At 41.5% G+C, this 72089-nt stretch overlaps 1 protein-coding gene and 1 long non-coding RNA gene across 4 annotated transcripts; one reads left to right on the top strand and one right to left on the bottom strand.

Annotated features, from left to right (window-relative positions):
* The first annotated feature begins 19231 nt into the window (after nucleotides 1-19231).
* On the top strand, nucleotides 19232-32244 carry LOC115653705. The gene is made up of 3 exons (XR_004000985.1): nucleotides 19232-19325; nucleotides 24518-24522; nucleotides 32232-32244. It is a non-coding gene; the product is annotated as an uncharacterized LOC115653705 (long non-coding RNA).
* On the bottom strand, nucleotides 28685-71598 carry TRIM36 (tripartite motif containing 36). 3 transcript variants are annotated; one of them, XM_030567268.1, is made up of 10 exons: nucleotides 70926-71598; nucleotides 53773-54010; nucleotides 43292-43617; nucleotides 40158-40304; nucleotides 38491-38586; nucleotides 36833-37086; nucleotides 35208-35332; nucleotides 33111-33404; nucleotides 32459-32756; nucleotides 28685-30234 (listed from the first exon to the last, which is right to left on the bottom strand). In XM_030567268.1, the coding sequence occupies exons 1-10, from the start codon at nucleotides 70986-70988 to the stop codon at nucleotides 29880-29882; spliced, it is 2196 nt and encodes a 731-aa protein (XP_030423128.1). In that variant the 5' UTR covers nucleotides 70989-71598; the 3' UTR covers nucleotides 28685-29879. The 3 variants fall into 3 exon arrangements, with proteins under 3 accessions (XP_030423128.1, XP_030423129.1, XP_030423130.1); XM_030567269.1 differs by lacking the exon at nucleotides 70926-71598 and adding an exon at nucleotides 55432-55515; XM_030567270.1 differs by lacking the exon at nucleotides 70926-71598 and adding an exon at nucleotides 55376-55511.
* Between the last annotated feature and the right edge of the window lie 491 nt (nucleotides 71599-72089).

The following is a 72089-nucleotide window of genomic DNA, read 5'->3' as shown; positions in this document are numbered from 1 at the left end:
AGAATTTCCAACAGAAAGAAAGACCTGATAGCCTGCCGTTCTGCCATTAAACATTGTTCCTGCAAGAAGCACAGGGAACCCTGGAACTTTTTCCATCCAAAATGTAAACTATGGAGCTGTTAAAATAGGTTGGGGTGGGATGGTAGTGGAGGGGGAAAAAAATCTGAAAGACTAATCCAACTGCCCCCCACAGCACAGAAGGGCAATAGTTGTAGAAAGTTGTTCTTGAATTAAGGGAGTTCAAGGACTGTGCGGTGTTGCTCCCACATTTAGTTTCAGACAATGAAACACAATTTCAGGACCATTTGAAGCTTGAGGGAATAAATTTACTGCTTTTGCACTTGCACCCATTTGGTGTTTTATTATGTATAACTTTACCCATAAGCTAAATATATAGTAGCCACTTGTAGGGCAAAACATGGATATATTCACCAGCACCAGTAAAAGTGTCCATCTGGCATACGATAGGAAATAAAAAATAAAACTTTTACAATTCAAATGAAAAAGGGAGTTTAGTTGGCAGACTCACTAGTTTGAATTTCAGACACAGCTTTGTAGCTACCAAGTTTGGTGAGGAAAAAAACCACATAAACCTCCCCCCCCCAACTTGGTTTTTATGCATCATCCATATACTGGCCAATTCAGTCCCCCTCATGGGGCACTGGCTAAGCACTTAGAGGTAACTGTGCCACCTATATCACTTTCTAAAGCCTCTGAGCTTTCATTGAAAGTTTCGCTTCCAAATATTGGGAATCTGCTGTTTTGTTAAGCTAGGGTACTTGATCAAAGAGGTGTGGCTGCAGCCACAGAGTTATTTAGCAAGAGAATTTCTCTTCTGAAGCTGCCATGTGTATTTTTCTTGTAGGTGTCATTCTCTTGAAATTCCTCTAGATTCTTGACCAGCCCAGATTGTTCTACTAACACAGTGTCCATTATCATGAAATGGAAATGCTAGAAAAGCAAGCTTGGCACTTTAATCTCTAAACCTTTCCAAGACAATATAGCCTTTGCTAAACAAGGTAGATTAAAGTGCCCTCTTGTGTTTTTCTCTGACTAAAGGTGGGAGAGAAAGAAAACTTTTTGCACATCAACTATTAGTACTCAAAATGAAGAGCACTAATTGCACAAAGATCCTGTTGGACAATGCTTTGAAGACCCACATTTTCATGGTAATATCACTGTCATAAACAGATAGTTAAGGGTTAATGCCTCTTTTACCTGTAAAGGGTTAAGAAGCTCAGTAAACCTGGCTGCCACCTGACCAGAGGACCAATAAGGGGACAAAATACTTTCAAATCTTGGTGGAGGGAAGTCTTTGCTTTTGCTCTTTGTGTTGTTGTTGTTTGCTCTTGGGACTAAGAGGGACCAGACTGTCAATCCAGGCTCTCCAAATCTTTCTGAATCAGTCTCTCATGTTTCAAACTTGTAAGTAATTCGCCAGGCAAGGCATGTTAGTCTTATGTTTGTTTTCTCAACTTGTAAATGTTTCTTTTTTCTGGAAGGATTTTACCTCTATTTGCTGTAACTTTGAACCTAAGGCTGGGGGTGGGGGCCTCTAGTCTATAGGAATCTGATTACCCTGTAAAGCATTTTCCATCCTGATTTTACAGAGATAATTTTTACCTTTTCTTTCTTTAATTAAAAGTTTTCTTTTTAAGAACATGATTGATTTTTCCTTGTTTTAAGATCCAAGGGGATTGGATCTGGACTCACCAGGGATTGGTGGGGGGAAAGGAGGGGGAATAGCTAATTTCTCCTTGTTTTAAGATCCAAGGGGTTTGGATCTGTGTTCGCCAGGGAATTGGTGAAGTCCCTCAAGGCAACCCAGGGGGAAACAGAGAGTGCCCCAGACACTGAAATTCTGGGTGGTGGCAGAGTTACCAGATCTAAGCTAGTAATTAAGCTTAGAAGTGTCCATGCAGGTCCCCCACATCTGTACCCTAAAGTTCAGAGTGGGGAAAGAAACCTTGACAATCACACTATACTGAAGAACTACATTTCTAAATACATGTTAACTAATTCTCAGTGATATCTCCAACAACACTGCATCTCCCCAGCACATTTACAGTTGGCTTTTCAGTGTGAACAAAGAAAATCCCACCAAAGCAAAAATATATGAAACTTTACAAAATAATCATCAAAAGTCAACATTTCTCAGGACTCCAATTTTAACAGTGTGGGCATTTCCTCATTAGAAAAATGGCAGGGGTGGGTGGAAATTATCAGAGTGAAGAGGTTTACAGACGCTTTGAAAAAAGAAAAGAAAAAGAAAATCTGCAGTGATTATTACATATGGAGCTCAAGCCTGAGCCAGCAAACCTTGGGCATAAATCTTAGTCCTATGGATATCAATGGCACTACTCATGTTAGTAAGGATTACTCATCTGAACAGGGATTGAGGGATTCAACCCCCTATAACCGTGTTTTTATTCTTGAGAAAAGGCAGTTTATTTTCAGAATGTTTTGGCAAGTCATATTTTAGTGCAAATATAAATGAAAAAAACATATAGTTAGTTTACAAGAGAGAAAAAAGTTTAAACACTGATATTTTACTTTCCAAAAATGAGACAATTTGCATTAAACAAACATTGAAACGTTCATGTATATTTCACTGAGTGCAGTGGAGGTACTTTCTCTGCATGCTCAGAAAGCAAAGGATCAGCAGCTGTAGACAAATCTCCATGCACCAGGTAAAGCAGACTGAAACAGAGGAGACACTCCCACAGCCCCAGCCAAGAAGGAGTGGGGAAATATACGGGAACACTTCTTAACTATGCCAGGAAAAGATATTCTGCACTCAGTATATCATCCCCAGAGGGGGGAAGGTGCATTCAGTTAAATTTATTTTACTGTCCCCACATTTTCTGCAGATTTTTGTACTAACCACACAGAACTGAACTGTATAAATTGTTGGGTGGAGAGGGGAGGAAAGCTGGAGGTTTGGGTACCTGATTAGAGAGAAATTTTGGCTTTTGGCACCTGGAGAGAAATAGGAGGCAGTTTGGCATCATGGAATTATTGGTAATTCATCATCTGGCTGTTCCTACAAAAGCCATCTGGAGAGTTAAACATTCATCTTCCGCATTTCAGACTCATTGAGATGAATGAGGTATTTCACCCCCCACAGATGTTGTACCAGGCTGTCTGGAAACTAGGAAGAGAACATTGAATTGGTTTATTCTCGCAATTCATGCTTGCCAAGATTTTCTTCATCACCATCAAGGCTAGCAACATACTTTCCTTAAAACAAAAGCTGAAGTTGCAGGCTCCAGTTCTGTGGTCAGGGGTGGATTCTGTTGATGTGGACTCCCAGAATCTGAGGCTCTGATTATAAATAAGAACACAGACGCTTTCACATCTGAAATTAAGTTATTGACACCCAATTCTGCAAATACTTAGTCATAGGAGTAGGCCCACAGATTTCAAGAGGACCATTCAAGTAAGTTAGGATAATGTTTGCAGACTCTGTCCTCCCACACACCCTTTTTTTGTTTTCGATTTCCAATGTGATACGGCTGTTAAAAAAGCAAATGCGATTTTGGGATGCAACAGGCGGGGTGTTTCCTGCAAGGATAAGGAGGTGTTAGTACCGTTATACAACGCGTTGGTGAGACCCCATCTGGAATACTGTGTGCAGTTCTGGTGTCCCATGTTCAAGAAGGATGAATTCAAACTGGAACAGGTTCAGAGACGGGCTACAAGGATGATCCGAGGAATGGAAAAACTGCCTTATGAAAGGAGACTCAAAGAGCTTGGCTTGTTTAGCCTGGCCAAAAGAAGGCTGCGGGGGGATATGCTTGCTCTATATAAATATATCAGGGGGGTTAACGTTAGGGAGGGAGAGGAATTATTTAAGTTTAGTACTAATGTAGGCACGAGGACGAATGGGTATAAACTGGATATTAGGAAGTTTAGACTTGAAATTAGACGAAGGTTTCTAACCATTAGGGGAGTGAAGTTCTGGAACAGCCTTCCGAGGGAAGTAGTGGGGGCAAAAGACTTTCCTGGCTTTAAGACAAAGCTTGATAAGTATATGGAGGGGATGTTATGATAGGATTGTTAATTTGGGCAATTGATCTTGGATTACCACCAGATAGGTCTGCTCAATGATCTGCAGGGAGATGCTGGATGGCATGGGAACTGAGTTACTGCAGAGAATTCCTTCTTGGGTGCTGGCTGGTGACTCTTGCCCACATGCTCAGGGTTTAGCTGATCGCCATATTTGGGGTCGGGAAGGAATTTTCCTCCAGGGCGGATTGGCAGGGGCCCAGGAGGTTTTTCGCCTTCCCCTGCAGCGTGGGGCACGGGTCTCTTGCTGGTGGTTTCTCTGCAGCTTGAGGTCTTCAAACCAATTTTGAAGATTTCAATAACTCGATCCTGGGATAGGGGTTGTTATAAAATTGGATGGGTGGGGTTCTATGGCCTGCCTTGTGCAGGAGGTCAGACTAGATGATCAGATTGGTCCCTTCTGACCTATGAGTCTATGAGTCTATGAGTTACAGTATCAAACATCAAATGTGGCTCAGGCAACCTGAAATAGGTTCCCACTTTCTAGTGCCTGATCCTGAGGTGCTGAGTACTTACATGTTCACTGACTCGGGAGGCATTCAGCATCTTCCCATACGAGACTATCAAATCTGGGATATTTCACTACTGGGGATCCTATTCTGCAAAGTGCTGAGTGACCTCAACTCCTACAGACTGTGATGGGAGGTGCAGTTGTTTAGCAGATAATGAGACCAGGCCCTAAATGATCCTTATCAGCCTGACTGATCTTTCTGGTTTCTTTTTCTTTTCTGTTTAGGGTGAGCAGCCTTTTCTACCATGACCCCTCAGGAAGATTTGAAATCTCAGTGGCCTTTTGCCAAGGCCATTGGTGTGGATCCAAAGCTTTCATGAGTATGTTATTCATGACTTTCAGTGAAGAGTATGTTTTGGCTAATCAAGTTAGTTGTCAATTGTACTGAAATGTGTTCCACACCAGTGCTGAAGCTTTAATTCATCCGGTAAGATGCACAACAAACAACCTTGAAGCTGTGTAACAGATACCTTATTTCTCACAGCCATTTGTGAGGAGTCTCATATATGTGCTATCCTAATTTGTCCTACAGAAATGACCTCTCAAGGGAGACATTCTTTCAGGAGAAAAAGAAATGACTATTATGCATGGATTTTTACTGCTCTGTTGAGACTTCACTTGTTAAGGTAACTTGATCCTGAAACCTTTGCTCACACAAGTAGCTCTTATTCACACAAATCATCCTATTCACTTCCATGGCAATGACGACTACTTGCATAAGCAAGGGTTGCAGAATTAGTCCCTATACAACTTCCTACTTTTTAATTCAGTAAGATGAGGTTTATAAGCCAAATTCTGTAAAATTAATGTGTGTTCTACAGGTAGGGCCCTACCAAATTCATGGCTGTGAAAAACATCATGGATAGTGAAATCTGATCTTTTGTTTACTTTTACCCTATACTATATAGATTTCAGTGCTTCTCGAACTGGGGGTCTTGACCAAAAATGGGCTCTGGGAGGGAGAGGGGGTAGCAAGGTTACTATGGGGAGGTGAGGTGTCACGGTATTGCCACTCTTACTTCTGCACTGCCTTCAGAGCTGGGTGGCCAGAGAGCAGTGGTTGCTGGCCAGGCACCCAACTTTGAAGGCAGTGCCCCGCCAGTAGTAGCAGCATAGAAGTAAGGGTGGCAATACCATCACCCTCCTACAATCACCTGGCAACCCCCTCCCCTAACCGCTTTTGAGGCAGGACCCCTACAGTTTTAAATCTGAAATTCAGATTTAAGTATCCAAAATAATGAAATATAGTCTTTTAAAAATACTATGACCAGGAAATTGACCAAAACGGACCAGGAATTTGATAGGGCCCTATCTATAGGCACCCAATACTCATTATTTGCCTAATTCCTGGATTCTCAGCAGCCTTTTGACAGAAGCCATGAATGGGTATTTCAAGGAGGAGGACTACATTACAATCTACGTGAGCATGTATGTATCTCTTGGGTGACCTGCACCCAAATCCCTACACAGATTATTCATAGTAGTAGCATGAATAATCTTCAGACTGCTTCTGAAATGGATGTGTGTATCCATTTGGGGGTCATTAATAGGTTGATCCGGAATTAAGCGCTGTTGTCCCAATTAACAGAGGACAGCTATTACCTTTTATTTCTATTATTTTTCCATTCATGATTATTGTTGGGTTGTTGAGGCCTCCTTTAAAAATGATGTAAATTGTTCAGTTGCTCAAGAATTTCAGGGGCATGTTAGAATCAATATTCTAAGAGGATCTGGATGGAATCCTAAAAGTATGACAATCAACCCCTTTAGATATTTAGCTAAAGCTCATTTATTTACCCCAAACTTCAAAATAAATGTTTTGTTTCTATTTGCTGCCCCTTTACTCTCTAAGCCTACTAAATGCAATAGGATTTTTTCCTGTGGACATCAACGGACTTTGGATCAGAACCTAGACTGAGATGCCAGAAAGGTTTATATCTCTTGATGTAGGTCAGTGGCCATAGCAGATACTCTTACTAGTTTTTTTGTTTTTTGGGAGGTGGGGGGAGGGGCAATACACCATTGTACCAAAAATTGAGTTGTATAAGAGTTGCCAACCACAACAAAGGGGAAAACGTGTGTGTGTGTGAAGAAGGAAGATATGTGAGAATTCATTACCAGTGACTTTCGTAGGTTTGGGAGTGAATGAAATTAGTGATGGATGTTGATGGTACTGTCATAAACAGATAGTTAAGGGTTAATGTCTCTTTTACCTGTAAAGGGTTAAGAAGCTCAGTAAACCTGGCTGACACCTGACCAGAGGACCAATGGGGGTACAAGATACTTTCAAATCTTGGTGGAGGGAAGTCTTTTGTTTGTGCTCTTTGTTTTGGGGGGTTGTTCGCTCTTGGGACTAAGAGAGACTAGACGTCAATCCAGGCTCTCCAAATCTTTCTGAATCAGTCTCTCATGTTTCAAACTTGTAAGTAACAGCCAGGCAAGGCTTGTTAGTCTTATTTTTGTTTTCTCAACTTGTAAAAGTTCCTTTTTGCTGAGAGGATTTTACCTCTGTTTGCTGTAACTTTGAACCTAAGGCTAGAGGGGGTTCCTCTGGGCTATATGAATCTGATTACCCTGTAAACTATTTTCCATTCTGATTTTACAGAGATGATTTTTACCTTTCTTTCTTTAATTGAAAGCTTTCTTTTTAAGAACCTGATTGATTTTTCCTTGTTTTAAGATCCAAGGGGATTGGATCTGGACTCACCAGGAATTGGTGGGGGAAAGGAGGGGGGGATGGTTAAATTCTCCTTGTGTTAAGATCCAAGGGGTTGGATCGGTGTTCACCAGGAACTTGGTGAAAAAGCCTCTCAAGGCTGCCCAAGGAGGGGAAGGTTTATGGGGGACAGGAAGTGTTCCAGACACTGAAATTTCTGGATGGTGGCAGTGTTACCAGATCTAAGCTAGTAATTAAGCTTAGAAGTGTCCATGCAGGTCCCCACATCTGTACCCTAAAGTTCAGAGTGGGGGAGGAACCTTGACAGGTACTATACCTTTATTAATCTAATTGGTGAAGTGACTGAGTAAAAGTTACAGCTGTTCACGCATATTATGCTAGAGTATTAGGTACAGTTTGAGTTATGTAATTGTCCTGATGAAGATGAATATATTCCAAAGGCAGCATTCTAGCATCTGAACCAGACTGTATGTTGCAAAAATAAGTCTCTAGGGAAAAAATAAATTAGATAGTTCTAAAATATAAAATTACTTTTGTCTTCTTTGTGGTAATTTAGATTAAGCAGCTTTTTGATGCTGTAATTATGCAGAGAATTAAAATTGGAAATAAGGAGATGTGTGTGCATGTGTATATGTATTTTACACACACATACACAAGTACCTAAACTTGCCTGGCTACTTGGAATTATAGGGGAGTAGAAATACAATTTATCAAATGGATTTGACTACCTTGTATTTTATTGTTGCAGGATTAGATTACAGACAGTAAGAAAATTAGGGCATTTTCAGGTAAACAAATGCATTTTATAGATATCCTACAGCAGCAGTTCCCAACCAGGGGTACGTCTATACCTGAGGGTATGCAGAGGTCTTCCAGGGGGTCATCAATTAATCTAGATCAGCTGATCTCAACCTGGGAGTGACAACACCCCTGCCCCCTCCCAGGGCTTAAATTTTCATGTAGTACACCTCTACCCTGATATAACATTGTCCTCAGGAACCAAAAACAAAAATAAAAAATAAAAATCTTACTGTGTTATAAGTGAAACTGTGTTATATCAAACTTGCTTTGATCCACTGGAGTGCGCAGCCCTGCCTCCCCAGAGCGCTGCTTTACCACATTATAGCCAAATTCGTGTTATATCAGGTCGCATTATATCAAGGTAGAGGTGTATTTCCCAGAGTTCCGCTATACTTCCCCCATTCAGGGCTCAAGGCTTCAGCCCCACAGGTTTGAAATAGTCAGTGGAACTCTGCTCTTGACAGTGCTGGCTGAATTTAAGCCCTGGTCACGGGACAGGTTTAGTGGAGATGGAGTGCAGGGCTGGCATTATGGTGTAGCAAGCAGGGCAGTTGCCTCGGGCTCTGTGCCACAGGGAGCCCTGTGAAGCTAAAATTACATGCTTCAGTCCCAGGACGTGGGGCTTGGCCTTGAGACTCCTGAAAGGGGTACAGTAGTCTGGAAAGGTTGAGAATCACTGCTTTACCTGTTAGAGATTTTAGTTAGATGTCTCTTGGGAATAAGTTCTACAGTGGACATAAAAACAGTGTAATTATTATAGGTCCATTCGGTAGTGCATCTCTATTCAGCAAAGCTTTCAAGCGCATGTTAAGGGCTCATCTACACTTAAAATGCTGCAGTGGTACAGCCGGAGTGCATCAGTGAAGACATTACCTACACTGAGGGGAGGACTTCTCCCGTCAGCATAGGTAATCCACCTCAGAGGCAATAGCTAGGTTGACCAGGAAATTCTCTGGTCAGCCTAGTACAGTCTACACCAGGGTGAGGTCAGTTTAACTGTGTTGTTCAGGAAAGTGAATTTTTCACATTCCTGTGGGACGTAGTTATATCAACCGAATTTCCTAGTTTAGGCCAGACTTAGGTCTGTTCCCATTGATTCACTACCATAGTGAAGTTTCACTCTGCAATAACGGGATACCATTGCACTAATCCCACTGGAATGCAGTAATTATCACCTACTAGATACATGCTATATGCTGTACTTCCAAAGGGATTATCAAATCTCCCTGATCCTCTGAGCTGGTTGATTTTTTTATTTTTTGTTTAAATTAAATATGTGCACCTCTCCTCAACTATATCAAACACTGCTTTGGTACAGCTAAGAATATGACCCCATCTGCTCATTGTTTTCATTTAATACATAAGGAATAGAGGGCTTTAATCAAGAACAAGCTTATATTTACCATAAATCAAAGAGAGAGAATAATCATATACAATATTAAAGTGTATATGATTATTCTATTGGCCGAGGCAACTCAGAAACTTATCAAAGAGCACAGGAAAAAGCTGTCGAGACATTTATTTCTTTGGGGTAAATAAAAGATGCAGAAAATCATGACTTTCATTAACATTAACTTTGAAAAGATTCAAGCTGTATTCAGAATTGAAGGTAAAGGCTAAAGTATTGTACACAATAAATGGAAAATATGTATTCAATCCAGTAAAGGCAGAGAGGATTAACATACCGATGTGTAACAAACAAGATACAAGTTCAAGGGAAAAGCCCATCACGTGCAGCACTTTACAGACGAAATAGACAATCCAAGACGTGGCTAGGAAAAGGCCTTGCAGGTTTATAGTCTAAAACAAGCTACATTATTCTTACCCTTTTGTGTTCAGATTTGAACATTATATTACAGTGACACAGACAAAAAATCAATCTAGCCAACCATGTTATAAACATAAGTCAGTGATTCTCAAACATTTGTACTGCTCAGCCCTTTCACATAGAAAGCCTGAGTGCGAACCCCACCTTATAAATTAAAGACACATTTTAATATATTTTTTAACACTATTATAAATGCTGGCAGGAAAGCAAGGTTTGGGGTGGTGATGACAGCTCACAACCTCCTGAGGGGTCCCGACCCACTGTTTGAGAACCCCTGACGTAAGTGGAAAGTTTGCTGCAGTGAGATAAAGGCCAAGAATGAGGTTTTATTTCCCCCCCCAGCCCCCATAAGCTCTGCTCCTGGCCAGAATCCAGAGTTAGGCAGTAGCAAGAACCATCCAGGGAGCCTGGGCTGCTGTGGGTAGCCCAGAACCCTCCACCTGCCCGGGGTGGCACACTCCAGGGGGTGGAGACATGTGACCGGGGCTTCTTTTGGGCACCCCAGCCCCCCAACCAGGTCAGGTGGAGGATTCAGTGCTCCGCACAGTGATCTGGGTTCCCTGCGCAGCTCTTACCACTACCCAGCTCTCGCTTCTGGCCTGGCCAGGAGGAAAGAGGAGGAGCAGGGGGGCAGGGCCACAGATGGGACAGGCTCCTACATGTGTCATGTTTTTGCATTTTGAAAAGGTCATCACCCTAACCAGCAGGTAGTCTGGCTCTAAGCACTATCTGACAGGTGACCCCCCCCCCCCTTTACTCCCCATGGTTAGAGCTGGGGCCCAGCTTAGTGGATAGAGCCCAGAACAGGACATGGGAGTCAAGTAGGAAGTGAGCAAATCATTATATAATCAGAAGAGAAATAGTTTAAGAAAGATTTGTTTTCCTGGCTTTCCATTCCCTATAAAACAGCACTAGGATACTGCAGTGATGGGCACTTTATAGATACTGGAGACACAGAGTAATCCATTGATCTTTAGCAAAAATTCAAGTAGGCTTTTGACAGATGGATGTCTGTTCTGATAGCCACATTTAGTAGATTTTAAATACTTGGAATTAGCCATGCTTCTTCTGCACCTGCTTGGAATAAGCAGCTTAAGAGACCAAGGATGTCAGACATTTAGATGGGCTGGCATTTAAGTTTTGTTGATCAGGAGGTAAAATACGAATAGCCCTACAAATGATAAGTTTCCTTCAAAAATGCCAGCTTAGCTTTACAATGTCTTTTACTCAGTGAGCCACCCGAGTGCCCCACAGGCTTCCATGTTTTCCTCAGTGTTCCTTTAGAAGAGAAGTTTTACTTTCCTTAAGTAGCAAAGTTATTGTTGAGGTATAGGACAGATTTTCTTCGTTTATCTAAGGACTACTCTCTTAAGGGAGAGTGTCTTTGTGGGCAGTTATTCAGTATGGATTTTGCCACTTTACACAGATGATATATAAAGATAATCCTTTATACAAGAACAATTTGGCCTCATTTCTATTGTGCAGGATATACGTCACTTGTTATTTGTTACTGTCTGATAAGGAAATCCTCATTTCTGAGTCTTTAGAAAATAAAATGGAAATTCCCAGATATACTTGCCCAGTGACTGGACACTTTGGGCCCAACTGCTAGACTCACATGACCATCTTCCACATTTGGGTTCTCCAGTGGGCACTTAAGATTCCCAAGGAACTGTTTTAGGTGGCTAAGGGACAGGTTGAGCAGCCAAGTGAAAGTTATGTAGGATGCACCATATCACCTCTAGCATGAGAAAATGTAGCATTGTTTTCCTCTGCTCCTTTAGCATTATACTTATTTAATGTCCAGTGTTGGTATCTATTGCTTTTACAAACTGTGACTGTTTATGCTTGTGACTATTGGAACAAACTGTATGTGTTTGGGAACATGTTTACTCTTAGGCTTTGGTTTCACCTGCTAGATCTGCTGCTTACATACCATATAGTTCCACCTAGGGAAGTGCACTGTTGTAGGGACCAAAGAGGCTAGCAGATGTTGCGAGCACTGTTCATCCCCACAACAGCGTGCTATGCTACAAGTGAGCTTTTTGGTACCAGTTCAGCCTTGTTGGCATTAAATGAAAAAGCACTGTAAAAACATTGTTTGGAACATCTTGTTCTGACAGCATATGTAAAGCACCTTGCATCCATACTCCACAACTGTTGCAGGCACTACACAAGCATTGGTACAGATCCACCAGCTGGATCACGCCATAAGAATTTTTCCAGCATGATGAGGAAAATGCCAAGCGGACCCACTAACTATCCCACAATGCAGTGCCCCATTTTGGAAGTTACCCCATAGTCCCCACATAGTATCCCTTTTAGGGCCTGGCACATGTTTTAGGAATGCGTTGGAACACCACCATTATGTGACATGCTCGGTGTGGATGCAGTTCTATCGAAAGATTTCTTGCCACTGCCAGCAAGCAACTTGCACTCATCACTGATGATGGGGCAAATATATTTTCAAGCACTCTCTCTATTGTATATATGCCACATGTTCTCTTTCTAGGAAGTCTGTAAAATGATAGTATTAAGGGTTAATTCAACTAGTCACAAGCTTTTACTTCCAAAAACATGGAAGTCTTACAAATCTGACTGTGTGTTCTGTCATACATTGCTGCAGCGGCACTGGACTGCTGCAAAGACAGCCGTTGTAACATGTAGTTTCATGCAGTCAATATCCCTGTAACAGTTTTTTCACTGAATGTACATTAGACTGTAGGGAAATCTCCCATTCCACTACTACCAGAGCAGCAATAGCCTAGATAAGATGCTGGGGGGTTTACCTCGGTTGCATATCTAGTCACAAGGAGTTTGGATGACATGCTGCCTGTTATAAAATTTTAAAAAAAAAAATTAAATATCACCATGAACAGCAGCCTCCTGAGCTTTGCCTAGTGTATTGCTACCAGCACTGCTGCTGGAGCTGCATTGGTGGTAACATAGCAATGCGAGCTTACCCTCCAACCCTCCCTCCAAAATAGTAGAAGAGTCCCTAGAATGCACCACTGGACAAACACTCCCTTGGCTGGGTCATTCCATTAGCCACCAGTTGATGACACAAGTGACTTTATCAGACATCTAACACAACGTACCAGAAGGGTTTCAGACAGTTAATTACTTGTTTTTATTTATTCTGATCTCAGGAAATCCCAATTGAAACAAACTTTCCAGAGCACACTCCAGTATGCTTGTCCATTGCACTGCCCCAGCTCTCTTTACATTTGGGCTATTATCTGTGCGAGTACCAAATGTGGCAAACAAAGGGCCTCGTTTTCTCTGGTTGGGCTGCCTTACTAAGATGCTTCCATAACCATTTTAACCATAACAAAACACGGCAACTGTTTTGATAGCTGTATCAGCGAGTCCTGTGTCTTACCTTTTTAAAGAAGTAATAGCTCAACACAAAGCCAACATGACATACTTGGAGAGATCCCCACACTGTGGTGTGAGCTGGGCTTCTTACTGGGTATGGTCACTGGACCCAAGCTGTGGAAGAAGTTTAAAAAAAAAATCTGTGTATTTGTCTTTAGCAAGTAGGTATCTAATCACTCATTTGCCAGGTAGCTAGGGAAATGCAAGGATTCTAAGGGTTAAATCGTCTAAATCACAGAGTACTTATACTTCCCCCCAAAAATGCACACAATCCATCACTCTACCCTTCTGTGATGGTGGGGTGTTCTCTGTAGACAAAGAACCTTAATAGGAGCTATTTACTATTTCTAGCAAGGACTAAGTTCCCAGCTACCCTCTGGAGGTTGCTTGTCTGGGTTTTACATTTTATTTTTGTTGTCTTGGAGGGTTTAGTCATGTTTCTTTCTCACTTATGGAAACCTGCACTGCACCACACCACATGCTGAAAGAAAGGTGAGGACGTGGATGTGCGCTTCGCTGCTTATTGTCCAGTCCATGATTGCCATCTACTGGTAGCATCAAGGAAGAGCGAAAGGGAAAAATTCACAGAAGAATCCTACCGGGGGCAGGTGCTAGGACAAAGCAAATTGTTTTGAGGGAACTTTTTTTAAGCAGCGCGTGCACGCGCACACACCCACACACACTATCAGAGACCAAATTCAAAGGAGAAGAAGGGAAATAACTAGCGGGTGGCCTGTAACTAACTGACTAAACCTTTTAAATGGGACAAATTCAGTGAAGAGAATATGAAGTTCAACATTCCTGCCAATAGACTTGCAAATTTGTTGACACACAGAAGAGAGGAAGGGAATTGTGTCAGTTTTCTTATAACTTGTACAGATGATGGTGGTTCTTGGCAACTACCTGGGCACATAGCATATATTCCAAAGGAAGATATTTAGAAGCAGAATGTACCATAACAACATAAGAATGGCCATACTGGGTCAGACCAAAGGTCCATCTAGCCCAGTATCCTGTCTTCCAACAGTGGCCAATGCCAGGTGCCCCAGAGGAAATGAATAGAACAGGAAATCATCAAGTGATCCATCCCCTTCGACAGCGTGTGACTCCAGAACTGTAAATAGCTTCCAATGTGGCATTATCTAGCACTCAAACCAACAGCAAGGGGAGGAAGAAACAGAAGGACTGATTCTCATTCTGGAATGCACAGATATATCCCCTAAAAAGAAGAAAATTACCCAAAAGTCATGGCTGGAACAGACCAAGAATTCAAGGGGAGCTAGTGAGAAAGCCAATTAATATGTTGCCTACCTCACTCACCCTCCCCTCCCCCAGATCATTCACACTGGAGGAGCAACTTAAAAAAAAAACAAAAAAAAACACGCTCTAGATAACGGGTTTATACATCGAGTATTTAAAAACAACATCACAAAAACCACCACACTAGATTGGATGGATGCCACATAATTCTACATCCCATAACTCTTGCAACCATACAATTTATTGACCAGAAAAATTGCACGGATAGCATCCAAGTGCACTTTGCATGGCTTAGACTATAAGCAAAAACACATTTCCAATTTTCAGAGGGCTAAACTGAAACCATGCAAGAAACGTGAAGGTTCAATGGACAGAGCCACATCCAGACTGGGAACACCACCACCACCACCCTCATTGCAATCCTGGCAGGAAGATGCACAAACAGAGGACTATGAAAGATAGACAACTTCAAAGGGAACCTTAATAATTGAAAAATATTTCCTACTTTGCTGTGCTGGGAGGGGTGAGGGCTCCAGCTGGGCTCTGGGGTGGGGCCAGGGATGAAGGGTTTCAGGTGCAGGAGGGGACTGGGGCAGGGTGTTGGGGTGGGTGCAGGTTCTGGGAGGGAGTTTGGGAGCAGAAGGGGACACTAGACTGAGGCAGGGTTGCAGGAGAGGGTTTGAATTGCAGAGTTGCAATGGCGCTTACCAGCTCCTGGGAAGTGGCTGCCAGGTCCCTGCAGCCCTTGGATGCATGGGTGGCCAGGGAGGCTCTGCACACTGCCCTTGTGTCTGCATGTGCTGCTCCCATTCATTGCAATTCCAGGCCAATGGGAGCTGCGGAGTTGACCCTTGGGGACCTGGCGGCCACTTCCTGGGAGCTGCACAGAGCTAGGGCAGGCAGGGAGCTTGCCTTATCCCTGGGCCCCTGCCGTGCTGTCAAATGGACTTTGAATAGCCCGGTTGGTAGTGCTAACTGGAGCCATCATGATCCCTTTTCAACTGGGCATTCTGTTTTAATACTGGACGCCTGGCAACCCTCACCATGTTCCCATTATTTCACTTGGGGTCACTGGAAACTGTGGGTGCTTGGCACTCCTGTAAGACATACCACATGTCTCAAGTGGGCACCCCCAAACTCAAGATGGGGATAGGGCCTTTTATTTACCTGATGAGGCCAAAGGGTTTGGGGACTTGACAGATGACATCTGTCATGAGTCTGAAGTGGAAAACAGTTCTTTTGGTCCCTCCGTTTTAAAGAGTGCAGATATTTGTTGCCTTTAGCCTTCAAAATACATTACATTTTCCTTTCTCTCTGGCCGTTCTAAAAAGTCTTCCTTTACAGTAGATATCATCTTGCCTAGAAGTTATCAATTATGTTGTTCCAAAGTGTTTCCTCTACATCTACATACATAATATACATCTGCAACCGGAAGTGAGTGCCTTAGAAAGGTATTTAATGATTCATTATATTGATTATAGCTGCATATTTTAAATTTGTGTCCTACTTGGGCCTCCATTTTTCTTGTCCCATCTCTCCTAACTGTGGTTATCTGAGATCATGTCATACTGCAAAGGAACATAAGAATTTTTATTTTGTTATATGGTTTTGTATGACCAATCATCTCACCAGATTTGCTTATGAGCATGCTGGTCTATAACCAGTATTCAGCTTTACAAATGGAGAAAAAAATAAAACTTTACAAAGTTACCATTTTTTATTAACATAAAGACACTACGCTGTACAGCAGTCCACAGGCAGTGCTTGATTTTACACCAGAGGCACTGGCTACAGGTTCAGAGTAAGAAGCAAATCTAACTTCAACCTCTGACCATGGAGACTTCTTAGGCAATGGAATGGGCATGGTTCTGCTGCACTAGGGAAAGGGCTCTGTATGATGGGGCAGCTGCACCCCAGTGCATGCCCCTGTATAACAGAGTTCATGTGGCACATGAACTATCTTTGCAGCAGTCCCTAAGACCAGGACACAGACAGGCCATGGGAGGGTCATGGGGAATCTGCATTTAGGATGATCCTTTTTCATTCCCTCAACCTTCCTGATGGACTGTTCCCATCTCCAGCCCCAGCTGTCTGCCCACTCTGCATACAACTACTTGGCCCAGGAGCTGGGCTGTGGTGTGTAGCCTATATTATTCTCACACTCTTAGCTGCTGTCTGCTGGCAAACATTGGGGCTCTCTTTGTCCTAGGAAGAGCTGCTACAAGTTATTTGTTGGTGATTTTTCAAATCAGCAAATGCAGTGAAAATTAATTTAAAGCAGCTATTTCCAGCTTTACAGCATTTTACTAGGAGATTAAGTTATCTGTATTGAAAGAATAACTTCACAGAATGAGTGGCTGGGTACTTCTGAGTCATTCATGCAAAAAAAAAGTATCTGCTTTTATTACTAATCATTTTTCCAATAATCTCATGAGCTATGTTTTGAGGCTCTAACTAAACCTCACCTAGATCTGTTAATAATAGGACTTCTGGATTTCCAGCAGTAATGTTTAATGACTGCAGCCTAGTGAAACTAAGTAGAAAATGTATTGATATTAACAGAATTGAAAAAGCCGGAGAGTTTCTTCTCACCACCCCAGTTACAGGCCACTGCTGGTCAGTTTTCATGTTTGAACTGCTATGTAGACAGTAGGCCATCAGCTAAATGTTAAAGACATTTCTTTCAAACTAAAGATTACCTTACCCAAGAGGGACCAAAAAAAAAAAAAAAAAGTCTCTTGTGGAAATCATCAGCAATTTCACATAATTCCCTGCAGGCCATAGTTTGCCCACTTCTGAGCTAGAATATGGTGTGCTGTGTACTTTCAAATGAGATCGGTGATCTGAAATACCATTTAGATAAAAAACATACTCTCTTTCTCCCTGCTTTTAAAGGATAGTATTGTCTTTAGCACCAAATGTGCAACATTTAGGGTGTGTTTCTTATTTTTTGTGCATTAAAGGGTAGCAATCACAGTATTTCTAATGTCTCCAGGTTCTGAACATAGAATATTTATCTGAATTATCTGGTTTTAATGATATAGTGGGGGTATATGAGACTTTAGTTAGTTACAAATCTCCACAGAAGCATTTATACCTTTAATGGTGTTCGTTTAACCCTACAGTGATGTTTTAATAAGGTGTTAAAGCAATACTGTCTTCTGCATCAGTGGAAGCAGCCTGTTAGGACCAATTGTGTAACACACACACAACAATTTTGTGGAAAGCAAAAGGTTGTTAATGTTTATTGCATCATGCGTTAAGGAGAACCAACTTGCAGCAGATTAGTGCCCATGTAAAATAGAGCTTTCTGCCTTTCTATTCAGCAAGTAATGTGGTGGCTGTCAGGCTTTGAAGTTGTAGCACTGTGTCTCCTTTGCATCCTGGCTGGGAGAGAAAACCCAAACTTCCAAACAAATATTGCCCATATGTCTGCAGACATTTATGCCTCCTAAAATAATAACAGCAATGGGGCATGGTGATTGTGGTACAGCAAACAATTTACAATGGTATAAATAAAGCCAGGACAAAAAAAGGCAAGTTTTTCTTTTACAAAGCCAGTGACATTTATTCAAATGTTTCCTGTGAAAATTTCCCATCATTTCTTCCCTCCTCCCTGTAGTTCATCCCTTCAGTGACTTTAGGCCATAGTCCATTGATGTCAATAAGGCTGAGCCTATTGACTTCATTGAACCTTGGAACAGGCCTGGTGGATATGTTCACATAATTATAACCAAGTTGGGGGCCCTGGTTACAACATGGTTGTCCTCTAACGCACTTACAAACACAATGAAAAGCTGAAGTGCAGATGAAACCTAATCATACTCTATCATTGGGTTAAAAACACGGCATGACCTTGACTCCATGATAGAACATGGTTATGGCCCTATCGTCACTAAAAATGATACATTTGTTGTAACGGAACCAGGGGACAACCTTTAGTAACTAGTCTCTTAATTCATGCTAGTTGCAGTATAGATGGGACCTTAGTGTTCATTTTGTAGTCAGTTGAGGAATTTTGACAGTCTTTTGAAAAAAAGAAAAAAATGTTTTTGAAGATACAAAATTTCTATTTCCTTGTTATGAAAAAGGCACCAGGGGAAAAAAAAGTGGGTTTACACCATTTTGGTAAAAATCAACCAAAATTGTGAAATTTGCTAGTCTTGCTGTATGCCAGAGGTGGGCAAACTATGGCCCACAGGCCACATCCAGCCATCAGGACCCTCCTGCCTGGCCCCTGAGCTCCTGGCCTGGGAGGCTAGCCCCCAGCTCCTCCTCCGCTGTTGCCCCTCGCCTGCAGCCTCAGCTTGCCCGCCACCGGCACAATGCTCTGGGCAGCAGGGCTGTGAGCTCCTGGGGCAGCGAGCTCCTGGGGCAGCGCAGCTGCAGAGCCGGGGCCTGACCTGGTGCTATGAGCTGCGCGGTGGCATGGCTGGCTTCAGCTGGGCAGCACGACTCCCTGTCCTGGTGCTCTGGGCAGCGTGTCTGTAGCACCACCAGCCACTGGTGCTCCAGGCAGCGCAGAAAGGGGGCAGGGAGGGTTGAATAGAGTTCAGGGGAGTTTGGGGTGGTGATCAGGGGGTGGGGACGTGGATAGGGGTCAGGGCAGTCAGAGGGCAGAGAAGAGTGGGGGTGAATGGGGCAGAAGTCCCCAGGGGGCAGTCAGGAAGTGGGGGGTTGGATGAGGTGGCGGGGGGCAGTCAGGGGCAGGGTGTTCTGGGGACGGTTAGGGAGAAGGGGTGGTTGGATGGGGAAGGGGTTGGGGAGGAAGTCAGTAATGAGAGGAGGGCTTAGATGGGATGGTGAGGATTCCAGGGGCTGTCCAGGGACAGGGAATGAGGGGGGGAGTTGGATGGGGCAGGAGTCCTGGGGAGCTGTCAGGAGGTGAGAAGCAGGAGGGGTCAGATGGGAGCGGGTCCAGGCCTCTCCTGGCTGTTTGGGGAGGCACAGTCAGTACAGAACCAGTTTCTCCTCTCTTGGTTTTCACACCTCAGCTGCTAGAACAGGGCCTCATCCTCCCTGATTGAACTGACCTCGTTATCTCTAGCTTGCTTGCTAGCATATATATACCTGCCCCTGGAAATTTCCGCCACATGCATCTGAAGAAGTGGGTATTCACCCACGAAAGCTCATGCTCCAAAACGTCTGTTAGTCTATAAGGTGCCACAGGATTCTTTGCTGTTTTTACGTCCATATGTTTCTCTCTTTTCTATGCACATTCTGAATAGCTTCAAAGAGCTGTTACACAGTTTACAATTTGTCCATTTTGCATGAGGGCAAATCCTGTTCCCCACACATCATGGAGGGAGAAGGACCTGAACCTAGCAGAACAGGTGAAGGAAGATGAGGAAGCCTACAGAGAGAATCCACAAACACTGCTGACATAAGTTGGTCTACCCAGGCTGGGAGGCTTGCTCCTCGCTGCAGTGTAAATATTCCATAAAGGGCCAGCCCACCCTATGCCACCTGTTTACATTCCTGTAGCTATGCTATTCCTGTACAATGCTAGAGAAAGACTCAGCTTTAAAAAAATATTGGCTACGATAACCTTGTGTTAAAATATTCTTGCACATGTTTACACCCAAAGTTTCCATGATTTATGACATCACATTTTTACTACAACATTGTCCAATGAAGATTAGGGCCCCACTGTGTTAGGTACTGTGCTTACATATAATGGAGTAAATCCAATTCCCACTGACTTTAATGAAGTTGGATCAAGCCTAATAAGAGACAGCACCTGCTTGACAGAGTTTACAGTCTCACAACTTGATCCTACATTCACTGAGGTTGGTGCCAAAGCACCCACCGAGTTCAATGTCACAGGCTCAGGTCTTTAGGCCTTGATCCTGCAAATACTTAGGTTTCAATTGTATAAACTTGTGTAAAAACATACAGAAGTCCCATAGTCTTCAATACTTTTCATACTTACAGTTCTTTGTCATCCCCAATTTTCAGCTTTCCACTCTGAGCTGCACCCAGCTACTTTCTTTAAATCCTTTAATGGTCTCCTGCCCTCTGACCTGCTGACTAGAAGGGAATCAAGGCAGCTGAGTCTGTTCTCAGCCAGTTTCCTGCTTAGTCCATGCTCCCAGCACTTTCCCCCACTACAGAGCAGAGAACAGCTAGGCCTGGCAAGGAGGGAGCTTTACCTGGAAGACTAGCTTTCCTTTCCCTCAGCCAAGCAGCTCCTAGGAATGTGACAAGTGGGCGAAATGCTGGGTCAGCAGCACTTAGTGTGTCCTTTTCAAAAAAGGAAGAGCATGGAAGGGATGAAAGCAGTGAAAAGCATCATGGGAAGAGGGAGACACCTCAGGTGAGGAGAGGAGGGAGCAGGACTGGAGAAACTAGCATCCCCTAGGCAAATCTTGCATTTCACCAGCATGTACTGCCCCCTCTATCAGGCACAGCAAAGCTCAACATGGTGTGTTGCTAGTCCAGTCCCAGCTATGTGCATCTTTCCCACAACATTTATGGCAACAGAATGGGATATTCTGGGGAAGCGTAACTACTTTAAAAGCTTTCTTTTTCTTCCAGACACTTAATTAGCCCAAGAGACTGAGGGCTTGTCTACATCAGAAAGTTGCAGCGCTGGTGAGGGAGTTACAGCGCTGCAACTTTGAAGGTGTACACATCTGCAGGGCATCACCAGCGCTGCAACTCCCTGTTTGCAGCGCTGGCCGTACTCCCGTTTTGTCTCGGGTGTAGAGGATCCAGCGCTGGTGATCCAGCGCTGGTAATCCAATGTAAACACTTACCAGCGCTTTTCTTGACCTCCGTGGAAGGAGGAAGCCTCTGGTAATCAAGCTGATCTCCTTTCCCGGTTTGCTCTCTCGTTCCCGGAACCCCGAGCAAGCAGGTAAGGAGAACCGCTTGCTCGGCGGTTCGGGGAACGAGAGAGCAAACCGGGAAAGGAGACCAGCTTTGCCGCGGTTTGCTCTCGCGTTCCCGGAGCCACCCTGCAAACCGCAGGGAAGGAGACCTGCTTGCTCGGGGTTCCGGGAACGAGAGAGCAAACCAGGAAAGGAGACCAGCTTTGCCGCGGTTTGCTCTCTCGTTCCCGGAGCCACCCTGCAAACCGCAGGGAAGGAGAACCGCTTGCTCGGCGGTTCAGGGAACGAGAGAGCAAACCGGGAAAGGAGACCAGCTTCGCCGCGGTTTGCTCTCCCGTTCCCCGAGCAAGCAGGTCTCCTTCCCTGCGGTTTGCAGGGGGTTCGGGAACACGAGAGGAAACCGCGGCGAAGCGGGTCTCCTTTCCCGGTTTGCTCTCTCGTTCCCGGAACCCCGAGCAAGCAGGTCTCCTTCCCTGCGGTTTGCTGGGTGGCTCCGGGAACGCGAGAGCAAACCGGGAAAGGAGACCAGCTTCGCCGCGGTTTGCTCTCCCGTTCCCCGAGCAAGCAGGTCTCCTTCCCTGCGGTTTGCAGGGGGGTTCGGGGAACGCGAGAGCAAACCGCGGCGAAGCGGGTCTCCTTTCCCGGTTTGCTCTCTCGTTCCCCGAACCCCGAGCAAGCTGGTCTCCTTCCCTGCGGTTTGCAGGGGGGTTCGGGGAACGCGAGAGCAAACCGCGGCGAAGCTGGTCTCCTTTCCCGGTTTGCTCTCCCGTTCCCCGAACCCCCCTTGAAGCCGCCCAACAGCGCTGCAGTGTGGCCACATCTAACACCACTTGCAGCGCTGGTTGCTGTAAGTGTGGCCACTCTATAGCGCTGGCCCTATACAGCTGTACTAATACAGCTGTAACTACCAGCGCTGCAAAATTTTAGATGTAGACATGGCCTGAATGTCTAAATAGTTCATTGACACAGAGCTTTGCTTTCTGCTGGCTGTACACATGCCAGCAAGCAAATTTCCCAAGTGTGTGAAAGAAAAACAGAATCTTGTTAGCTACAAACAATATGAATGATTATAATGAATTTTTTAAAAACTATTTGTTACTTTTTAGAGAAAATTGTCCCTTCTGAGGACTCTTTCCATACTCAGGCAAAAATGCTAAAAAAAATAAATCAGTCATCACAGTTGGAGATCCACAGGATTCAAACACATTGTGAACTACTGAAATTAATAAGTTTATTTAGAGAGAGATAAGGTTTCTGGAAGAGATAACAGGTTTCCATTGATATATTTGTTATATGTCTTCAAAATGTCATGACATTAATAATCTAGGCCTGATGTAATAAATTATCATTTTACTCTGAAATGAAACTAAAAGGGCATCCATAGTGGTTTCATGGATTTTCTCTTAATGTTTTTCCCCCACCCCTGCCCCTAAGATAGCCAATAGCAAATGTGTGTCTTCTAAACCCCACTCCTTCACAGAGTTTGGCACCTACCTCCAGTGATGCAAATAAGCCGGTACGGTCAGGTACGTTGTACCATGAAGACATTTATTGCTGGTACGCTGTACTGGAAAGACACATTTGATATCCACCGAATATTGCAGGACTCTCCAGAGAACCGCAGTGGCAAAAGGAGCAGAATGAGAGACCGCCAGCCACCCCCTGCCAGCAGTGTCTCAGGCTCCACCAAAGCCACGGGACCAGCAGACCCTCCGCAGGCACACCTGCGGGAGGTCGACCGAAGCCCTGCCTGCCACTCTCTCGGCAACCAGCAGAGCACCCCCTGCAGCATGCCGCCCCAAGCATGCACTTGGCGTGCTGGGGCCTGGAGCCACCCCTGTATGTGCCCCTTTAGCTGGTGCCCCCCTTTAAGTCCCTCCCATGAGTCACCATACCAGTAAGAGTTAAAATCTACTTGCACCACTGCCTACCTCCAGGCTGCAGTGAGGTGCCTGTCTCTGCTAGCAATAAGCGCAAACCCTCACCTCAATGAAAGACATTTGGCATCCAAGCTGTTTCTTGTGAGAATGGCTTAGTGTTAATGCTTAACTCCACCCAAAAAAAGAAAAGGCCAGGGTGAAGGCCATGTCGATTCTGAGGTGGTTGGACTCTCCTGGGTTTTTCAACAGGATTGTTGAAATATAGAATGGGCAAACTTCTGAAATAAAAAAAAGTTATGAGATGGAAGACTGTTTCCCCACCCCCGTGTGTGTGTTCTGGCTAGAGCGCTGCTGGGCTTTGGTGGTCACTGTGTGTGTATATGCACACATGTTCTGGCTGGAGCACAGATGAACTGAGGATGGGGTAAAACGGCAGGGGTGACTCACATAGAAGGGGTAAAGAAGGCTTAGGTGGTCAGAGAAGGAGCTTTAGCTGGGCAACAGGTAGCTTCAGTTCCACATCACCCTTGGTTCAAGGTTTCAGGATGCCAGTTCCCTCTGGACCAGAGCCCTGGCCTCTCTGGAATCTTCCCCACAGCATGATACCTAGACTCACTCCTCTTTCCTCTTGGTTAAAGGATTCCACACCCTTCCTTCCTGGGGCTGTGCTGCGATTCAGACAGGCTTCCCCAGCCCTCCCACCTCTGCTCTGGTTCTAGTTCCCATCCCAGAGATCCTCTGTCCTGACTGTATGCTCCCCTATAATTCTCCTCTCTGGGCAGTCACCTAACAGCTGGGTTTTATGGTTTAAAGGCAGTAGCTACCTGATTAAACAGTTCCCCAAGCTAGGCCTTAGCCTTGCCGTCCCTTAAAATGGGACAATAACCCTGTTAGGAGTTTGCCACTACCAACAAGCTCAGGTACCACATCCTGGTCTGTGTAATTTCTTGGGTTAACCAACAAAAGAAACAGAGGAAAGTGGAAAGCAAATCCTCAACTGGGGCTTATAATTGAGAAGCTGAAGTATTGCCTTGTTCTAAATCAGGGGTCGGCAACCTTTCAGAAGTTATGTGCCACATCTTTATTTATTCACTCTGATTTAAGGTTTCACGTGCCAGTAATACATTTTAATGTTTTTAGAAGGTCTCTTTCTATAAGTCTATAATATATAACTAAACTATTGTTGTATGTAAAATAAATAAGGTTTTAAAAATGTTTAAGAAGCTTCATTTAAAATTAAATTAAAATGCAGAGCCCCCCGGACTGGTGGCCAGGACACAGGCAGTGTGCGTGCCACTGAAAATCAGCTTGTGTGGTGCCTTTGGCACACGTACCATAAGTTGCCTCCCCTGTTCTAAGTGGAATGTAAAATGATGTAACGGTGTTCAATGGAAGATTGAACTAAACCAAATGTGGATTGGCCTTTGTATATATGCCTTATGCAGACATCTCCCATTAACACTGAATAGTGTGCATATGAAGAGGGATTATACTATGGAAAAGGATATATTGCAAGTAACTTGATTCCTCATGCCACTAAAGAGCATCTACAAGGGCAGCTGATTCAGTAATATGCAAAGTCCTAAATAAGGATGTTATTCCTTTGCCACTGGTTTTCAAAGCACATAATGTATTAGTACTAATGGAGGGCTCTTGGAACAAGTGCCAGCATGAATTAACTGACTCAGGCATATGCTCTACTTTATCAGCCCAGCAATTTCATAGTGAGAAAGAGGCTAAAGAGGTATCTGACACAAATATTTATATATAGGATGGAACAGCAGTGGCACATCACACTCCATAATTCACTGCTTAGTTTGGTTACTTGGATAAATCTATCTAGACATAGTAAGAGCTCTTGCTTATTTCTTGAGCTGGTCTTGCACATGTGGTTCTTATCTTCATGTATTGAAAAACTGCATTTAGAAAGCACTTATGACTCCTATTTATTTTTTCTAATAGCAATCTCTTTCACTTCATCACTTTTTTGTAGAGTAAAGGGACTAGGATTTAGTTTTGCTCTCTTACAGCCTTTTAAAATGACATTACTACAGATTACACTCAAAGATATATCCCCATTCTCTCTCACTGAGGTGTGAGGGAGAAAGATCTGTTTTTGTATTGACAACTTTGAGAGCGCCTCATTGCTCATTGGGCTACTGCTATCTTCTTAAATCAAGTGATGCAATCAAACAGGGACCAAGTAGTTTCGTATCTAGTGCAGAGGCAGGGACAAAAGCACTGTTTTCAAACTGGAGTAGGAAGAGATATTGCATGGTCATGAGGTTATTAGGTGGGGGTTCACAAGCTATCAGCCTTCACCCCAAACCCTGCTTTACTACCAGCATTTATAATAGTGTTAAATATATAAAAAAGTGGTTTTAATTTATAATAGGGGGGTTCATACTCAAAGGTTTGCTATGTGAAAGGGATCACTAGTACAAAAGTTTGAGACTCACTGCATTAGGGCTTGTCTACACTGGGATTGTTAAAGCACTGGCGCGGCAGAGCTTTAATGTGGCTTGTGTAGTGGCATAGCACTGGGAGAGAGCTCTCCCAGCGCTCTTAAACAAAAAACAAAAAACCCACCCCCCCGAGGGGCACGGCTCCCAGCACTGGTACACTGTCCATACTGTCATGTTACAGCACTGAAACTTGCAGTGCTCAAGGGGGTCTTTTTCTAAACTTCTGAGCATGTAAGTTGCAGTACTATAAAGTGCCAGTGTAGACAAGCCCTTAGAATCCTTGAGACAGAAATGTGAGAATCCATCTAGCAGAGTAGAGGGAGGGAGGGAGGGAGGGAGGGAGAAAGGGGTTAAGAATTCTATAAGGACAGTCTGTCAAACGAGATAGGCCAATGAAAACAAACAAATCCCTTCATCTTCAGTTGGACTTGCCTAGTGCAATATTTATGACTGGTAATAAAGACACAAAAAAAGCCTTATTGCAGTGCCAAAGAGCGAGAAATATTCCTCAGGCCATACCAAAGCCACTTTTCTCAATTTGTACTGAAGTCTCACATTGAGTTTTCTCATACAGATATACATTTAGAGTAGTGTTTTCCTAAATCTTAAAAGTTAGACTTAATTATAAACAAGACTGTGATAGAAATTAAAAATCCAGCTCCAGTCAGAGACCATGAAGTCTTTAACTATGCCCCTTAAATTATGTGCTTCCAGGAAGTACCAGCAAACTGTACCTCAAGTGACATTCATTGTAGTCCCACAGTTGCTCTCCCCTCACCCCCAACATTTATTTTAAAACAACATTTCTCATATTATAAATGGTACATCACTCAAGGTACTTGACACAAAAAGCTACAATTTGTTAGTGCAGTCACTATACAAACAAGAGCAGCATTTTTGCCTTCACACAGAAGAGTGTTTTGAGCTTGTGTTGGCTAAATTTGCCCCCTTACCTCTTTGCAAGTAAATGATCCCGGATACCTTTTCACAGATGAAAGGTTGGTAAGACGGACTGTTCTTTAGTCTCTGTAGACAGCAATTCTAATGGCCAAGCAACCCACAGAAAAGTCAGCACTGCATATGAACCCAACTCCTTGGGTGGAACATGAACTAAGCCCTTCTGCCTCAGATGTGAGAATCCAGCTGAGCCATAGACATTTATTTGTTCTCAGTTCACTGATTTGTTATATAGTAAACGTAACCACAGCTCTCAGTATGCAAAAAAACACCCACAAGTGACAGATGCAGAAAACCCACTGCCACAAAACAGGAGAAACTTGGGAGTTGTGAAAGCAACAAATTCCATGTTTAAGAAGTTTCATAGAACTTCATTTTCAAGGTGCAGCATAGGTGAGGTCAATCATTATCAGAAACCGTTACATCACAGCAGTTCCAGATAAACTGGCATTAAGTCTAAAATAGATTAATCCACTCTGAGAACTACAGAGAAGAATGCCATAAGCATTCATTTCACTTTGTGTGTGTGTAGTGCTGACAGACCCCCGTTGTCAGCAGGCAGAATTGAATCAGGGACTTCTGGAGCTTAGTGCATGAGCCTCTACTGCATGAGCTAACAACCAACTCCCTGCTAACTAAGGCCTTGGCTGCACTGGCGCTTTTCAGCGCTGCCACTTTCTCGCTCAGGGGTGTGAAAAAACACCCTCCTGAGCGCAGCAAGTTACCGCGCTGTAAAGCGCCAGTGTAAACAGTGCCCTAGCGCTGGGAGAGCGGCTCCCAGTGCTGTAAGCTAATCCCCCCGGGGGGGTGGAGTGCCTGCAGCACTGGGGGAGCTCTCTCCCAGCGCTGGCGCCACGATCACTCACATGTCAAAGCGCTGCCGTGGGAGCGCTCCCACGGCAGCACTGTACAGCTGCAAGCGTAGCCATACCCTAAGGCTGTAGAGCAGACTCACTCTCTCTTTAAGCAGTCTCTGTGCCACTAGCTGGGACAGAACACCATACCCAGGAGGTGTGTGGGTTACATATGCACAGATATTTTGAAGTGTGATAACTGAACAGACTTTTCTTACACAAAGAACATGAATTTTTCCCCATCCAAAAACCAACATTCAGCAACTGGGAGAAATTACCACATCTTAACAGCAAAATGCTTAAGAACTAGGATGCAATAATGTGAATGACCCAACTACATTACTTTTCAGTTTTTATTTTAAAAAAGCAAAACCAAAGTGAAGTTACATTTACACTTAAGAACAAGAAGGTCTTGTTCAAAAATATTCTGGTTAGAGCTTTAGATGTTTAAGAAAAGTGTTTTCCATGATTTACCCCTATACTGTATAGAGCTTTGCAGATCACAGTAGACAGGAACACTTTTGTTTGTTGAACAGCTATACTGCACAATGATCCACACATACCACACAATTCTTAGCTTTGTCTACATTGTAAAGTGCTATTTTGTAGCAAGAAATTAGTTCAAAAAATATTTGGATAGGCAAGTGTCACTGAACTGCGTTTTTAGACGACACTTTTTTCAATTATTGTGAAAAATGGAGAACTGTTCACCTCTGTACAATCAAGGTAGTATGTTTTCTGTTTAATACACTGAAGGAGCAAGCACCATATATTACTGTATTAATGTGTCCAAAGTATTCAAGTAATTCCCAGAGCAAATCAATTTTTAATTCAAATAATGAGATGCGTATAATAGCAATGACAGAAGCTGGATCATAGTTCAGTTGACAGACTACTTTAAAAGACCAACATGCCTATTTATTAATCACTGTCTAATAAATAAGTTCTTGCATAGGTGGCAAATCTAAAATAAAACAGTAATTTTACCTTGCATTCATTTAGGTTTATGATCCAATATGATTAATACCCTCAACCTTGGATTAAAAAAAAAAATACTGTGATTTTCAGGTTCCATTTAAGTATTTACTTAAATATTATATATTTAATAAATGCATGAAGTACAATACAATTTACATCTGTCAAGACAGACAACCACAACCAAACAAGAACAGTGAGTTATTAAATATGTTATATTTCAGGAATATTTTCAATTGTAGAGATGCATGTTTCTTATAAGCTACAGTAACAGTGCAGATACTTAAACCATTTTCGCACATACATAAACACCACAACATTAGAAAATTTTAATACAACAAGGAAATGTTTGCGCTAAACAGACACATTAAGGCAAAGAATGTCTCAAATGTAATCAGTGCATTTTTCTAACACATTCTTACAAAAACAATCCTTTATTGAAGACGTTAACTTACAAAACATATATTAACAGAAAGACCTGAATTTTTTTTATTAAAAAGTTGTTTATGTGTTTTATCATTTGTGTCAGTTCTTTATTTGTTTTTGCCCAGCAAAAGACCAGGAACCATTATTATACATGCAGATAATGGAGTTTCATAGACATTGAAGGCCAATGTTTCAAGACAAATTGCACTTTTTTAAATATACTTTATACAGTCCATACTAAAAACCTGGGATAGTAAAGATATTTAAGAACCTCATTATTAACCACTTGTACAGTAATTCACCAGTTTCTGGAAGTCATAATTTTAGTTTATAGTCAATCTAAATGTATATCAGATACAATAATTCCCCTCCACACATCAAATATAAACCTATTTAGTGCAGTTTTGATTTCCTACTGCTTTGCATTTTCCATTAGTGCAAACATAATTTAGCCTAGAAAAATCTATCTCACTGGTGCTCATGAGTCAGTTACAAAAATGCCTGATCACTCACTCAAATGCATTCAGACAAACTTCTTTTAAAATAAAAGGACACACAAAAGATAATCACAATAAATGCACTATTATGTGGGCCCTGACTCCATTTAAAAAAAAAATGAAACCAGCAGAGCCAGCTAAGTAAGGATATAAATTATATAACAAACAGGTTTCCAGCTCAAGACAGACAATTAGGTTGCTAATCAAACTCTGAAGAGCAAGTTTCACCACACAAAGAAAGAAAGGCAGGAGAGCGACTGGAAGAATGTCCTCATGGGCACTATAAGCCGATAAAAAGATGGAAGAGGTTGGACAACAATTTTTGTTTCTGTGATTAAAAAATGACCCAAAAGCATGAGTGCAGCAAAAGCACTTAGGAGATATGATGTAATTGATCAAGACTTAATGCTAAGGCAGATCCTTCTGCTCACATTTTTCATCTCAAAAACAGTACCAGTAGATATTTGCACTACATATCATCTCGATATTCCAAATACTTTGCTGTGATGGCTTCCTCAAGATGAATTCCTGCACTCCCCATTAATGCAAATGCTGGATACATTGTACCAGAGCAGTCTACCTGGCGCTCATAGAGGCATTTCATGTGGTCTGCATCATAGAATCCAACTTTGCCTCTGTCACAGTCAAGGCAGATTCCTATACAAGATGGCATTGGAAGAATTCTATTTGCAGAATCTTTGGGAGCAGTAGGTGCCTTGGGAATAAAGAATTTATTCATGCCTAAAGTAATCAATGTGAACGGCTGTGATGAGTCAAAGCAGGTATCTTCACTCCCACTGTCATGACCGCTGTCTTGTTCATATCTAGAATCAAAGAGCATAATTTTCTCAACGAAAAAATCATAGTCAGAATGCTTTCGCTTATTTTAAACTGAAGTATTTTATGAACAGATAGCACTGCATTTTATGAACAGATAGCACTATATTAAACTTCTGGCTCTGCAACAGATGCTCATAAAATGGATGTCCAATTTCAACCTGTTTTATAGGCATTGGAAGAGAAAAGGTTTGAATTTGGACTTCTTCAAATGGTGTACACTGCTCAGCATTCAAACCAAACAATTCTGCTAGTCCTTCACTGACTCAAAGATTGGTTAGGGGTTTTCTGATTTATTTAAAAAAAAAAAAAAAAAAAATTGATGCAGCTAGTCCCATCAGGCTGAAGGGTTCTTGCCAGAGTTGACAACTCAGAACTGGCGCATCTTATCGACATTAAGAATTCTATTTTAAAGAGTTCCACATAAAGCTCATCAGTATAGTATCTGACCTCACCTGAATGTTTGTGAATTTAGTTTCACAAGAACTTTGTGAGGTAAAGTAGAACTATCCTTATGTCACAGAGAAAGAAACTGGCACCAGCATCATCAATTGACCAAGGTTGCACACAATCTGTTGCAGAGCTGGAAGTTAAATCCAGAGCTCCTGATTCCCAATCCTCTCCTTGTCCACCAGACCATTTGGAAATCTGTCCAGGTGGCATGGTTCCAAGATTTATTGCACAAACCTCTTGCAGTGCTCTGGTTCATACCATATTACCTGTGAAGTTTTGGTACCTCCAGGAATCAAAATGCCCTGAATGTATAACCTCTCCACATGGATTCTCTATCTCACAGTAGATGCATCCATGATTATTTCAGTTGTGACTGAATATATTTGGAAGTCCTTCATTTGTCCTTTGCCCCTTGACTGCTACCAAGTCAGAAAATTTTACTCCAGTGCAGTGCTATGTCTGCAAACAGTGAGACTCTGAGGTCCACCAAAGTGGACTATTACAAAAACATGTCTCAGGTATTATTACAGTGTCTATTCCAAGATTTAACGGGCACACTGAACTCTGGGAAAGCCTTCTTACCACAGCCTACAATATCCTGGACAGCTGCAATGGCTGAAAAGTCATGGAAAGCTATGTAAAGACAGACACCAATATACTTCAATTGTCTCCAGGGAACAAACTAGGGTTTTGGATAATACAGACATCAATATTAATTCCTAGCTTCTCAGGAAGTCAATCAACTGCTGAAAATGTACAGTAATTTCTCTTTAAATCAATCAGAGGTTCCCTGGATTGCTTTCCATCTCTTATTTCACTACGCCACACATGATTGCTGAAGCTAACCTAATTGGAACGAATTAGAAGTACACCTCTACCCCGATATAAGGCGACCCAATGTAAGGTGGGTTTGCATACAATGCAGTAAAGATCTGACACGCTGCTCTGAGCAGTGTGTTAAGGGTGCTGGGCCAGGCTGGAGCCCAGGGGTTCGATAAGGGGCAGAGGGTCTCGGCTGCAGTTAAGGGCTCCCCCCACCAGGGTCTGGGGGATAGGAGCTGTGGGAGGGCACTTTTGGGGACCCCACAGTCCCAGAGTGGCCCGGGCGATTAGCGAGGGGCCGGAAGCAGCCTGCTCTGGTTCCCTCGCCCTGGCCCCAGCCGTGTCGCTCAGGGGAGGGGTTTGGGGGGAAGGAATCCCCACCGCACTCAGCAGCAGTGGTGGAAGCAGAGTAGCCCAGCCCCAGCCCGCTCTACTCTGCCAGCTCCCAGCTGCAGTGCTCCGCTTCCCACCACAGGTGAGTATGCAGGGTGTCCTTTCCCCAACCTCCCTGCACTCACTGGCAGCGGGAAGCAGAGCACTGTGGCTGGGAGGTGGCGGAGTGGAGTGGGCTGGGGTCAGGCTGCTCCTCTTCCCGCTGCTGGTGAGTGCCTGTCAGGTGGCTGGGATGGGGGGGGGATAGGGGTTGGAGCAGTCAGGTTGGGTAGGGGGTGGAGTCCTGGGGGTGATTAGGGACGGGGGTCTCTGGAAGGGGCAGTCAGGGAACAACGAACGGGGAGGAAAAGCAAGTTTGACATAACACAGTCTTACCTATAACGCGGTGAGATTTTTTCGTCTCCTGAGAACCACGTTATATCAGGGTAGAGATGTAATTACAGTCAACTCTTAATTCCACCAAAAGGAAAGCTGTCCCTTTAAAATTTATTTTAAAAGATTCACTCATTACAAAAGGTTATACAAAAGATCTCCCACATTTACCTTGGGCTGGTTACATCACGGGGATTATGGAGCCATTCTTTTAGTTTAGTGTTAGATGCAACTCCCACTTTCACCAAGTATGAATAAGATTCCACATGAAAGGCCCAGAAGTGCTTCCCTTTTGTGATTCCAGTGTCTCCGATGATGTAGTCCAGAGTTGTATAACACCCTACTTGGATACGTTCAGCCCCTAGCAGCAAAGGAAATCCAGCCCTACTTTCCACAGAGGTTCTCCTTGGATTCAGCATGAGACGTTCACTGTTGTAGCCACATTTATCATCAAAAAGAAAACTGAAGACTTAAACAAAAACAAAAATTCACACTAGGTCAATATTTTACCACGGAGTTTTTTGTACTTAGCACATCTTAGAAAAATATAAGGTAACATAAGAGATAAAGTACTGGTAGTGCAATACAAGACAGTGTAAAACTCTTATAGCTGATTGCCAATTAGTCTCAACCTTAATTCATGAATAAATGCAATGCTTATTTATTCATTCACACACACACACACACACACACACACACACCCCAAAGGATGACAGCAGGTCGCAAATTTAAAATTTACTTGAAAACAGGCATAGGTTAGAGAGAAAATGTACGCATTCTATATTGATTCTGTTGTCTATGGAGTAACTTATACTTGGTATACCTGGAGCTGCAGGTGTATGTAAAATAACTTCCCTGCTCCAGGGGCTACAGATAGATCCTTTATATCCTCTGACTCTAAAGGCATAGCTGCTGTTATTTTCAAGGTCAGAGATTACTTTACTCTTGCTGCAGGCTTCAATCTCTTGCCATGTTGCATTCTCCTCTTCTCTATTAAGTTTACGGTATTCAAGGATATAGGTATCAGCTGAATCTTCCTTCACTAGATGTTCCCAACAGATCAAAGCATTATTATACATTCTGCTCTTCTCCTCATTGATCTCTGGTACATCTAGACCTGGAATAGCCATAAAACACAAGAAAAACATATTATTGTATGTAATCAGCTATTAGTAGTAGTTTTAGAACTACATACCATTGGTGTGCAAATGGCTTATGAAGTAATGGAAAGTTCTTCCTCCCATGGTGAAAGCTGTTCTTTGTACTCATATTGAAAGTTTCCAGTATTCCTTATCTATATATTTAAAATGTCAAGCAACTACAGAAAGTTTTTTTTTAAATCTATGTTTTTTATGCGAGGCACAAAAACTTCTAGTTAAACCAAGTATTATTGCCAATCTAAAAGATACTTCTAACCATCAAAGAACAATCCTGATATAAGAGTATTTGCAAATAGCTACTGAAATCGGTTTTGGTACCAATAACTCCAAACACAAATGTCAATTATTGTGGTTACTTGTAAAGTTGTTCTATGTGCCAGGTTACATTAGGTTTCTATTGTATCTCATTTTTACCCATGCACACACTCTAATAGTATTTTTCCATTTTCAGTGTTACGATGATACTGCGTGTTAAGATGGAGAGAGTTCCATTCATGCTCTCAGGCCTAGTCTATGCTTAAAAATTAGACCCAAGCTACATCAGTCAAGACTGAAAAATTTTACATCCAGGGCATCATAGTCAAGGCTAAGATTTTGTCACAGTTATTTTTAGTAAAAGTCACCAACAGGTCATGGACAATTAAAAAAGAAAAAAAAATTCATGGAGCCCATGATCTTGTCCCTGACCTTACTAAAAATAAAATAACTGGGGTTAGGGCTAAGGAATGGAATCTAAGTGAGGGTGGACCAACAGGTGGGCACTGCCCCAGCTCCAGTGGCCGCAGCGGGTGACACAGCCCCCTGCTCCAAATTTGGCCGCAGCCTTGGGACAGAAGCGCGTGGCCCCAGCTCCAGCCCCCGCCAAGCTCTGGAGACAGCCCTGGGGAGACATGAGGAGGATACACAGCCCCCCTGGCAGCCGCCAGACAGAGACGCGGGGCTGGGGTGCAGCGTGGGGGGAGCACAGTCCCCACTCTGGAGCTGGCCACAGCTGTGAGACGGGGTGCACAGTCGCACCTGCAGCCCCTGCCAAGCCCTGGGAGTGAGGGGGCACATGACCCTGGGACACCATGAGATGGGTGCATGGCCCACAGTGAAGTCCCCACCACGGGGCCGGGCACGTGGCCCTGACTGTAGCATGGCCTAAACAGGGGCTCAGAGCCTGGCTGCAGCTCCCTAAGCCCCAGAGCAGGGGCTGCAGGATATTGTTTCCAGCCATCCAGCCCCATTTGCAGAGTGGAGGCGCACAGTCCTGTCTCCAGTTCTGGCTTTAGCTGCTGACAGCTGAAGTGGAAGAAATCACGGAATCTGTGACTTCCGTGACTAAATCATAACCTTAATCACAGTTAGGAGGGCCTGAATTCCTGGTGTACACCCAGCTAGGTCAATAGGAGGATTCTTCCATGGTGTAGGAACTACACTGATGCAAAAATAAATAAATAAATAAATAAATAAATAACCCCTTCCGTTGATCATCTACACTATAGCGGCACAGCTGCAGCACCACAGGTGTGCTGCTATTGCACAGTCATACCATTAGTAAACATGGAGCTACGAGACTGAGAAGCTTGATGTTTCAGAACATGTTGTTGGAAGTGTAGAAATCTGTCTCCATACAAAGCTTTTTCTTGATAGAAAGCAGCTTTTGGGAGGCGCATCAAGGATCTGAACAGCTTGGGAATCCTACGTAAACCAAGCCTCTCGTCAGGGCCACAACTCAGGAACGAGGTAATAGAAACAACTCCCTTTATTGAACTTACCACTGGAGTAAAAGGACAAATCTCCAAGAACCTCTTCTTGCTTTGTTATATCAATCACATAATCTTCAAAAGAAGTTTGAGCTGCTGGCCTGAAACTCTTCAGAGATTCAGTAGCTTTTTGAATTCTGAAAAGGGGGGGGGGAGGGAGGAGAGAGAGATACATAGAGATATAGCTTAGCAAAGTAGGGCTACATTCATTCACAAGGGGAGTGGGATCAGACTTGGTTATGTCTTACACAGCCAAAAAGGTCCTGTGGCAAGGAGTCTGAGAACTCAGGTCAACAGGTTCATGCTACGGGCAAAAAAAACTAGCAGCGTAGACTTTCTTGCTGAGGCTGGAGTTGGGCTCTGAGACCTTTCCCCCTCACTGGGTTTCAGAGCCTGGATCCCTGCACGAGTAGGAATGCCTACACTGCTATTTTTAGCCCTGTGGGCAGGAGTCTGAGCCTGCAGACCCAAGCTCTGGGACTCACTACTATGAGTCTTTGGTTTTGCAGTGTAGATGTACCCTTAGGCTCTGAGTACTGCAACACCTAACTTTTAAGCTTCCTAAAAAGGCACCTAGAGGAATTCACTACCCCAGACACCCTATACAATGCATGGGGACAGTTAGGTGTCTAAGAAGGGATTCAGAGAAGCCAGCATGCTGAGCAGGCAGCCACCTAAGCAAGCTGACAGCAAATGCTAAGAAGAGAGGTCTAAGCCCTGCCCCTCAAAAGAAAGTTAGATACCTAACTCCAGGCCAGAAGAAGCATCCTTGCCAGACCGGGCCTTGCAAGAAGGAACAGGCAGAGAACACTGGGACTCAGGTGTAAGCTACATGCCGAATTTTTCAGTACTGTCAAGACTTAGATGGCTTTGCATATACCCACCAGCAGAAACGTAGACACCTAGGGAACTCGGGCACCTACAGAAGAGGGGTTTTGTGAATGTTAGTAGTGCCTAGATGTTGGTCTTTAGGTACCTAACTATCCTTTAAAGCACCTTCGTCTCCCCTGTGAATCTGACCTGTAATGTATCGAAAACAGCATTAAAATACAAAGCATGAAATCCTGCTGTCCTGGGCAAAACATCAGTGGAGTCAGGATTTCACCCAAAAACTTGAAACACTGTACATTGTGACAGAGAAATCTAAAAAGGTGGCAGATTAAAACTGATATTTCTGTTTACATATTTCAGTTTGTGCAAACATGCCTCCACAAAAGCAGCATAAAGAACAACATGAATATTCATTACTACTAATGGAGATCAGCTTTTAGGATCAAAGAGGTTAGAGGCAGAAGATACCTATTAGATCATCAAGTCTATCCCTTTGCAAATTCATAACACAGTCTCCCTGCCAACAGCGGGATGTGTATTCATCCAATAGTGTTCCACTTTGTTGTTGCTTTGCAAGGGATGAATTTTTGACTTTTCATCTCTATAAAGTGTTTCCTATATTACAATGCAACTTAAGAATTGCCACCTCAAAAAGACTGAACTCATTAAATTAACTGCTACACAATGAGGATCAGCTACATCCAAAATTTTATTTAACAAACAGAAATATCTTAATACACAAGAAAAATATGATAGAAAAGACAAAACTTTTCAAACACTCTTTATAACATAAGATAATTAAATACCTAACATGGAGCTGTTTTGCTGTTTGAACAAAGCAAGATTGGTCTGTTTCTTTAAGCACTTCTTGAGCATATCCCACAAGGCCACTGTTTTCCAGAAGTCCTTGATATTCCTCTATTTGGGTTTGGAGTTTCTCTAGTCTTAAGTTCTTGGACGCCTCAATTGCCCTCAGAGCAGCTGATCTCCTCTCTTCCAAAACATCAAACAGCTTGTCAAAGTTATTAGATGCTTCTTCTTTAGCTCTCTCACCATTGCACTATTATAAAATACAAAGTATATTTCAAAAAAAACAAAGAACTCATTCTCAAATCTTATGAGAAGCAACAGGAGGTTTTATGAAAAATTTTCAAAATAGCATTGCAAAGTTCTACTCATTCATGGCAAACAATTTTTGATGGGCAAAAGATGTCAGTATTTTCACCATCCAAATAAAGAGCAACTGAGTAGATTTTGTGCCTGAGTTGGGAAACTCTCATGACAAATTTCACAACTCTAATGTAGTTAGATGGATGAGCAGAGAAGCATTTTCCTGCCCACTCAATGCAAACCCTTGAACCATGCAAGGCATTTCTCCATCTACATCATCCCACAAGGATTTTAACTGATTCTTGAACAACTTCTGTAATGGCAGCTCAACAAATTCATGTGAGAGTGGAATAATTTAAGCCCCGGAGAACACTAAGACGTTTCCTTAGAGCGAATATTAATGTATATTCCCCATGTAAACAGAGAGTTATTTCTATTATATGAGAGTAGAAACATGATTTTTAAAAGAATTTCCTGGTGTCAGCTGCTCTTTAAGCTTATATATTTCAAGACAGACATTAAAGCTGGATTTCCTAAAATATGGAAAGTGAAAACTCCTGGACCTATCATATTTTCTATTCTCTCGGCACTCTCTCTCTGCTTATGTAATACCAGCTTCTTCTCAGCCCCATATGTCTCATATGTAAGCTTTTTTCCCAGCCTGAACTTCCTACTTTCTCATTCGGTTATTTCCTTAAATTTGATTTTGACTGTATTATAGTTTAACTACAATTTAAGATGGAAGAGACCTATTAGATCGAGTTCCTCTTCTGCAGAGTCACTGAATATTATTTCTATTTAACTATAGAATGTAACACCTATATATTTCTAGTTCAATGGGAACCCAATGGAGATTGGAAGACATTCCCTGTCCTGAAAAATATGTACACCTCTACCCAGATATAATGCTGTCCTCAGGAGCCAAAAAAATCTTACCACATTGTAGGTGAAACCGTGTTATATCGAACTTGCTTTGATCTGCTGGAGTGCGCAGCCCCTCTGAGCACTGCTTTACCACGTTATATACGAATTCGTGTTATATCGGGTCACATTATATCTGGGTAGAGGTGTAGCATAATGGGATGTTATCAGATATTAAATCATTTTTGACTAATGTACTAAATTTAACTCCAAACAAACAACTTTTGATTATTTTGTGCAATGTCACTCACAATTAAAGTTCTACTTTGAAGAATCTGTTCATCCCAATTTGCAGAGCGTATACAATTTTTATTTACAATGTAAAAGATGACACAGTCTAGAAAAAAATACATGAGCACAATCTTTTTTTGAGAGCGAGGGAGAGAATGTCTAACAGAAAAACAAAAAAATCTGACCAATAAGTTATTCCTACCTCTGTTTCTTTCATTAAAAGACCCAATTCAGAAATTTGACCTTTCACCTGGCTCTCCTTACTAATGAGGTATTCTATGTCCTTTGAAAGTTTTTCCTGTAGAAATAGAATAGTAAGTTAAAAGAAATAGGATAATATACTTACATTGGCAGGTGGTGCATGTAAGTCATCTACAAGACAGATGTCCAATGCTCAGTTTGAGTTGTTCAGTTAAATTTACCTATTTACAGAAGACCAACAGCCAGCCATGGATTATATATAAGCAATAGATTACAGGAATGACAGGTCACTGATCAGCTCTACGTGGTGATCTGTCGTCAGAGTCAGATGTTTCCAAGGAAGGTGAAAAATCTCTATAATGCACCTAAGTTTACACTATACTCTACTATACACCAAAGGACATTTCTTCCCAACTTCAGAAATCAATTTTCTCATACCCTGAAGAGTGAGATTTTGGTCTTTGTGATAATTAATATTTATATAAAATGAAATATAAATGTAAGATCTTAAAAACACTAAGATAATTAAGATGATTAGGGCTGGCAGAATTTAACATTTTTATATTGTTTTGATAACTATCATTTAGTTTTAAGCATTTTTATCTATTTAAATTTTCACAGTTGCAGGATATTACTGGAGGGGGTCATAAAATTTAATTTCAGTAGACACTGGAATTCAAAAAGTTAAATTTTTAAACTGTAAAAACACAAAGTGTCCTTAAATTAAACTCCAGTAAGTTCCCTAGGAGACTTTTTCTTACTTTGTCTACATGTAAACTGTGATCATCATCAATGGAAATTTGGGCATTGGTTCATGAACACAGCAAATTTGATTTTAACCAAAAAAGTTACCTATAAAAGTTTTCCAAGACTAATTAAGATTGAGCTGTTTGGAGTTTCTGAATATTTTGCTTCTATGCCTCATTTTTCACCATAACCAGAAAGTTGTAAATACTGCAAAGATAGTGTAACATAAATAGCCAGTGCTGGAAATCAAATGAAAAGGAAACCCTACCGTAGGCCAAATATCTCAGATAAATAACATTCCCGCTTCTCTACCCCACAAAAAAGGAAAAACAAATAGTTTAAGTTTGCTCTTCAGTTCTACATATATGCAGAGTAGTTCAATTTTGGTTTAACTTGACTTGTGGTTCTTTTAGGCTTCTGAAACCTGCTTCAACTATCGGACAAATTTGCTTTTCACTATTTAAAAAACAATTTTGTCATTTGAAATTCCGTTTGCACCTTTGTTTTTTTAGTCATTCCTCCCCAAGTCATAAGACAAGAGACTGTTTTACCTGAATAGATAGAGTGGGCAGGCCAGTAGTGCCATATTCTTAATTTTTTTTAAGTCTGTACTTTACAGTGAACTAAAAGAAACATTAAAGGAAACATTTTATAAAGATGGGCAGATATGGTATAATTTTAAATTATAATTTTATAATTTTAAATGAGCCAGAGTATGTAGTTTCATTGTTTCAGATAGACATTAACACTCACTCACATGATTGAAGAAACTAGTTACATCATCATGATCTATTGTGCAACAGCCACATGGTTAAGGCATTAATTACAACATCCTCTAAATGCAAAAGCCTGAGAGTGTTTTTAACATGCAATACCTTACACAGTTTTCTTAAGACAAACTGAAATGACATTTAGTCTTACCTTGAGAGTTTTGTAGGCAGTGCTCATGGTTGTTACTCTATGATTTGCATGAGACCCACCCAATTTACAAAGATGACACACAGGTCTTCTGCAAATTTCACAGTACATGTTTACCCTCTCCATTTCATGTTCTGGACACATCAAGATCTGCCAAAAATAATAAGAATGCAACTGTATTCCAGAAAAATATTTAACAGCTCATTAAGGTACATTATAACAGTAAACCAATCCCATAGTCACTGGACAAACTCAAGCAATTTACATTCATCTTATTTATAATCCATTGTAAGTGATATCAGGAGGGGGAAAAAGAAATATTGCCCAGTGACCTGTGAATAGAAGAACAAATGAAGCAAACTTTTGCTTTTGAATTCCAAGTATCAACTTTGTCTCTTCAGTGAAAAGACTAAAGAAGATCAACCTGTTTACCAAGGTGCTACTGAGACTTTTTCAAGAGTGCATCATTAGGCTAGAAATATGAATATTCAGGATTCTATGGTTACAGACTATTGGGCTGGTAAAAAGAAGGGAAGCCCTAATAAAATTCCTTTAAACAGACCTCAAAATATGAGGACTGAATTCATAAGGACATTATTAGGCACTGTTTGGAAGACAAGCTATTTTTCCACAGGAATGTCTGGCCTTTATAATAAATCACATCTATTCCTCATCTTGTCTCTTACTACAATCAAATTAAAGTTACAGCACTCCAACAAGGTGCAGGTGGAAAAACCAAGATTATCATCTTGTCCTTCTCTCAATTCAGGAACAATCATAGTATATGCTTCTCTGATCCCCACCACACACATCACCAAGTGCTATCAAGTCTGGTTTTAAATTAATCAAAGAGATGACTGGGAACATTGTTTAGAAGACTAATACTTCATGCATTCAAGTCATGGCCTAACAAAGCATGTGATGCAAGTGCACATTTAATCTTACATAAAAGTGTTGGCATCCCTCAATAAGGCCATCACAAAAGCTTTAAAGTAGCTATTTTGGTCTCTTATCATAGGGAAGCCTGTATAATGACGTATTTAAGCCATATTCATAAAAACTGTATTAAAAAAAACATTTCAAGATCATGTCTATTTCCATTGTCAAAGCTTCCTCTTATACATCACAAAGATATGCACACACAATATATCAAGGTCTAGAGGCCCAAAATCATTCTCTCTTCCCCCTTACTGCTTCTGCCTGCAAAAGAGAGATTTGATTTAAGCTTTAAATCCTTTAAAAAACAAAACTTAATATTTGTAAATAGTTACACTCATCAGAAATTATGGAAGAATTCAGAAAGACATCAAAGTCACTAGAAGTCTTTTTTTTTAAATAAATTAAAACATGTATTGAACTTAAATGACAAGGATTTGCTGCAATGATATGCTGTATTAGAGAAGTACCATTTGTTGATTATCGAGCAGACTATTGAGTCTAGAGAGCTAAAGATTATTTTTTAAAAAACTGACATCACAAATAAAAAAAATGTTTTTTTGTCAGGAAAATGCCTGTCTTAAAAAAAAAAAAAAAAAAAAAAGCCACACACCAGTTTGGCTTTAAAGAGAGTGAGAGCTTGGGTCTGTGTTTTTTCTTCCCAACATACACAAAATCTTTACAAGTAAAAAGTATAGTAAGAAACATGCAAACGAGGTTTTGTTTCATTCAATTACCTATTTTACAATATTATTTGAATTACATAGTTTTGTATTGTTGGATTTTCTGTCAGATTGCAGGAATACTATTAATTTTTTTCATGTAAATTAATCTTGAATAGAATATTTTGTTTTAAAAAAGATCACATTAAGTTAATTAACCCTACAATACTAAAACAGGACTATTAATCTCAGGATTTCCATCTGCACTAAACTTGGATCAGTCTGCTTCTCTAAAGGAGAAAGATTAAATAACTGTAACAAAGTAGAAGCAGCTAGAGTAGTCTGGATAGCAAGAGAATCTGAAAGAACATAAATTGGTTTCAAATTACACAAAATTTCTGCAGAACTATAACTCAGCTTTGCTGCTAAGCCTTGATTTTCTAGAATGTAGAACCATTAATGAATGGCGTTAATAGATTTTAACCTTAGAGTCCTGCTTAAGTTTAAATATATATTTTTAAAAGAGCTGCTGCTAGAAAATATGTAGCTGTTAGCATAAAGCTTCCAGATGACACAAACCTTTACATAAAAAGCAAATCCACACCTGTAAATCTATTTGTCTCCCTGATTTTATAAGTACTTTACGTTTTCTCTAGGTCAATTACTTGACGCATACATATTTGGACCAAATTAGACATGCCTTCCAGCCTAAAGTGAACCAAATTAAAGAAGAGACACTGGCCCCAGATTAATATCTGAACTAGCAGATTAATATTTTAAGAAAGCAGTACCACACTATCTTTGGTACACAGACAAGAGGGACACAAATTTAGCAATATTTTTGGTATTTGTAAGGACCTAACAAACTACAAAGATGATTGGGGACATTTACACAGTTTAGGTTTTAAATTCAGAACACAAGAACTACACATTTCACCACACACCTACCACATAATTGTGTCAGGGACTCAACCTTCTGTTACTGCTAAGAATGCAGGAAGAAAGCAGCAGAGGAGGAGAGAGAAAGAAAATACACTTTTATATAAATGAAGCCCCATGCAAGTAATGTCCAAAGGGAACGTGAATGGAACTATTGCTACAAAACTCTGGTTATTGTGCTACTTCTAGAAAAGACCCACTGCAATGATTAAAAAAACAAATCAAAAACAAAACAAAAAACCACAACACATTATTTAAGGCCACTAACAGACTAAAATTATTAACACCTTGTTCTTAAAAAGCCCCATTCCTTCATCTGAAAGAACCACACCCAACACGTTTAATTTGATGAAGTCAAAGCCTATGGCCCACTTCCAATATGTGCCCCGTGCATTTGTTAACACCTGCCTCTTTGGCATCAGATGAATAACTTTAATGCAAAATCTTACAACTCATTTAATAGATTTTAGCGATGGAAACCAAAATGTATGATTATGCAATAGATAATTGCTTTTTATGGGCAACATTTGCTCTGCAGCATCAGGTCAGATGCAAGAGATGAAAAGATCTGCAAGGTACACCAGATTAAAAACCACTTACCTTGGGCCTAAAGTTAGTGGTTGGTCCTACATACTCATGCTGAGCTTTTACAGTTCCCCAAGGATGATGTATTTTGAAGCATTCATTGCAATAGCTTGCACTGCAGTCCATGCAACTCTTTGTAGATTCTTGAGGTGGAGGTTTGCAGACATCACACATAATAGCAGTGGCTGCCCTGGCTGCCTGCCTGTATCTTTCCACAATAGTTTCCAGGGTGAAATTTCGAAATAAGCCATTGATGCCACGTTCTCCCAGATCCACATCATGCCGGCAGCCAGGACAAGGAAAAATGGTCGTCCTAGGAGTCAGTGAATTGCGTTTCCAGCCTGTATAGATGGCAAGTCCTAGTTTAGTTACAACATAATAGGAATAAAGATTAGGATAGGAAAGGGGGAAAGACAGCACCTAACAAGAATCCACAAGCCTAAATTCTGAGGAAATCCTGACCACGTGTCATTCAAAGTGGTATAATACAAATTCAGGTGAATTCTGCCAAGTCAAAGATGATTTTTTTTTTTAAATTAACAAGGCATGACCCTGGTTGGATTCAGAAGATATAGTAAGTAAAAAATTACTTCCAAATGAAATGGCAGTAAAAATATTTAACAATTCTGACTCCAGAGTTGCAATGTTGCAATTTTGTTTCTTGCTATAGTAAAATATGCCAGTAGTGCTACACTCATGCCTCTTTCTTCATAGTAGGCACTGTATGCTCCAGTCATTCTGAAAAACAATATCAGTTAAATTCAGTCATTAATCTCAACAGAACTGTGCACGATGCGGAAAATGGCCTAATAGGTCATGTATTCATTCCTGGTGGCAAGTCACTGTGGCACAAATGCACTCCATCCAGTTACTTAAATTTGTCTGATTTTACACAGGAAGGTACTATCTACCCTACTAAGCTTGACAAATTTACATGGTAATTGCATGAATGTGAAAAGCTGAAACCCAATCACTAACAGACCAAGAGCTACCATAATAAATCTAGTTTTAGATACTACATGGTTAAAATCTCCGACGCTTTCTGGAATCTACATTAGTGTTCGGGTGACTCTGTCCAAAGTGGAGATTGTTTAGTCTCAAAAAGTGAGAATAAATAGCATTGTTCCCAGAGGCATGTAGTTGAATTTGACCTTTTACAAGTTTTATTATGGCTGCAACATATCCCCAGTGGAGCCACAACTACAAAACAAGACAAGCTGGACATTTAGAACACTAGGAAATCCCAACCAAATCTCCCAGTCAATCACAGCATGCACAGACTGATTTGGCTTTTCCCAGCTGCATTGCTCAGATTTTAGCACTTTTAAACAAGGGGGTCAGAATCATCTCTGTGAAAGGAAGGTTAAATGAGATAACAGCTCCAAGTCTGGGGGCTGGGGGGAGGAGCTAAAAGGAGTTCTTACTGAGAAGAAGTAATGTTCTGTCCTAAACAATAGAGGTTTCAATATAGCCAATTTACTGGGCATTTTCACAGCTTCAGTTACCAGTCAAGGGGAACCCCAGCACCAAGAAGAGGTATCTAGTTTTTTGACGGTTTAATATAGTTTCACTTAGTCTGAAAATATCAGCTTACTTAGGCTTAAAGGAATTTTGCTCTACTTTTAGTTGGGGAGTATGGTGCATTATGGTGACATCAAATAACTGCACAAAACCCAAGAATTCCCCTGCTTCTTCTGTCAATAGCTATTCCATCTTCCCTTGTTCAAAGACTGGGATAAAGTGGCTAACTTCACCAAATACGCGCGCGAGCACACACACACACACACACCCACACCAGCCTGTTCCCATTTTGAGTCTGCAAAACCCTGGGATAGCTCAATACTCCTACAAAGCCTCAGACAGGAAGTACTCAACTGATTTCATTCTTGAGCAAAGAAATAGGAGGAGCATCAGCTAAAAGGAGGCAATTGAAATAAATTCAAAATTGACTAAACTGGTATTTAGGCATGGTGCATATCCTCCCGTCCTTCTCCTGCCAGTAAGCTTGAAGTGATGCTTCTGTAACTAGAGCATGGCATTACCACCCTTTTCTCAAAAATGCTTTCAAATTCTGAGAACTGTGTGAGAATTATGACTCATGCAACTGGAAATTAAGGCAATTTCCTCTTTTCTTTTTATGCATATGTTAGATCCCTTACAACCAAATTCTAAGGGAGAATGTCTCCCACCAACATAGCTTCCACCTCTCACAGAGGTGGAGTAATTATGCTAACGGGACAGCGCTCTCCCATCAGCACAGCGCTTCACAACCAGACGAGCAGTTGTGCCAACGTAGCACAGTAGTGTAGACTTGCTTCAAGTCTCTATAATTTTAAAGTGTTTATTTCTTTTCAAGAATAATTTTCTAAAAGGAAATTAGGCAATAACTGTATTTAGTCAGCTGCCTTAATTCAGAAAAAAAGTTATATAGTTTCCCAGTATTTTGAAAGTTTTCCTCAAGTATTAAGATTCTATTATGTGCAAAGCTATCTCTAGCTGCCCCTAATATACCAACCAATTCAGAATTTTCTTCACAACTTCCAGCATTCTGCAACCTTTCTTTAAAAATATTCACACCAGGAACTAACACCCTTTTTATAACCGTTACTTTATGGTGAAAGAACTGTTTTTCAAAACATGTTCAGTATGGCAGGTATGTATACGCTTCTGGAAGGGAAAGGCTCATAGAGTGAGCAAGTGTGCACAAGCAGACAGTGATTTCCAATTCAGTAGGTTCTGTATTTCTGTCTAGAGAGCCTACAGAAAGATGGCCAGCTCAGACTTATGAATAAATACAATTAAACTGATTAGTGTAGTTATGGCAACGTACAGACTTCTGGCTAAAAAGTAATCCAAAGTGTTTGCTTACTTACTTGAAGCGAATTTAATAACCCAAGCTGGATGCCCTGCAACACCTGTAACTTGGCATAGATGAGCAACACACATGTAATGGATGAAAACAGTACTGATTTAAAAGCCTTATTTAAATGCACGCCCAGACATATGCACGTAAGTTTAAGTAATACACCTTCTACAGACACTTCAAAGAGAGCCTGAAATGCCTGAGTAGAAGGATTATTTGGCATTCAAACCATGCAGTGAAGAGAAGCCATTAAAAGTAAGGTAATACTTATGGTCACTAATTAAGCAAATAAATAATGAAAACTAATGGTAGCTTGTAAAAACACAGCACATGAGCAGTTCAACATGCCAGCTAAATGAGCAGTGACAAATAGCAAAATAGCAGGTGAAAAAAGTATAGTGCAGTGGTCAAGTTTAAAATAAGAACCATCAAACTCTTATTTAATAGCATGCTTTTGAAGTCTGGACCAAGTGCACACAGAAGTGGGGTCAATATTTGTTTAACCCAAAAGTGAGTTAGTTGCCAAGCAGTTGTGGCGTTTCATTCTGTCACTTAGAACACAAAATCAGACCATGGTAAGGACTACATGCTTTACACATATACTGGTGACACCATGCCTAGAACACCACATTCAGTGGCCAGGAAATCCAAAAGATGTTCCATCCCTTTTTGTTAAATTTACTCCAATAATTTGATTTTTCTTAGACTCATGATTACCTCATGGCATTTAAGCCCTCTCAAGAGGGGAAAAGAATTTTTGCTAGTTAAAATAGCACCATATGCTAAATAGTTTTAGATACATGAAGAATTAGCCTCATCACTACTAATGGCTGCTCTCCATTTTTTTAAAGTCAATATAGTTGTTAAAAGATAAGATTTCTGTTTCAAAGATGGAGTAAATTGATCACAATGTGTGGTGAATAACCAGGCAGATTAATATATTACAGTTAATGAGATGGGTTCTGTTTCTCTTCCATTCTCATTCACAAAAGCAAAAAGTTAAATTTTGCAGATATACAAAAGGTAGCATATGCCTAGAATAATTTCATAAAAACACTTCAACTTTTGTGGCTACCACTTTTAAAGTGAGCCAGAATGCTCCATGCCATCTTTTATAGGTTACAAATCCAGCTTCTACCCATCAATTCTACACATACCTCCTACTAATATTCATACACTATCAAGATTATTATTTTCTACCTCTAAATTTCAGAATACTCTGCAAACGGCACCCTGCACTACTAATAAATAGCCTTACTTGTAAGTAGACGATATACTACCAATTCACAGGTCCCATGGCTACAGTTTAACTTCTACAGATTCTCTAACTCCATTAAAAAGATAAAAATATGGTTCTCTTGGAAAGCAGTTTAGACTCCAGTCCTCCCAACAATTAAGCACATGCTTATGTTTACTAACCCGAGTAGTAAGTCAAGGCAGCAAAATTGCACACATTTTATCTAAAAAATTTTTTTTAAATAATGTTTTCCTCTAAGAGAGTGTGCTAGATCAACATTTAAAATGTAGAACAGCATAATATACGGCAGTTAAACCAGGGAAGTGATAATGCACCTTAAAAATATAAATTGCTTGTTTGTGTTTTTCAGATAAAATATGATATCACCAGCATTCTGTGATTATGGTGGATATGAAGACTGAATTTGTGGAGGTGTTAAAAAGATTAAAGGATACTTTAAAGTTTAACTGGATTTAGGGTGACCAGAAGTCCCAATTTTATAGGGACAGTCCTGATATTTGGGGCTTTTTCTTATACAGGCTCCTATTACCCACCCCTCTCTGTCCCCAATTTTTCACACTTGCTATCTGGTCACCCTAACTGGCTTCAGCTATAAACTTCTTAAATGAATTGATATATCCACCTCAGGCCCACAGTTAGTATTTTTGTAAGATTCTTAGAAAAAAAGTATTAACTTTCCTTTCTTTTTAGAAAACAACTTCATATTAGGTACTGCATAAATTTAAAATCTTTCAGTTACAATAATTGTAGGTGTTGCCAGGGACGGCTCTATGTTTTTTGCCGCCCAAAGCATGACATTCAGGGTGTTTTCGCAGCGTTTCGGTGGCGTTTCTGCGGGAGGCCTGCCGGTCACGCGGATTTGGCAGCGGTTCTGCAGATGATCTACCGGTCCCACGCCTTCAGCGTATCTGCCGCCAAAGCTGTGGACCTCCCACAGAAACGCCGCTGAAAGCGCCCTGACTACTACCCTCACAATGACCGGCACGCCACCACCGCCGGCTTGCCGACCCAGGCCCTCACTTGCTGCGCTGGTGCCTGGAGCCGCCTCTAGGTGTTGCTTAGAACTAGAGTGGACATATAGCAGAAGGGATTTTTGACAATGCTTTTTTTCTTTTTAAGGCTACTTGAACTGTCTGCAAATTGATGGGAATCTCTATTTTGATAGATCCTTCATAATTTATTCCATATCATATTTCTAAACATTTGGAGTGCAATAAGTTACATTATTTTTTCCTCCAGTTTGATTTTTAGATTTGTGTGTTTAATGTGAAGTTTGGATTCAATTAATAATTTTTTGAAATCCATTCATTTTCTCTCTTTCAACAGTATATACCAATTTAATCTCTTATGAAAGGTGTACTATAATTTGCAAGAACACCACATTATTTCTGGATTTTTTTTTAATTTACTCTGTGCGTTTGACAATATTTAAATAAGTGAGTTTCAGTGCTTCCCCTGTTTGTGTGTCTGTCACACAGCAACAAAAAGGATTATTTAGCAAGATAGGAAAGTGCAATTGTAAAACCACAAAAATTAGCAGAGAAACTAGGGAGCAGGTTTAGTAACTGAAACTATATATTTTTTGTAAATTGGTTATGCTTGGGATTGACTGTGTTCCTTTAAGCACTTTGAACATTTATAAAACAATACATTGTTTGGGATTTTTTGGGTATGTGCAGAAACTAAAGCAGAGCTTGATAAGAAAACTATCTAAAAACTTGAATTCCTAAATAACAATGTACTGTTGCAAACAGCAATTTACAATTATCACTTACATGCAGTATCTTTAAGAAAGCTACAAGTGAATTTTCATAATTATAGTAAGAACTTGTCAATGTTTCAGTGCCCCTGTGATGAGTGTTGGTATATCACAAGAACAGCAACTCTTAGGGTACATCTTCACTACCCGCTGTATCGGCGGGTAGCAATCGATTGCTCGGGGATCGATATATCGCGTCTCATCTAGACGTGATACCGATCCCCAAACGTGCTTATATCGATTCCGTAACTCCACCAACCCGAAGTTGCGGAATCGACAGGGGGAGCCGCGGATATCGATCCCGCGCCATAAGGACGGTGAGTAATTCGATCTTAGATACTTCGACTTCTGCTATGTTATTCATGTAGCTGAAGTTGCGTATCTAAGATCGATTTTCCCCCGTAGTGTAGACCAGCCCTTACACTACTACTTCCCAGCATTAATTCCACTCAACATTTTGGAAGTGATAGAAATAGTCATCTCAGTATTTGACTGTCTGAAGCAGCTGTATAACCAAAGCCTTTCTAAAACAAAAATCACACAGAAACAAAAAAGAACACTTATACTACCAGATACTGGTATATCATTTTGAAGTCTCCTATTATCCTCATGCCAAGATTAATTCCCTGGGTCCCAAAACTACCTTATCAGACTGGCAAGATGGCAGCTTCCTCTTTAGTATTACATTCAAGTAGGGTTGCCCCTCATTACAGTCCAGCTTTTGGCTTCTGTATCCCAGTGCCGCTGCAGGTTGCCAGGTGCCTGGTTTTCTTCCAGAAAGTCTAGTCAAAAAGGGGATCTGGCAGTGTCTGGTCAGACGTGCTGACCGAATACCAAAAGTCGTTCCCACAGGGCAAGGGGGAGGCATGGAGTCAACAACCCATGCCAGCCCCTGTTCAGCCAGGGCTACTTTCTACCTGCAGGCAGGCTCGTCAGGCTACAGCAGCTCTCAGCCCAACCCAGCAGCAAAGGGTGCCCAGCTGCAAGGGAAAGTAGCGGAACAGGGGGCATGACCTTTGGAGTCTGGTTACCAGCCATTAGAAAAGTGACCACCCTATATTTAAGAAGCCTTTAAAAAACAATTTAGTTATTCACTTTTCTTTGTGATGGATTACAAATTTATATTGCCATTATTTTCCCTTTAAAGACAGGATTATAACTGGCCATAATTTACAGTATATAGAAGATCAATACTTTAATTAGGTATTACTGGATGTAAAACTACAACCAGTTTTACTGGAACCTGGTTTGATAGCCTCTCAGGAAATGATTCCTTAGGAAAACAAAAAACAGACAAAAATGTTTTGATGGTAAACTACAGAAATTAAGAGCAACACCAACAAAAAAATATGTTCTACAGGTTTTAGTCCAGTTGGCCTTTAGATCAATTGCAGAACAGAATGAAAAGTTTTTCAGATAACAATCTTCCATAACTTTGGTCAAGTCTACAAAAGTGTAGCCTATGGACACTGATATTTAAAAACTATATGCTAACCATTTATATTTAAATTAAGATCTAAATATTACACTATCTACAGCCATACAAGAAGTGAAGCATTTCTACCTCTCCACTCAAAAGACCTCCGCTGCGTGGCTGTGAACAATGAACAGAAAGCTGTTAGAAACAGAGAATAAATACACCATTGATTTACAAAAGATAAAGCAACAACTCTTTTCTTCTCCACTGCACTTGCCAGGTGAAATTAAAAAATGTTTAGTTTCCTAATACACTATACAGTTATAATGCATAAATGGGGGAGAAAAAACAAAAATCAAGCTCTCTTTTACTGTATTTCAGAATCGTTCATCATTTACACAGCATTGGAGACCTAAATACTTCATATGATTTTTGTAGTATAATGGCATTATACTTAAATATTTGCTTTTTAAATTATAAACCACCCCTATATTAATTAAATTTTCATAAATTCTCCAATCCATAAAATTAAGGCCAGTATTAATCATTACTATGCCATATATATATATATAGGCTTGGCAGAATTGTTTTTTTATAATTTCAACAGATATCAATGTTTATTTTTGACCATTTTTTAATTGATTTAAATTTTCACAGTTGCAGGAAATTATGGGGGAGGGTCAGACAATTATTTAATGACAGTAGATGCTAAGATTCAAAAAAGTTAAATTTTAAAGCTTTAAACTCACATTATCAACATCATATGTCAAAATATACAAATAGTCAAACTCTAGTAAGTTCTTAGGCAGTATTTTTCTTACTTTGCTTATCTTTCCATTTCTGTTACTGCCAATGAAAATGTTTTTTCATTGTTTTGTGTACGCGTGGTGAAATTTACTGGTAAGTTAATAAATCTTAATATAGTTTATTATAGGACTGGCTACAAGCGTTGTCCTTGATGTGACCTGGGTAAGCGACTGGGTAAGCGAATATTGCTGTGATTCTTGGTCTTAAGGACCATATATCATGGAAATACACTCACTTGCCAGGGTGACAAAACGGGCTGGAGTATCCCAGGGACCATCAGTGAATCTGTTTAAGGCTGTTAATGTGCCTGAAGTGTTTGCACAGGGTACAGTTGGTTGGGGAAATCTACATTTAGAACGAACAATCAATTTAGGGTTTATGTCCTGTTTTTTCAAGTCTGCCCTGAGCTTTGTACTCATGCTCTTGGGCCACTGTTGGGATCATTACAAAGTCAATGGGAGCTTTGCACATAAATTAGCATTTTGTACCAAGTACCTGTACTCTGAAAAATCAGTCCCTGTACTCTGAAAAATCAGTCCCTAGGCATCTCAAACTGGGCACCCTAAATTACTTGTCACTTTTTTTACAATATTTACAAAAATATAATCTCTGTATTTCCGGTCTTTCATATGTAAAATGGAGATGAAAATATCATCGCACCTCAGAAATGTTGTAAAGATTAATTAATTAATATTGGTAATTAACTAAGAGGTTTATAAAAAGAATTAAGATATTATGATGAGAGTGCCACAGAAAAGTTCCAGAGGAAATTAATAATTCTGTGTTCAGTGCAGAGTTTGAATGGCATGTGGCACATAGTGCATGGGGTTGTATACTGAATAAGCTACCCATGCAATGAGCACTGTTCATCCTGCACACTGAATGAGGCAGGCATCTTATGGATAAAAAATAATATGTGGTCATGTACTTACAGACAGTATTATAGTGCATACGCACAAAAGGGCCAAATTAACTTTGTATGGTCAACACTTAGTTCTGCCATTTCTTAGCTTCCACGCGCTTGATTTTGCTACCCAATAGTTCTTTTTACAACTGTGATTTTGTTTGTGTTTGGTCTGGATGTAATAGTACACAAAATGTGAAGATGCTAAATTTCTGTATTAACATCAAAAACAGGATTCCTAGCCTCAAAAGACACTTCCTGAGTGACAGCAAACCAAAATACAAAATATTAGAGGGTAACTAATTTTAAACTAGGATTTTTTTTTTTAATTAGCAAAGCCAGATGTGCAACATATTGGTCAAACTCTACCCTTTTTGGGGGTGGGGCAGGAAAGAGGACACAAAGAGGTATAACTAGCCACAATCCTAATTTAAATCACAGTCCTAATTTAAGTGTTCTTTAAAAGATGGTGATGCAAGTTTCTGCTCTCGAGAAATGAAAGACAAGAAATTAACATTCCTAAAACCTGAGATGCAAGTTTTAGGATTTGTCTACACACGTAAGTTATTCTATAATAAAGGTAGGGCTTGAATTTAAAGGGAATCCACTTTGGAAGTGGATTAAGCTAACTCAGGAAAACACACTCTAATTCCAAAATTGAGTGTGGACACTCAGAGTTATTCCAAAGCAACAGCTATTCCAGAATACCTGCAAGTGCAGCCATCCCTTGAGATTTTTATTAAGTGTTACAGAGTACTTTTACACTTATTTACATTTAATAAGGTGGATTTCTTTTACTTAAGATCTATGAATATTTAGATAATTGAATAAGGTTAAGCTAAGTATCTTCAAGATAAAGTCAGACATGAATTAACAGTTCAAGAAACCAGTAATTAAGTATTCCTTGATACTTTACACAGAGAACTCTGGTTCATTCTTCTTGCAAAGTTTTTTGCTTGAAGAGTTCTGATATCACATATGGAAAGTAATCTACTAATATACCTTAGTGAAATGCATGAAGCAAAGGAGATATATAGTTTAGAAAAGCTGCACCAAAGAGACTCCAAAGGAAACCAAAGCCACCAGACTGTGAGCAGCATAAAGCCTGGAGACCAACCCAAACAAAAAACATGGCATTTTCTAAAGATACCTAAGATTATGTCACATTAAACAGCCATAGTGACTAGAGTAATTTAGCATCAGAAAAATTACAGCTATGAACCAATTTACAGGATACTATATAAAATAGTTATTAAATATATGTCCACTAGAGTATCTCAAATTTACAATAGGACATTCTCACTTCCAATATTTGTTTGTGCATGCTATAAACAAAGACCGAAAACTAAACCATTCTGAAGTTATTCATGTGACAACGTTCAACATTAAAAGTATCAGATGACACCTTTACTAAGGCATAGACCGTTCATATTAAAATCAGTCTTCTACACGAAATTTCCAGAGCACAAACAATATTCTGGTACATACCTGATCTATTAACCCTGTCAATTCTATCCAAACTAGGAGAATGGATTCGAATACGAGGGCTACTTTGATTGGAGGATTCAGAGCCTAGATCAGTGAAAGAGTCCTCAAGCGTGAAGAAGAGAATTTCTTTTACACATTTGTGACAGATACTGTGCTGACAAGGGAGGATCAGTGGATGGGTAAATAACTCCTTGCATGCTGGGCAGATGAGCTCTCGTTCAATATTTTTAATGGTAACCTTGAAAAGAGAGAGGCGAGGAGGAAAGCAAAATTAAGAAAAGATCAGAATCTGAGCCAGCAAGACTCACATTATATACAAACATTCAAAACTACATTTACATCTTACATCAGAAAAAGAAAGTGGCTCCAAAAATATAAGCACAACAAAGCTAAGGCTTGCATCTCAGGTCCTCCATCAAAAATGAGAAGTCTACTGTAAAAACAAAGTGGGTTTTGTTTTGTTTTTTAAATTAATCATAAAGTTCCTGTCTTCTGGCTTTGCAGTTCATCTTCTAAAAGGGCCAAAAAATCTGTAAATACCAGATTCACTATCTACATTACTAACACAACACCTCCTGTACTGTGTTTATTATCCAAAGGGAGTGCAAATAGTAAATATAGTAAGCAAAAGTGAAACTGTCTAGAGTCAATATCCTTTTAGTTCTACTTCTCCTGTTTTGCACAATAATCTGCATAAGAGCTGTAAATGATATTAAAAAAATGAAAAATGTAACAATCCTGAAAACATGAGGTTTTGCATGTTTTTTTTTTTTAAGTAAAAGCCATGTGTTCAGGCTTTAACTACCTGAAAGTATCATTTTACTATAAAAAACTGTTAATTCCATTATTCAATTTATTTCAGTACATTTGGTTACAAAAACTTCTTCCATAAGAAAGATCCAAGTTCTCAATAAGTAGCTCTGGATAAACTATTCCTCACACATCTACTTAAGCTTGCTTTTCTCTAGCGTACGTTCATAGTTGGGTTTACTCTTCTTCCAAGTTCCTAACAATCACGAAGAAAACAAGAAAGCACATTGTTTCTAAAAGAGGCAGGAGACCGGGGGGAAGGTTCCTGTCCCAATTACAGTCCAGTCAAAGTAAATTATAGCCTGGTTGAATGAATTAGGAGAAACGCTCTGCAACGCCCTAGGGAACGGTGCTTTGTGAACTGGGTTTGGTGGGGTGGAGGAAAGGAGGGCGCTTGGCTGTTAATCAGTGAGTAATGGGCAACCTTTCCTCGGCCCCCCAAAACAAAGGCTTCTCCAGCCACACCCCTAAGAGGGATTTCTGGAGGGCGCTCTCCAGGCAGGGCTGTCAGACAGGAGCAGGGAAGGGCGGCGAACTGCAGCAGGATGAGTCTGCAGAAAGCCTGCAATCCCCGCACCCAGGTTTCCAGCGCCCGAGAGGGACGCACCCTGCAGCTCGCGGGCTGGGTGCGGCGGGGCAGCCGCTGCAGTTACAGGAGCACGGGGACAGTACGACGCGCCGGGGCCGGCAGCGGGGCTAAAGGCAGGAAGTTTGGGGCATCCACGAGCCCCGCCTGCTGGGGGAATCTCCCGCCTTCACAGCGCCCCGGGACCCTTCGGGGCCAAGCACCCACCGTCCGCCCGACCGCACCCCGAGCCGGCCGCGAGAACCCCCGCGCCCCGCACTCACGGCGGGCTCCAGCCGATCGCCCTCCATCCTGGAACCGCCCGGGCTCGGGCTCTCCTGCGGGCGGAGCGCGGGGCCGGAGGAGGCTACAGGCTCCCAGACAGCGCAGCAGCTGGCCGGGGCGGGGCGGGGCGGCCTGGCGACGGCGCCTACCGCACAATGAGGGGCGGGGCGACACCTGGCACCTTTGTCCGGGAGGAGGGAGCGCGACCCTCGCCCCCCCGAACCGCCCCCAGCCGGCCCGGCTCCCGCCCGCCAAGAGGAGGGCAAGGGGCAGCGCCGGGGGGCCTGGGGCGGCGCGGCTGGGACCGGCGCTGTCCAGCAGGGACCGGCCCCAGGGCCACGCCCAGCGCGGCAGGCGGAGGGCAGGAGAATCGCTGCTTCCCCCGCCTCAGAAAGGGGACACGGGGCAACACACTCACTCTCCCCCTCATCCTGCAGGAGGCTGAACCCAGACTGGCTTCCCTTAAAATCCAGCCGGGGGGAAGGATTGTCCTCCTCCGCCTGTAAATGAGACGTGGCCGGGCAGGGGACTTAAACTCTAGCAACAAGGGGAGAAGTGAGAGGTGAGCAAGAGGTTTTTTGTTTTTTAAATGAAACAAGTCACACTGGAAGAAGTGATACAGAACGGGACCCTCACACCTAAATATCCCACCCTCTCTGTTAACTCTCCCCCCACCTCGAGTGAAAACAAATAGTCAAGAGTGAAGTATTTTGCACACATTCAGAAAATCCTTAATGCTACCTTATGCCACAAGGAAAAGTAAACAACATCTCCTATCTACATTTTAAAACACCTTGTGTTTTCAGTGCCAAATTATCCAGGCGGTGCTAGCAGGCTTGCAGATTTGCCAAGGCTGCAAAAGCGCCAGCTGGTGCAAAATGCAGCTGCCTACTACTTGTATGGTTTATGCTGCCAGGAGCACGTCCAGCCTGCACTCCAGTACCTCCCTCCCAATGCACCACCCTTGCCCTTTCAAGGCTTTGGTCATAATCTTTAGAGCCAGGAATATACCAAATTCCAGATGCATTAGAGTACACAAAGGGTAACACTTTCAAACATGCCTAAATCACTTTTGAAATCTAGATTTAGGAACATAAATCTCAATCTCACTCTTGAAAATGGGATTTAGGCACTTCTAAAAGTTTTACTCAACATCTCTATTTATGAACCATCAAGACAAAAGCACTTCTCTGCGACAACGCAGATCATAAAACTGAGGGAAAAAAGAACGTGAGAGTTGGAGACAAGGTAAATACAACTTGTCTACATGGGAAATTGACTGGATAAGCACCCCATGTGGACACACTTATCCCAGTGTAAGAGTGTCCACACAGAGAGCTATTCTGGAATAGATAGTGCTTTATGCTTTATAGTCACACTCTACATTATACAGTAATAACGTCCCTGGGTCCATAAGCCCTGTCTGTAATAAATAAATTTGCACCAGTGTAATGGTATAACTGCATCAATATCATTAAGGGTTTGCACCATAAACATGCTGCACTGATGTAAAGCAGTACTTACACAAGTGTAGCTTGATCCTTTAACATACCAAACCAAACTCATGTAAGTAAAATTCCTTAATGTAAATAGGCCCTTTGTCGAAGGTATCCAGCTGTGAAGTAAAATGAAGAGACTAGGTGAGTCTAGAATCTGACTGTCTTTAAGAAACTACAGTTACCTCTCTCTTTGATCACATTTTCCCACCATGACCAAAATGACATTCTCAACAACCGTTCTCATCTATTTTTTCTCTCCCTCTCCATTCTTCCCCCTAAAATAAATAAATAAATAAATAAATAATAGAACCCCACTCCAAGCACAGACTTCAAGGACACCAAAAGGGAGAGTAGCCACTCTGAAGTTCACAGACTTTGCTATCGTGAATCTAATTAACACAAAGTGCTCAGGTACTGAGGAGATAAGGTGCAGTAAAACAAAGTTTGTTTTGTTTATGTTGATAGAATTGAGGCTGTATCAGCAATGGAGACAAAGAGCATTTTCTCTACAAGAAAATGGTATACTATATTATGGGGGAAGAGAGAGACAGGTACACTTTCTAGTAGCCATCATACATCTCAAAAGCATTTAAATAAGACTGCCTAGGATGAAACGGAAAGTTCTACCAGCATAGGCACCAATGTTCTATGATCAATTTATGTCCTTGTTGTGAACTAATCACAGAACAGTGATGCCTATAGTGATAGAATTCTCAGTTTCATCCTACTAATGTTGATACAGAAGCACCATCCTGCGCCTATCATTGTAGCTAAGGAACAACTAGCAATAAAGGAATGATTCTTCTTTGCAGCAGGATGGACATTCTGCAATCTAGTGGAAGTACATCATAGTTCAAGACTGAGTCTGAGGGCATGCCTACATCTACCTTCAGAGTGATTGATCCAGCAGGGGTCAATTTATCACATTTAGTGAAGACGTGATAAATTGAGCGCCGAGCACTCACATTGACTCAGGTACTCCATCAGAGCAAGAGGTGCAGGCAGAGTCGACGGGGGGAGCGCCAGCAGTCGACTTACTGCAGTGAAGACACCGCGGTAAGTAGATCTAAGTACATCAACTTCAGCTACGTTATTCACATATCTAAGTTATACAACTTCAGTTCAATTCTTGTCCCCCTCCCCTCGCCATGTCAATCAGTATTGTGCTGAGAAAATAGCTCGGCCAGAACTCAGAAGTTTGTGGGGAGAAAAGCACCAGATGTCATTTTATAGTCATCTGAAAGAGCTCTGCAAGGTACCTCTTTCTCAACTGGTGTCCTGGGAGCGAGAGACTGGAATTCAAGATTTTCCCAAAAAGGGAAGAAGGGCAAACAAAAAGAGAGTGGAATGAAGGGGGCAGGGGGAAGGAACAAATACATTGAACTGATTGTGTCCAAAACTAGAAGAAGTCAGGAATTCCCACCTAATCCCACCTCTGCTATTAACTCCCTCTGCGGTAATGGGAAAAAGCACATAACTGCTGTGATTTACGCCTTCTGTACTAGAAAAGTGCATCAGTTTAAACTAAATTAAATTTTTACACTGAGCTACTTAAACAAGTGCTAAATTCTAAAGCAGAGACGTAATAGAATTTGACCCTTGTTTGTATCAATTTACTTTAAATAAGTAGTTTAATATAAGGTAGGATTGAACCTGGTTTATGTGCATCATCTTTATGGATTTGCACTAGTTTAACTAGATGGATTTAAAAAAAAAATAAAACTAGGTCACTTTTCTGGTATAGGCAAGATCCTAATTCTTATCTAGATAAGGGGATAAGATTATCTGCCTCCTAGGCTGTGCCCATGCTAGACTATTTTGGGAAGTTTCACACCATTGCTGCATCAGGTTAGATTAGGAAAAACAGGGTGCACTCTGTGCCAGGCCAGCTCATCTTGCTTAGAACAGGTCTGGACAACGGTGGTAAAGAAACCTGTGTCCTGTTTTCACCTATGCTTGCTGTTGCTACCAGTGATGGGAAATTTCCCCCAAAAAGTTTAGTACAGATAAGACCTCAGGGTGTTTAAAACATAAATCTTCAAACTGCTGCACAAATATTAAGGTGCACTCTGTGTTAAAAATGTACTGGGTGTTTTCCAGTCACCAAAAACAAAAGTAAACAAACAAAACAAAAAAAAAAGGACATGGTCCTTGCCCCAAAGAGCATCAAATGTATGTCATCCAAGGCATCGGAAAGAAATGTGGAGTGTAATTTTAGAAAAGCGGGGAGGAACAGGCCAGGAGCTCTCTCTTCTTTAATGGCAGTGTGGATGGATAAAAACATAAGAATGGCCACACTGGGTCAGACCAAAGCTCCACCTAGCCCAGTATCTTGTCTTCCAACAGTGGCCAATGCCAGGTGCCCTAGAGGAAATGAACAGGAAATCATCAAATAATCCATCCCGTCATGCATTCCCAGCTTTTGGAAGACAGAGGCTAGGGACACCATCCCTGTCCATCCTGAATGAGAGCAATTGATGGACCTGTCCTCCAGGAATTTATCTAGTTCTTTTTAAACCTGTTATAGGCCTTGGCTACACTGCGCTTTACAGTGCTGCAACTTTCTCGCTCAGGGGTGTGAAAAAAACATCCCCCTGAGTGCTGCAAGATACAGCGCTGTAAAGCGCCAGTGTAAACAGTGCCGCAGCGCTGGGAGTGCAGCTCCCAGCACTGCAAGGTAATCCCCATGAGGAGGCGGAGTACGTGCAGCGCTGGGACCACACTCACACTTCAAAGCGCTCCCACAGCAGCGCTTTGAAGTTTTGAGTGTAGCCAAGCACTCATGGGGATTAGCTTGCAGCGCTGGGAGCTGCGTTCCCGGCGGTGCGGCACTGTTTATACTGGCACTTTACAGTGCTGTATCTTGCAGCACTCGGGGGTGTTTTTTTCACACCCCTGAGCAAGAAAGTTGCAGCGCTGTAAAGCGCCAGTGTAGCCAAGGCCATAGTTTTGGCCTTCACAATATCCTCTGACAAAGAGTTCCACATGTTGACTGTGTGTTGTGTGAAAAGATACTTCCTTTTGTTTGTTTTAATTCTGGTGCCTATTAATTTCATTTGGTGACCCCTAGTTCTTGTGTTATGAGGAGTAAATAACACTTCCTTATTTACTTTCTGGACACCGTCATGATTTTATAGACCTCTATCATATCCCCCCTTAGTCATCTCTTTTCCAAGCTGAAAATTCTTAGTCTTATTAATCTCTCCTTCTATGGCAGCAGTTCCATACTACTAATCATTGTTGTTGTCCTTTTCTGAACCTTTTCCAATTCCAATATATCTTTTTTTTTTTTTTTTTTGAGATGGGGCGACCACATCTGCACACAGTATTCAAGATGTGAACATACCAGGAATTTATGTAGGCAATATGTTTTCTGGCTTAATATCCTATCCCATTTCTTAATGATTCTCAACATTCTGTTCGCTTTTTTGACTGCTGCTGTACATTGAGTGGATGTTTTCAGAGAACTAGCCACAGTGACTCCAAGATCTCTTTCTTGAGTGGTAACAGCTAATTTAGACCCCATCATTTTATATATATATTGTTGGGATTATGTGCATTACTTTGCATTTATCAACATTGAATTTCACCTGTCACATTGTCGCCCAGTCACCCAGTTTTGTGAGATCCTTTTGTAGCTCTTTGCAGTCTGCTTTGGACTTAACTATCTTGAGTAGTTTTGGATCATCTGCCAATTTTACCACCTCACTGCTTACTCCTTTTTCCAGATCATTTATGAATATGTTGACTAGGACTGTTTCCATTTCAGACCTCTGAGGGATACCCTATTTACCTCCCTCTGTTCTGAAAACTGACCATTTATTTCTACTCTTTGTTTCCTACATTTTAACCAGTTACCACTCCATGACAGGACCTGTTATCCCATGACAGCTCACTTTGCTTAAGAGCCTTTCAGATAAACAGCTGAAAAACCCAGAGGTTTGTGTGCGTCTCACCTTCCCCTTTTCCAACAAGCTTCCATTTGAAAATATACAGAATACCTCCTCTCCACTCACATCCAGGACAAAAAAAATAAATTAAACTCCCACATAATATGGATTAGCATCTTTAGATATTGGGGGAGGGGCAGAAATATTACCATCTGTGGTCATGTATAGTTAAGCTTATGAAAAAAAAATGCATTAGCTAGGAAATTCAAAGTTAAGACATACAATGTCCTTAATTCACAGAATGGAAAGAGGTTTAGTTAATTAAACAGATTGAGTTATGGCCTGAGTTTCAATGTTAAAAGGCTGCTAAGTTTGATAAGCCCTACATTTGACCTACATGTTACATACACACACACAAAAACACAAAGTAAAGTCAGTTTAAAAGAATGTAATCAAGATAGTCAGGTATGTTTTTCCCCCCAAAATTCTTTAATGATGTTACTAATGCCACTTCAGATGATTCATGAATACCAAAAAATTGTAAATAGTAATTTGCTTTTCATCATTATTTACTTTACTGGGCTTGAACAGTGAAATTTTACTGGTAAATTGCATTTGCTGGAAATGGTGAACACAGTGGTGATCTTTTTGCATTTTCAGCATTGCAAAGAAATATTTATATTCAAAACAGAGGAAAATGGTTTATTTATTTTAGAAAAAAGACAGATGCAGCCATTTTATTTCAAGTTTGCTTTGTAAACCACCCTCCTAACAAAATTCAGAATGTTGTACTTAAAGTTACTGGCATTAACTGTGTCACTAATTTTTACATGCTTTTTTAACTGGAAAATGTCAGTTAGCCAAATCTCATGTAGCTCTGTAGCACAGACAAGGGAGAAAAAACAGGTTAGTGAGGAAATGTTTTATTGTCAAGCTTCCAAGAGGCTAATTAACCATGAATTAAGACTTAATTTGGAAATTTATGAGTAACTGCATTATCCTTTACATTTAAGAATTCCTTGATTCTATACGCATGTTCCATCAGAGCTTTGAAAGCATCACCCAGTTTTGTCTACATTAGCAAGAGTACCTATTGCTAACAGACATGACTGAATTGGTGCTGAATATGGTTCAGCTATCAAGTGCAGCCAAGAACAAACCCTGTTTGGCACTGCCACCATCTCTGAATAGTACTGAGAAGGGTTTGGCCTTGGCAACACTTGCACTTATAACACAGTCCACACTAGTTCAAGAGGTACCCTTGCCAATACCCGTTACCAACAATGGTTAATTTTGCTAGCATAGATAAGGCTATACCCCTTGTTGTAGTGCCAACAATTGTTAGTGTCAGGATTTTGTGAGTGACTATTTGTTCAATCCTATAATCGATCACTAAGGTATTAATTTGCTTATGTGTCTGTTTACTTTGACTTCAAAGTACTTTGAGAGCAGGATTTTAATTAGCTGGGCTTCCCCAGCCTATTAAGACACTGCATGGATGAAAGGGCTGAGAGGCCTGGACTCCAACTAGTAGATCTGGAAAGGAGAAACACATGTTCTCCCTTTAACCCCTCCCCTTTAATCCCCCTGGACACCTAATTTACTATCTTTTTGACATCCCTTGACTCCAGAACTACTGCATTCTCAGGGCAGTTTCCCCTGCATCATTTTTGTTCATATTGCTGCATCACTGAGAAGGAAAAGGAAGGGAAGCACCATTAAATAAATTAGTCAGAAAACCACCACCAGAGTAGGTGGCTTTGTTAGTTGTCTCTGTAGAAAGGTTGTCTGGAAAGCTGTCCTAATGAGAGTCCCTGGGGCTTGGGAGTCCCTATGCAGCATAGAGTTAGCTACACTATGTTTTCCTGGCCCCCACAGTATAGGAGGCATAGCCAGAGTGCTTTGCATTCCCATAATGCATGACTGGCAGAACCGTTAAACTGAAATATATTTTATGATCCATTATCCTTGCTTTTCCCTCCCATGTCCTTAAACTGTATTTGTTAACTTGTTCACTAATTCACAATAGGTCTCCCAGGCATTGGTTTGCACTGGCTTTCAGGTAATTTCCAGGTAGGATATGAAGAACTAGTTTTAAGTAAACTAAATTATTTCGCTACATTGTTTTTCATTTGTATTGTGATAGTGCCTAAAGACCCCAGTCCAGGACTAGGCACTTTACATGCAACACAAAGATTGTCCCTGCCCTAAAGAGCTTAGAACAGTTTGTGACCTGGCTTCTAGAGACACACCTCTCCCTCTGTGCAACACTGTGGCATTTGCAATCAGGATGGATGTGACAGAGTTGAGCTCAGAGTTCATTGGTTAAAAACAAGGAGGCGAGTGGAAAAGCGTTCTCTGCGAATTGTCAATTCTGCTGATTACATCCCTCTTAGATCCAAAGAAGTTGAGCTTCAGAACGTACAGCAAGGCTCATGTGTTCTCCTGGGCTTTTCCTAGATGTAAGGGTTTCAGGATGCAGGTTAACCTAGCAAGGAAGGTTATTTAGAGTGGCCTGGCTAAAGGTGCTATTTTTAGTTTGGGAGATACAACTGGTTTGGGGAGTATGAGCTAGTCTTTGTATTCTAGATATTTATCCTTCAGTTGTGTTACTCTGAAGAGTGGACAAGTGCTTTGTAAAATAAGGAGAGAAGAAAGAATACGGTTTTGCTATAACATACCCACACAAACATATTTTAGATGAATACCATTATTGGTTGTTAAAAGGAAAGGGGATTACTGTTCTAGAGAATGTTTGCTTAGTCTATTATTATACGTACACAGCCATTGTCACATGAAGGCTGTAACTAGCTTCCCATAATAACTCAAAGTTTAACCATTCAATTTCTTTCATCTTCTCTATTTTTTTTCTTCAGAATAAAGCCATTGTTCCTGGAAATTGTTATGGATGGTATTCTTAATTTTGAAGTGATTAATATGTCTGTATACTTTATTTTACAAGCTCTTTCCAGGTGACTTTATGAACTCCACAAGGAATAGTGGCACCCACACAGGAGAGGTGCAGTGCTTAGGTCTTTATTTAGAGTTTATCAGCGTCTAAAACACCTGTCCCAAGTTCAGAGAGCTTCCACAATAGCTGTGTTTTGTAGTTTGGTTTGGTTGTTTCTAAACATAATCCTAGATAAATATAAAAAAACAATGTCTCCCCCCTCCATTCCATCCAAAATGTGGCTACCAAAGTCATTTCTTTTGCTCCTCACTTGGACCTTCTCATCCACCTACCTTTGAGGTTACTTCATTGCCTCCCACAGCACTGCACAGGAGATTCAAATACTTTGTCCTTGCTGCCAAGCCCCTACATTGGGCAGTTTCTCCCTTCAAAGTTGTTTCAGTGCTGTTCCTAACACTTAGAACACGCCTAGAGTCCATTTGCTAAGCCACCTCACCGACCACATTCAATGAGATGAAGACTATGGCAATTGAGAGGGAGGATACACAATCTGAAAAAAGTTAACCATCAAAATGGCTCAAGCGCTATGGAGTCATCCTCCTCTTCCTCTCCAGTCCCCCACTTTACCTGTTTACGCCCCTCACTAGTTGTATCATGCTGAATTCAGTTTGCATGCTCTTCAGGGCAAGGATCTTATTTTTATGAGGCACTGCAAAATTCAAATAAATGTAAAGGCAACAATGGATTTCTGATTAATACATGCAGCCAACCACCAAAACCATCAGCTTCATCCTTTACCCACAGTTGCCACCTTCTGAAATACAAGGTGGAAAAATATGAGATCTACAGAATCAGAGGTTTGGGCTGCACTTAAAACTTAGATAAACATAGCTACACTTCTTAGGGGTGTGAAAAATCCACCTGCCTGAGTGGTGTAGCTAGGCCAACTTAAGTCCTGGTGTAGATGAAAGAAAGCTGATGGAAAAATGCTTCCATTGCTTGAAGAGGTGGTGTTCCTATAGCAATGGAAAAACCCTTAACATCACTGTAGGTTGCATCTACTCTAGAAGGTTATGCTGGGAGTTACGCTGACATAGTTATGGCACCATATTGTAAACATGGCCAGAGAAGGCTTTAATTTCTATGGCTCTTTCAGTGTACTAAGCCATTTATAGGTGCTAAACAGTGCTTGGGTCTGGCAACTCAATCTCCAGGAGCAGAGATGTGCTACAGGACCTGAACCCTAGTTGGTCTTACAAACTCTGCCAGGCCAGTTTATAAACTTTCTCAGCTGAACTGCACAGGTTCAAGGTTTCATTCTTAACTGGTGCAGATACAGCACCATGGAAACTGCTCAGTGGATAAAGACTTTGCTTTCCAAAGTCCCAAGATGTTATGATACTCTTCAACTATGGCAAAATGAATGCACCTGGTATCAGTGCTTAATTTATACCAGGGCTGAGCCCCACCATCTTTAGGCTTGACAGGTCATGGCCCCAGGACCTCTGGGATTGCTGCATCAGTTATGAGTGTAAAAAAAGTGCTTGAACCCCGGCACTTAATTGTTTGAGCCCAGGCATCACAAATTAATCACTGGCTAGTATGCGTCTACTACTCTGAAGAGTAAAGAGAAGTCCAGCACATCTTTTCTGCCCCAAACCTGTAGCATCCTGTTTCACATGAAGGGCAACCCAGGGAGCAGCAGCAGCTACCCCACTTTGCTGTGCCAAGTGATCCAGGAAGCAGTAGCGTACAACAATGAACGAGAGCTTCAGATCTGCTGGGGCTACGGCTTCTCTACACCTGGAGCTTGAAGAGTACTCACTTCCCATACAAATGTAACATATACTGTGACAATGCAGCCACTTTTAATTTTTTTTTTTTAAGAAAACATCCAAACCAAAATACACTTCATTAAGGCAGAATTCAATCTTCCAAGAAGTAATGGCATTTAGATCATTGTAGTTATTTTAAAAGCATTTTGAAGTCATGGAAAATTCATAATTCAGGATTAAAGTTGCTTGTTAAACCTTACCTCATAAAACCAGACATAAAATGTGCATAAATCACCAAACAACAGATACCCAATGATAGGATTATCAATGCTTTTCTATTCCCACTACCTCCTCCTTATGTTTTGTCTTCCCTTGTCACATCATGTCCTTAGCTCCTGTAAGCTCTTCAGAACAGGACAAAATCCATCAGGGAAATGACTAATGCACTTTCAGGTGCTGTTTAAAAATAATATAACTTCTAAAACAAAGCACCAACCCTCATCACATATGGACCACCAACTCAAACACTCACCCATTGATAGCAAGAAACATCTGAAGTCTGATACTTACACAACACGAAACACTAACTCCTGTTCGATTCAAGTGAGTCAATATGTCTACACAGAATTTTGGAGCAAGCCTCCCAAACTGCGTCAACAAACTTGGGCTAGCAGGGCTGGGACTACATTCTAAAAATAGCTGTTTAAGAGCACTTTGAAGTTGTGACTCTGCCTGAAGCTAGGGCTATATGGCTGCTAATAAACCCTATTATACTTCCTCTTTTCAATTCCTCACACAGCTCAGTTTTTGTACCACTGTACAGAGCTATAACTATATTCTCTCCTAAGATTAAGCAGGAACTGCATCATAAGACAGTTATCAATGTACATACAAACACTATTCAGGAATGGATCATAGACAGGAATACAGAGGCAGAGTTTAGATTATTTGAAGAGCCTGAATTATGAGTTTCCTGACTTCCAAATGCCTTTTAAAATACTATTTAAAAGTGATGGTGTTCTAATTAGGTTTTGGTTTGTTTTTTAAAGTATTCTTTATTGTACATTTTTTTTGTTTAGAACCAATATTTTTAAAGCTGCTTGTTATTAATCACATGCTCTCTGGAGAGCCAGATCAAAGAAAGAAAAAACTGGAGTAAAAGGAGTGAAGAAAAGAGCCTGGGGAATTGAACAATGTTATATATGTTGTGCTTACATAAACAACAAAAGTCTACAGTTAAAAATAGTCATGGATAAACTAAAATATCACTTACATTTCTCATTGATTTATAGTCTCCTCTTATAGAGCCAGGCAAGAAAACATTAACTGAAGCAGGGTCAGAACGAAACACTATTTCCAGAGCTGCATTGACATCCGTTATGCAATTATACAAATATATATTTTACATTACTCAGCATTAAATATTTATGTCGCTGCCATTAGGGAACCCACCATGTGAATTCCAAGATCTATTCCAAATGGAAACAAAAAAAACGATATATAAATGGGAGACAATTTTGTGAATGGACAGGGGAAGAGATTTGTTTTTATTAAGTATTTTCAGATGCCGTTGTTGCTAAGTAGTATTTCATATAATGGAGAGTAACAAAAACGAGATATGATATACAATATCATTAGCATTTTACGTTTACTGAAGACGAGACAAGGGACAACAAGGAAGGATGGTCTTGTGGTTAAGACACTGAGCTGGGACTCAAGAGATCTGGATGAAGATCAACCATTTCCCCTATGCCACAGTTCTGCTGTAAAACTAGGAAAATGCTTAGCCTCCCGACCTTACAGACATATATTGAGGTACCTAGAGATTGTGAGGATTACCATAGAAAAGCCTGTAAATCAAGGGGTCAGAAGATGCAGAAAAAGGTACCATCTTACATGGGGAGTTGGGATTTTTGAAGAAAGTCAGTCAAGTGGGAGTTGGGGTGTATAAGGAATGCAGAATGGCTTTTTGTGAAATTAGCCGTCAAGTTCTACACTGACATTCAACCCTATGCTACCCACTGAAGTACATGTTGTTGCATAGATGTAATGGGACAATTTGGCACCAGTTATCAGCACAGAACAATCATTTGTAGAGGAGGGGATGGAAATAAAACTCTTACAGGCCAGTTCAAGGGTAGGAGGTGATTCCTTCCTTTGGAAACAATTTTTATTATGCACATCATTTAGAGCAATCTGATCCATGACAGGCAAACATTTGTCTTCAGAATTATCTTGTTGAGCCATAGGGCACCAGGCACAAATCCCCGTTAGCAGGGCTTATAGTACTGGCCAGAGAAACAGAAAACTGCAAAGAGGCAGGGAAATTTCCCACATCTCTAGGGTGACCAGACAGCAAGTAGGAAAAAATCGGGATGGGGGTGGGAGGTAATAGGTGCCTATATAAGACAAAGCCCCAAATAGCAGGACTGTCTCTATAAAATCGGGACATCTGGTCACCCTATTCACCCCAAACATTTATAATTCCAGCTATCATTTCCAAATTACAGTTGCTTATAAAGAGAATTGGAGGGGGAAAAATGCCATGAAGATGACAAAACCACTTTTGTACAAAGCATTGATCACTCCTTAAAAACAGAAAGAGGAAGAGTGCCCAAAATCATCCCCTCTGCAGATTAAAGTACTGTGGGTGGTCAGATTGTTAAACTATCACAAACTATGGCATAGGCTTTTGGGGAAAGCAAGTCTGACTGAGATATCCTTGCATTAGCATCATATCTGTCACATACAAGAAGGGTTGTTTTTTTTTGTTCTGTAAAATTTTAGAAGATGCAGACACTGCCATTTCCCCCAAGCCATATCTGCAAGTTCTGAATCATTTCCTGCTACATGGCTATCTTTCCACTACAGCATTACCACACCAATTGTGGCCTTAAAAATAAATATCCTCTTTTAAAAACATTGCCACTGTTTATATCTACACTGGCACAGACAGCACCACAATTTGGCACAGGCAGATAGAATTCAAGAGGTCCAACTCCCAGCTCCCTTCTCCTCTCCTTCCCCCCCCCCCACCACATTATCATGGCACAGAGTTTTCTTCCAGAGATTTTTAACAACCTTTTGTTTCAGAGAAGAATTCACCAATGTGCCCCTTCCCCCAAAGCATTTAAATGAGAACACCCCTGACAATTTCACATTCATTTTTTATTCTACTTTGGATTCTACACTGCACACACTACAGTAAGGGAATGATGCAGCAGCAAGACAATGTCAGAATTTTGACTAGCCCAGATTTAAGTGTAGGCATAGCCTTGGGTTTTAATACTGTAGCTGTGCCACTCTAGCGCTTCAGCGCAGACACTTCCTATGCTAAAGGGAGGGGCTGTCTCTTTGGCACAGGTAATCCACTTCCCTGACTGGCAGAAGAAGGTCAACGGAAGAATTCAGCCTATTGCTGTCTACATGGGGATTTAGGTTGGTTTAACAATCTGCCCAGGGGTGTGGATTTTTCACATCCCCGAGCATGTAGTTGGGTCGATCAGCCCTCAGAGACCAAATAATTTAGTGCGTTACAAATGACATAGGCTCCAATCTTGCAAAGGCGTATCCATATGATTAACTAAGCATGTGAGTGCCCTCACAGGTCATGTCTACATGAGGAAAAAAGTGTGTTTTTAAACTCAGCATAGACAAGGCAAATTGCAGTTTTCACACATTAGCTAGAAGAGGAGCACACCACTGCACAGCCCATGGTTTACCCTCACCCAGCCAACCTATTAAAAGGACAGCTTGCCTTGTCCACACTAGAATTATATAACATGCAGTAAAAAGACCTTTCCCCTCTAGTGTAGGCATGGCCATTGAGTTCAATGGGACTAGTCACATGTTTAAAAAGTTAAGCATGTGTGTACATCTTTGCAGTCCTACTGCATCATCAGTAGAATATATCAGTAATGAGAATGCACCATAGATCAGCCTGAGAAGGAGCCAGAATTTACCAATGTACGTTGCCAAAGAGCCACAATAATACAACAGCGGCCCCACATCAGCTCTCCCCCCCACCCCCTCAGTGCTTCCTGCCCACCAGCAGCCCTGCTGATCAGCACCTCCCACCCCCTCACCTCCTGATTAGCTGTTACATGGGGGGGTGTAGGAGGCGTGGGGGGGAAGAGTGAGAGCATAGCAGGCTAAGGGGAGTGGGCAGAAAGGGTGGCATAGCGGCACGGCCTGTGGCACAGCCAGGAGTTGAGCAGTGAGCACACACACATCCCGGCACATTGGAAAGTTGGCACCTGTAGTTCTCCAGCCCTGGAGTAGGTACCTCTACAAGGAGCCATATAACTTCTAAAGAGCCAGTTGTTGCTCTGGAGCCCCAGGTTGGCCACCCCCAGTCTAGCTGAGGAGTGCACCATCAAGGGGGTGGGCTGGATGGCCTGACAGGGCTCATGTCTCTCTGCCATTGTCGGTTACTGTGACTCCCATTTAGCTCTTGGGGACTAGCTCCTCCCCCTGCTCCCGGCTCGCCCCGGGAATCCCGCTTCTCCAGCCTCAGCCAGTGAGCGCTGCGGACCGGGTGGGAAGCCCTAGTTCGGGAGTCACCTCGCCGTGGCCGAAGCCCCGTTCACACGCCGGCGTTCTGAGCGGGGCTGCATTCCAAGGGCGGGCAGCCGAGCTCGGAGTGGAAAGCGCTGCTGGAACGGACGCTGCCCCAGGCAGCAGCTGGCCGAGCGGCGCTAGGCGCTCACACACAAAGCAATGGCGCGGCTGCATTTAATTGTCCGCAGCAACCGACTGGCTCACGCCACTACTCAATAGGTGTAAACAATTCCGGAGTCAAGTTTAGAGGACAGCCCTGGAGGGGTCTTTTCCCCTCCCCGGGCCCCCAGCAAAGCGCCCCATGCAGCGCCCACAGAACGATTGGGGAAGAAGAAAGGCCTCCCGCTCGCGGGAACTCTAATTAGTGAGAGCCTTGTTGCCTATTGTGACTACCCATTAAGAGGGTTTCACATTGTCCGCGGGCTGGGAGGAGAACTCGGACCCACTGCCCGAGGGACTGAGTTTCATCCCATCAGTTTCACGCTTGAGTCGCGATCTGGTTTTGCTCTGACAGATCTTTCGTTCCTGCCCCCAACCCGTGTAAATCAGTCGCTCGAGTTGGAGCTAATCCAGGCTTTAGCAACAACTGACCAGGTGAAGCGTTTTGAATGCAAATAACCCTACCCCACACCTTGTGCTTTATATGCTGCAGCGAGCGAAGGAAAATCTACGGCTGAGTCTAAATCCAGCCCTGCCTATATGTCCTGACTCTACACAGTCAAATCCATTTGCCATCCACAGTAAAGCGCTAATCTGGAAATACCCGCATCACCCACTGTGTCTTGCCGGGGTCTAACGGTAGGGGAATTAACCAAGACAGTCTTCCGAGGAGTCGTTTCTGGGTCCCATTTTCCTTACCTTGCCTTTTTCTATCAACTTCATTATGTAGGCAAACTCACTCCCTTCATCTGACTCACACATGATTAGTAACGCATGCAAACAAATAAAAAACGAGGAAGCAAACTCCTAAAGGCAAGCGAATTTCAAGAGCATTGACTTTCGCCGTTGGTCTTGGCCGGAGTTTTGCCAAAGAGAGAAATTAGACCCCGCTCTGCGCGCTCTCAAGGAATAAAGAAAGGAGCTGCGCCGTCTTCACTGAATCTATTTGTGATGCGGGCAAGGAGAAGATGAGCTAACGGAAAAAACGTGAGCGGCTGTGTGATGTGAAAATGTCATTAGATGAACTCTATCTCGGGACATTCAAGCTCCGCCTACACAGACTGACTGTTTTCTCCTCCCTCCCCTACAGGGTATATCTCATCAGCTGGGAACAACAAAACTCCAAGCCCGTCAATTTCCTGAAGGTAACATGAATAAATGTGTCTAATCGAGTCTTCAGCTCTGGTTTATTCATGCAGCCTTTTGATTCGTTTGGGACTTTCAGTATGTCTTCCAAGCCTTTTCCCCGAGAACAATCAGCTTATTTTTAGGTTAACAAACAAAAGAAAGGAACTGATACACAGCAAAGAAAATGGAACAGGCCAGGGCATCTGGAAATTAGGTCCAACAGATACTAGGCCATCGCTGGAGATCAGCCTATTAGGCCTGTATAATGTGAAGCTAGGTTTATATTGATCGTTTAGATCGAGTGCAGTTTTGCTTGGTTACTTTTTAAAAAACATAATAGACTATGGGATTTGATGAGCTCAAGTGAAGAGTTACATGCAGCAGCAGACTGAAGATTTAAAAGATGTTCCTGAACTGTTTATTTTAAAATTATAGGTTAAAATCAGTTCATTACCTGTATTACATTAAGTAATTAGAACTGTGGGTTTTTAAATGGGAATAATTTTTTCATTAATGCTGTTACTTTACTTTTAGCATTAAATTCACCTTAGACAAGGAAAATAAACTAATGCCCTCATCTTTCAAAGACATGCACCTGTTTAACTTTGCACACTCTAAGCAGTCTCATCGAAGTCACAGGACTTCTCAGAGTGCATACATTTAAGTATATGAATAATTTCTTGCAGGATCAGGGCCTAAAGCATACCTTCACCCGTGATTAGATATTAAGGTGAG

This window comes from Gopherus evgoodei, chromosome 6 (assembly GCF_007399415.2).
Source record: "Gopherus evgoodei ecotype Sinaloan lineage chromosome 6, rGopEvg1_v1.p, whole genome shotgun sequence".
Classification (NCBI taxonomy): domain Eukaryota; kingdom Metazoa; phylum Chordata; order Testudines; family Testudinidae; genus Gopherus; species Gopherus evgoodei.
This window is presented reverse-complemented; position numbering and strand designations above follow the sequence as displayed.

Excerpts from the sequence above, each read along its gene's own strand:
- TRIM36 (XM_030567268.1), bottom strand. The coding sequence starts at position 70,988 with ATGTGTGAGTCAGATGAAGGGAGTGAGTTTGCCTACATAATGAAGTTG. Across the intron at positions 40,305-43,291 it reads CCACTAACTTTAGGCCCAAG|ATCTTGATGTGTCCAGAACA; the intron begins GTAAGTGGTTTT and ends TATTTTTGGCAG. Across the intron at positions 32,757-33,110 it reads ACATACACCTGCAGCTCCAG|TCTTCAGTTTTCTTTTTGAT; the intron begins GTATACCAAGTA and ends TTTTTGTTTAAG.